The 70,169-nt window shown below is 38.3% G+C and overlaps 1 protein-coding gene across 1 annotated transcript; it reads right to left on the bottom strand.

The window, feature by feature from the left end:
• Positions 1–15,733: 15,733 nt before the first annotated feature.
• On the bottom strand, positions 15,734–55,228 carry LOC139710044 (scavenger receptor cysteine-rich domain superfamily protein-like). The gene is made up of 21 exons (XM_071621991.1): positions 55,201–55,228; positions 53,311–53,440; positions 50,787–50,971; positions 47,179–47,487; positions 42,833–42,956; positions 42,210–42,439; positions 40,812–41,117; positions 39,617–39,729; positions 38,640–38,835; positions 37,996–38,125; positions 37,334–37,500; positions 36,552–36,664; positions 35,730–35,925; positions 34,773–34,936; positions 32,660–32,807; positions 30,514–30,531; positions 23,767–24,075; positions 22,372–22,548; positions 18,432–18,491; positions 17,034–17,145; positions 15,734–15,851 (listed from the first exon to the last, which is right to left on the bottom strand). The coding sequence occupies exons 1-21, from the start codon at positions 55,226–55,228 to the stop codon at positions 15,734–15,736; spliced, it is 3,333 nt and encodes a 1,110-aa protein (XP_071478092.1).
• Positions 55,229–70,169: the final 14,941 nt, after the last annotated feature.

The following is a 70,169-nucleotide window of genomic DNA, read 5'->3' as shown; positions in this document are numbered from 1 at the left end:
GTGCAATATAGGAAGCCATCTCTGTCAACCTACCCTGAGACAAACACTCTCCCAGGCCCATCCCACCTCCATTGAACAAAACTATATAGCCAGCCGGGCACGCACAAACAAGCTCCGCCCACTTGGCCTGTCACTGAAATATTAAAGCAGCGATTGGTTGACCAAGGAGTTCTGGCTTGACATGGATAAAATATGGATGTGCTGTGTGTATGGATAAAGTATGGATCGATGTGCTGTGTGTATACATGTATACATGTATACATGTGTATGCATTTGACATGCGTGCGGAGCGGTACGGTGAGTGTGCATGCTTACCTGCAGCAGGTCAGGGACGGGTTCTGCGACATGCCGATTTTTTTGTTCTCCTCAAAATGTAATGAGAATGCCAGACAAATCTTCTTCGGCTCAAGTGACGTAAACTACGTGTATTTTGTACAAAAGGGACTGAATGTTTTACTTCGACACAGCCGAAATTCGACTCTCGTACTTCGGCTTATCCAAATATTTCTTAGAGAAAATACATAGGGAAAAATCGGGACTTTTCATTTTGCTTCGAGTTAAGTGATTTTCGACTCACTCGACGTCGACTTATCCGAGGTTTACTGTATCTTTAGTTTTATTTGCTGTCAATTCCGTCCATGCTTTTGTTCTTGTCCTTTTCATAGTCTCTTTTTTTATCATTATTTCGCCTGACATCAGGATATCAAAATCTTATACATGGAGTCCTTGACGGATCTTGAGATGCCCTCATCTTCTAGAGTAATTCACAAATTTTACAAGCTATGCTTTTCTTGCGAATTCCTCTTTTCTATGTAAAGTTATAAATCAAGATTGTATCGCTTACTTGTTTATTTATCCAAACCAGCGTTAATATCATTATGATACTTGTATTCATGTTTTGTTGAAAATTACGTGATTGAAAGTTCCTTTCGATGTTATGTATTCATGTAAGCGTTATGTATATTACTTTGTGTTAATATATGGAAATAAAATCATTTTGAATTGAATTGAATATATGTAATACTTCCATTTTATTAACAAGACCTGTTTTATGTTTCGGGTGGTCACACTACCATGATCTGCTTACAGTAACCTGTCTAGTCACATTCCATATGATTTTAATGAAGTATCCATGGGCAATTATGGTGAATTTCTTCTTTTCCCTACGATATTTTCTATAAAAAAATATTCAATTTCTCATTGTCCCTTATTCTGGAAATTGATATATACCTATGTCTATCTGTCACAGAAAATATGTATAAATACATGAAATATTTGAATATGTAAATATAAATATGTTGCATAATAAAAAAAAACAAATCGGAATCAAAACCTATCACTGCCTATACAGTATATCCAAGTTGCACGTAACGTAATGTGTGGTGCGTGTGTGTATAGTATGCGTGCGCGCGCGCGCGTGTGTGTGTGTGTGTGTCTGTCTGTTGTTAGCAGGACGTGGCGTGTTTTGCAATGACATTCGTATGAGAGTCCAAGCTTTAATCTTCAAACAAGGTTTTCGAGCTAGACATTTCGAAAGTGCAATTGCACACTACACAGAAAGATTTAGAACAACGTAAATAATAGGCCTATAGTTACGAGGCATCATTACAGTGGAACAGCAACAACTCCTTCCTCTGAAACAAAGCAGATTTTTATTGTTATTAGTGCAGAGCCAAATTGTCTCGGCACCAATTCAAACACGCCATAACCTTGACAAAGGGTCAGACATGCCATAAAAACGCTGATTTTTAATTTCATGCGGAATAAGCGCTTTTACACATAATAGCACAGTACGCATGCGGGGAAAAGAGGGGGGAATATTCCGCGTCAAGTTCACAATCATTACGTTAATCATAAAGACTGGAATAGCACGTTCTGTCATGATAATCACAGTGCACATTTTATTGAATGACATCGAATCTATTCATATTCGGGTAAGATCAATTCTGTTCAAAACGAAGATGTAAATTAATGGTGTACTTGCACCGCACAGTTTTGTGGAACCTTTTCAGTACACCCGATCATGTTCAATTTTGCTCCTATATAACTCAACAAACCTGAAAATTTCACAAGACATTTACAAAAAAGGTACAGTAGGTACTACTTTTCGGACAAACTTTTGCAAACGTGCATTTTTCTACAGGGGAACCAAACTATATAACAGCCTTCCTCATGCTGTCCGTGACTGCAAGTCACTGAAGGATTTTAAACGGTCCCTTTTTGAATTGGTTTAATTTCATCTTTGTAAACATATCTATATATACTTTTGTCTGATACACGAGAAATTTATCTACACTTTTCAATAAAGCGTACTTTGCCCTGAGATTTTGTATGATTATTGCATTATAAATTTTCATGAGACTATAAATATATTATAATGTTGTATTTATATAATTATGTAATCTTTTATTCTTTTTTTTCTTTTCCATAACCCTTTATAACTGGTCCCCATGGAAGACCAGCGGCACCAGAAAAGTGCAGCTGATTATGGGCTATCCAGCCGTTATCTCTCTATATAATCCTACTGTACACTCTATTTCTTCATTTTTTTTTGTATATCGATGATGTGTCACATTATTCATTTGCTATGTATGTATGCTTCATTTTTATGCATGATGTATCATTTTCCCTGTACCTTATATGTTGTCTTTTATATCTGTATGTATGTTTATGACGGAAATAAAACAAACAAACAAACAAACAAACAAACTACTAATGATAAGGGTAACGGGAATAAAAATGTCCCCATACTAGCTCTCTGTGTACGAGTGAGCTCCCATCTCTACAGTATAAGCGACGTAAAAATACGTGGAACTGGCAGGGAGTCAGGCTCAGCAAAAACCATCGGACAGCGTCAGCCGTGTTGCCATCTTCTATGACAATGAGTACCATCTCTTGGGCACTGACAGCACAGATCACGGGCATCACGCTAAAGCGACGATATGCGCCATACTCAATTCATCTCAGTCAGTGTCATTTAAGCATCTATCTATGTACACAAGCAATCCAGGTATTCTGCAGACAGGTTTAAAGTTAGTCTGCAAAAAAAAAAATACAATACAATTTTGTTAGCACAGCAGTAACAAATTTGAAAACAAAAAACGGGAAATTATGAAGCTTTGAAGTTACGTTTTTTTTTATTATAGCATAGTAATAATATGCAAATGAGTGAGCTAATGATGTCATCACCTCAGAATTTCCCATTGCTTGACTACAAAAAAGAAACTAACGAAATCTGGCTTTATTTTGCTTTAAACGTGAAAAACATAAAGTTATTCCTGACTGAATAACTCAGAAAAATGTATGAAAAGCAGGATAAGTTATAGGATTTGAGACTGGGGAATATAATAATTGCGTTTGAAACAAGAGACCCGGGGGTCACGCGCTCACCTGAGTATCGCAGGTTCACCTTCCATGCATTCTTGCAGACTCTAACCAAGGAGCATTGGAGACTTGGGGGGGGGGGAGGCAGTTTTGAGAGCTGGGGGCACGGTGCCATTTGCATATTCCATCACACTGGTAATAATACCTGCCAAGAACACTGTACTTTATAGAATGTTGGACTATGCAGTTTTGAAAAAAAAAAGACTTAAAGGACAAGTTCACCTTCATAGATATGTGGGTTGAGTGAATGCAGCAATATTAGTAGAACACATCAGTGAGAGTTTGAGCAAAATCGGACAATCCGTTAAAAAGTTATGAATTTTTGAAGTTTCTGCTCAGTCACGGCTGGATGAAAAGACTACTATAGCTTGTGATGTCACATGAGTACAACGATATAAAGAAAGAATAAAGAAAATCAACATATTTCCATTTTTCTCGCAAAACAAAAGAACACTCGACTTCTCTCTTACAGAAGGCAGGGGGAATAATATAACCCTTAACATACGTCATGAGCAAGCAAGTCGAAGAAATTTGCACTTTATTCAAAAAGTAAAGTTTTGTGAAATTCTCTTTTTATTTTCCTTATATAGTTGTACGCATGTGACATCATACACTGTAGTAGTCTTCTCTTCCAGCAGTGACTGCGCAGATTCTTAAAACATTCGTAACTTTTGAACGGATTGTCCAATTTTCCTCAAAACTTACACTGATGTGTTCTATCAATATTGCTGCATTCTCTCAATCCTTATGTATATGAAGGTGGACTTGTCCTTTAACGCTCTCACTTCTGATTCTAGAGAAGAATAATATTGAATATTCCTCAATTTAGGAGGTTTGGGCCCCCTTTGGCCCCCAAAGAAAGCATGGTGCCCATTCAAATACTTTGAGATTCTATACCCCTTGGAATGCTACTTGCCAAGTTTGGTGAAAATCCATTACGTCGTTTTCAGCAAGAAAATGAAAATGTATACACTTTAGGTCCGATTTGGATCCCCCCAACTCCAAGGGTGGGGGGGGGGCAGTCCTGGATCTGCAATGAACAAACTTGGAACTACAGTCATCAAGTACAAAGTCATAGTGACTTTGCGTTATCACTTCTGGTTCTAGAGAAGAAGAATTGTAAATATTCCTTAATGTTGGGGGTGGGGGATTGGGCCCCCAGTGGCCCCCAAGGGGAGCATGCTGCCCTGTTGAATAAAATACAATGGAGATTTTAACCCCCTGGCATACTACCTTTTGTTTAGTGAATATTCATCAGGGGGTTTTCAAGAAGAATATGAACATGTACAATTAAAGTTCACATTTGGATTGAAACAACAATCATCAATATTCTGACTCATTGTATTAACTTAGCTCAACCACTTCTGGTTCTAAAAGAAAATTCCTTACTGGGGGTGGGTTGGGCCCCCTGGGGGCCCCAGGTGGGGCATGGTGCCTTTTTGATGGAATAGAGATTCTAACCCCCTAGGGATGTTACCTGCCAAGTTTGGTGTGAAAATACATCATGGGGTTTTCAAGAAGATGATGAAAATGTACAATTTAGGCCCCATTAGGACCCCTCCCCATTCCCCCCCCCCCCTCCCCTGGGGCCCCAAGTGGGGCACCCCTGATTCCGCCATGAACAAACTTGAAACAACAGTCATCAGTGTACTAACTCACAGTATTAACTTAGCTCTATCACTTCTGGTTCTAGAGAAGAAGATATTGTAAGATTTCTTAATTTCGGGGGGTTGGGGCTCCCCTGGGGGGCCCTATGTTGCCCATTTGAACAAATTGAGATCCTATCCCCCAAGGGATGCTACCTGCCAAGTTTGGTGAAAATCGGTCATGGTGTTTTCAAGAAAAAGATGAAAATATGTAAAAAGTTGAAGCACGACGGACTACGGACGACGGACGACGGACGACGAACGAGGGACGCCGGACGAAGAGTGATCGCAATAGCTCACTTGAGCCTTCGGCTCAGGTGAGCTAAAAAGGATGGATTTTGGATAGAAATTATATGGCGAGTAGAGTGGCGATGACATCAACTCACTCACTTGCATATAGTTTATCATTCATATCGACTGTTCAAGACCCGTTTAGTGAAAATTAGCGAAACTTCATGATATCAGATCTTACTTTTTTCCCCTGATTTTGATTAGTTTTTTTTTTCTGTTGTGCTAACAAAATCTTATTTCATCAGACTGACTTCAACCGGTCTGAGATTGTCCATAAAGGATGATGATGGTATGATTGATATTGTTATTATTATTATTATTATTATTATTATCATTATTATTATTATTATTATTATCATCATCATCATCATTATTATCATTATTATCACTATTATCATTATTATCATTATTATCATCATCATTATTATTATTATTATTATTATTATTATTATTATTATTATTATTATTATTATTATTATTATTATGATCATTTGTGCGCAAATTTTAACTTGTAGTTGTGTGGAAGAGATCCCTCTCGCAACCTACGGCATGCACGCTGTCTGCACCTGCAGAGGAAGAGACAACTCAGCTGGCGCTATAACCCATTGTCATCCAGAGCCTTTTATTAGAAGGCTCTGTTGTCATCCTTGTGTACTAGTATAGTTCAGAGCTCGGTTACATTTTTATGCACGTTTTTCGTTATGTTGAGCTGTACCATGCAACGCTGCAACTCTGGGCGCGTCTATTCAGTAGCTGGCGCTATAATGCAGACTTCTTCTTTTTTTTCTATCAGCATCCATCCGTAATGAAACCAACACCAATTTAGAAGTCAATTAAAATTTACCTGCTCAGAAATCGACAGAGCACATGGCCTAACACTCATAGAAGGCACGACGACTCATTCATATTAGTTTGCACATATCTAAAAAATCGTCGAGAGAATAATATTGATATTAGTCGGGTTTTTTTATCAATATGATTATGATTTTATAGTACAAATGTACATGTATTTTGACATCAAAAGAGAGTTCAAATACACTCTAAAAAAAAAAAAAAAAAAAAAACAGGTTAAACTTTGTACATTTTAGACCGGTGAGCTCTTTTAAAGATTAAAACCTTGGAAATTTGCACCTTTAAAGGTGCTCATTGGTCTGAAAGGTGCAAACTTGAACGTATTATTCTAAGAGTGCACAGAAAAAGGTGGCAAATATATTTCATAAAGGCCTGCAGTGTATTAACCAGCATTTTATTGCTTCATAGCCTAAATGGGGTTCTCTTATTTTCCACAAACTTTAATAACTGCGTGATTTTTCTGCATTTGTTCAATCCACATAATCTTTTGGGCAACCTCGCCTATACGCCATTGCTTTAAATGAGAAGAAAATACAATTGTATAGTAAACTTCGTATGAGGCGACGTCCTCGGGAATGAAACTGTCTACTAATTAATTTATCGATGGACTCGCGAGAGAGGGAATGTTTTTCAACTCACACGATTTTCATTTTCCAACCTGTTGACGAGCATTTAGGCATGTTTCTGTTGTGTGTTGCCGTTAACTCTAATGTTATAAAGCAGCTGGCATATTTTGCTAATTAAAGGACAAGTTCACCTTCTTATACATGTGGAATGAGTGAATGCAGCAATATTATTTGAACACATCAGTGAAAGTTTGGGAAAAATCGGACAATCCGTTCACAAGTTATGAATTTTTAAAGTGTCTGTGCAGTCACTGCTGGATGAGAAGACTAATAGAGTGTATGATGTCACTTGCGTACAGCGATGTAAGGAGAATATAAAGAGAATTTCACAAACTTTTATTTTTGGAAAAAAAGTGCACATTCCCTCGACTTGTCGCTGACATAATGTTAAGGGTAATATTATTCCCCCTGCCTTCTGAAAGAGGCAAGTCAAGCGTTCTTTTATTATGCGAGAAAAGTGAAAATGTGTTGAATTTTCTTTGTTTTCTTTATATCGTTGTACACATGTGACATCACAAGCCGTAGGAGTCTTCTCATCCAGCAGTGACTTAGCAGAAACTTCTAAAATTCATAACTTTTGAACGGGTTGTCCAGTCTTCCTTAAACCCTTACTGATGTGTTCTACTAATACTGCTGTATTTACCCAATCCACGTGTCCATAAAGGTGGACGTGTCCTTTAATTGTACACACTTCGATTTACAGTGCTAACGGTTAGGCAGTATGTCGGGGAATGAATTTTGATAAGAATCTAAATCATATATGTTCACGAATCAACACTTTTTACCTTCCGAGCTCATTCGATGTAAAGGGAAAAAATAGCACTAACAACCTATCATGTGATTGGTTACACACGTTATTCCGAAGGTTCCTTATTCCCACTGTTCGTTGATTCGAAAATGAAATATGGTTGGTTATTCCGAAGGTTCATTATTAAATCATTCAAAAATGAATAAGGTTCGTAATTCCGAAGGTTCGTTAATCCCATTATTCTGAAGGTTAGTTAATCCAAAAAACTGCAACATGTTTCCACTTTCGGGTTAATGAACCTTCGGAATAACGCTACCTAATGTTCAGATTAACGGAATAATATTATCGAAATTCGTTAATCTGAAAATGACGTAGGGTTCGTTAATCCCGACATTATGTGGCGTTATTCCGAAGGTTCAAGAACCCGAAAGTGCAAATAAGGTGCAGTTTTTGGATTAACGAACCTTTGGAGTAACTAACCTTATTTTGTATTCGGATTAACGAACCCAATGTCATTTTTAGATTAACGAATTTCTGTATAGGTATACAGAACATGCGTTTTTTTCGGAATAGCAAACCTAATTTCATTTCGGATTAGCAAACTTTCGGAATAACGAACAACACCATTGTAATCAAACCAAGTTAAAGCGTAAGTCCACACCATTTTCAAATTAACTTACTGAACCAGACGAAATTGACAGAAATCATAGCTACATCAGATCATCTTTTTTTTCTTAAAGTCGAGAATTTGAAATATTTTTCACCGTATTGTGATTTGGTTGCAAATTTATATGCACATTGGATGAGAGGATGACGTGAACTCACAACTTTCCCATAGTTGTTTGCATATTATCAATAATAGAACAGAATTCCAGAAATGCATCATACTGTCAATACACTTTATTTAAAGAACACACAAATTTTCCGGCGCCCTGTCCTTCGTCAAAATATGATTTTTTTTTTTCTTATTTGACAAAATCACTTGACAAAGGACAGGGTGCCTGAATATTCGTGTGTTCTTTAAATAAATTGTTGGTATTGACAGCATGACACATTTCTGGAGTCCTGTTCTATTGTTGAAAATTTTATTTGACCAACACGTGGACAGTGAATTACTTAGCACATACACACACACACACACACACACACACACACACACACACACACACATACATAGACCCCTATATATACCGGGTGTCCCAAAAAAGCGGAACGGTGGATTTTCAGTACTTTGCGTTCTAAAAGTGATATATTTTTTGACATCATTAGAAAGAGCATCTTCCGCAGAAGACAATGATACCAAAATCATTAAAATTGGTTAAGTACTTTTTATTCTACGCCAATTTCTGAAAATGCAGTCATTGTCAAATTTCGACGGATTTTTACGACTTATGACATAATTTGAGTGCGACACGCGATCCATACGGTGAATATTGTGTATGCTCGGTCATCCATGTCTACAAAAGATACAGCTTTCTCATTGAGCGCGGGCAAGGGAAAAACAGTGTGTGTGTGTGTGTGTGTGTGTGTGTGCGCGCGCCCAATGTGAAAGCTTTATCTTTTGTTGACATGGATCAGCGAGCTTATACAATTCGCCGTATGGAACGCGTGTCGCATCCAAATTATTATCTCATAAGTCGCAAAAAAAATGAAAATGACTGCATTTACAGAAATTGGCGTAGAATAAAAAGTACTGAACCAAATTTAATGATTTTGGTATCATGGTCTTCTGCGGAAGATGCTCTTTCTAATGATGTCAAAAAACATATCACTTTTAGAACGCAAGGTACTGAAAATCCACCGTTCCGCTTTTTTTGGGACACCCGGTATATATATATATATATATATATATATATATATATATATATATCAATTGTTGGTATTGACAGCATGACACATTTCTAGAGTTCTGTTCTATTGTTTAACATTTTATTTGACCAACACGTGGACAGTGAATTACTTAGCACACACACACACACACACACACACACACACATACATAGACCCCTATATATATATACATACATATATTATATATATATATATATATATATATATATATATATATATATATATAACACATGTATAGATCCTTGCCATCTGATTGGATGAATGCGGGTCACATGACATAAGAAGAATCAGCCGTCCCACGCTCACTCTCAATGGCAGTGCAAAAGATCGTAGGACACGCTGAACTTGATGCATATACGCGCACCCATTTCAAGAACTAGAGCCAGATCTAGATCTAGATCTAGGCCTAACTGTTAGTCCTCCTCCTAGATAGGATTAACGTTAGATCTATTTTGGTTTACGCCAGGCATACATCGTGTGTAGTAATAACACAAATATATCATTCATGCGACGGTTTGAATATTACATTCAGTGCAAGTTTACCTATTCTATATTCAACTCCGCTTCACGTCGTTGAATAGAACGGTTAAGCTTGCACGCTCATGTAATATTCGGAACCAGCGCACTCATAAACACTGAATATTTGTAAAATATAAAACATACATCTAATCGGCATATATTACAACTGAATATATACGCCATCATAAAAAGCACGTTTTTGGTAGATGATTAAGCAATTACATTCTTCCCCCTCTACAATCCATCACTGCGAGGTTATCACAGCAAAGCAAGAAGGGGGAAAAAAAGATGATTTTTTGTTTGTTTGGTTTTTTTTGCATAGGTTTTTGTTTACATTAGATATATGAGGAAATTAAATGGTCATATTGATTGTTCGTCAGCTACAAACTTCTGAGGCCGTGAAACATCATCTCACGTAGTCGGCATAATTATGTGCTTACTACATATTGTATGTACAATCTTAACACAATGTATCACCGTTTTGTGAAAAGATGTAAAACTAAAATTCATTAACTGAAATTCAGTAACTTTTTGTTATCTCCTGTCACATTTTAAACAAATTCTGCTAGATCTGTCAATATCATACCAGTAAATATCTTATAAAGTTATTTTGGGGATGGCGACGGATTGGACTTTGAGAAATGAAAGAAACCCAAACAATTCAGAGTGGTTAAAATGTGCCAATAGAAATATCAAAAAGTTTTATTTGAAGAACAAAAACGCTGAACATACATATACATCTGTGATTCAAACGTACTACAAATAGATAATATATACAAAATATAATTTGACATCGTCATAGAGACATTGTTATTAATGGTGTATATCAATCCATTATTAAGTACAATTAATGTTGCTTACTCAGTATACTTTAATGTATCAATCATTTCCTAAATTGTTAATTTCTCCATCCTTCAGTTTAATGCAAAAAACAATACATTCACAATGAAAAGTGGTAAAAAAGAACACACAAGTGGCGCTCCAATGTGGTAATCCGCCGTTAACCCTGTCGATATCACCTCCAAGCCTCCACACATTCTCACAGACTATTGTCCAAAGAGAAACTAGCAAATTTGGGGAACATACACAATCAGTGTCATCTGTTCTAATTGGCTTTTATGCATAGATAGCCAATCAACATGATTGTGATATTTATAATGTGTCTCTCGCAATCTAAATCCACGTACAATAAAGCTACAGTTCTCTCCGATCTACCCACTACGTCACTTCAACTTTCTCTCTAGTCGTCTATCCGGTTATCTAATGGACTCTCCTTTCTTGCTATGTCTACAGCAGAGTAGTCCTAAGATGGTCTAATCATGGTTTATATACACCGTATGTTGTTTTCTTCTTACGCTTGCAAGCGAAGTAACACTGTAGTCATGGAATTCAGAGCACAAATATCATTTTGAAAGCATTCCTGGCTCGTTGACATTGACGTCATAATAGCAATAAGATAATCTGCACAAAATGAAAGACCGCACTGTTTTGAAAGGCCATTATAACAGAAAACAAAACAAAAAACAAACAAACATGAGATGTAGATGGCTCATATTTCCTTAAAAAAAAACCAAAACAAAACAAAATTAACCCGTTTCATACTAAATTCTGAAATTCCCATAGACTTAATACACAGGCCACCAGGTTTCCATATTGAACGGGGTAACTGCATCAATACATCAACAAGTAGTTTCACTACAGGCAGTTGTCATGATAATCAGCCCCCATGTCTTTCTTGCCCCATTTCCATATTTGCCCTAGGCCCAGGGCTGATACTGTAACACTCCTACCTAACGATGAATCTAATCTAGCTTAATCTATTCTGATCTTATCAAATCTAGTCATTCTAATGTAAATCCTTTTTCAGAGTGGAGCTTTTAATATTACTGCAGCACTCACAATATATTCCTTCAGTATACAAAGCGTGGCCATGATACCCGACAAGGTCTTAAATACTGTTTAAATTCGATCCTTTCCTTCTTTTTTTTCACCTCCGTCCTTCTGCCTTATCTTATTTAGCATTGTTGTTGTTGTTGTTGTTGGCAGTATAGTTTCCTACATTCACGTTTTAAAACCTGCATCACACAGGCAACTCCCCTTATAACAAAGTCCTCCAGACAGGCAGTTTTCTTTCGTCATACCGAAATTTTGTTACAGCCGCACAATAAACTTATTGTTTATTGATCATAATATGGAGACCTAAATTTGCACTTTGTTGTAACAAGATTTTTGTTATGACCGTGTTCGTTATAACGGGAGTGCACTGAATAAATTGTTTGGCACCAATGTTTACAATATGTAACAAATACATCTACCTTCAAGACACTATTTCCAATTTGAAAATAACATTTAGGTCTGATCTGCATGCTTCTACACGGTCACAGTGTCTCTGATTCAAAAGTCTTTACCCGACAAAGAATAACAGAGTAAATCTTGATACCAGAGTGAACTCTGGATCAAGAGCATGATGATTATCAGGTCCATAAACTTTTTGAACAGCATACCTGCACATGCACAAATCTAAATGTATTAACATCAGCCATTCTAACCTTAAAAACAAAACAAAACAAAACAAAACAAACAAATAATGATACCTACAGTGTACACTCCATCATTTCAAATGAAAGATGAATGACTTTCAAATCACAATACAAGGGAACCTCAATAAAACGAGGCCCTAAAATCTGTGAAATTTTACATCAGAGGGCTTAGTTATATCAAAACTCTTCATAACGAGGTTAATGCTCAGTGAGTGTATGATTAGCTTACCCTGGAGTACAAACTGTGTCCAATACACATGCAACTCAAATTAAAAAAAAAACAAATGAAAAAAAAAAATACATTGTAGAAATATTCTAATGGCATACTTACAAATATTTGCCTTACTGAAATAGGTCTCAAACATATGTCTCTCAAATAAGAAAAAAACTATCTCCAGTTAAGTACAGATATAATCTGGCCATAAATATAGTAATTTGTCTCAATAATCTGGAATTGCTTTGGTGCTCTATTTATATAGAGCATTCAGCTAATACTTTTTAATGGCGTGTTGCTCTATAAACTGACTGAATGTGAAGATCTCATTCATTACAGAAATCACAACAAAGGCACATACATCTCCTATTTGATTGCCCATAAAATGTACTGACAATCTTCAGAAATATATATATATATATATATATGATGTATAAATATATGATTTAATTGGTTATGCTAGCAAAATAAGCAGCATATTTTAACATTGTATTACACAAAATCATGTCACCTAGCCACATAAGGAAAGCTGCATGTCACGATTGAGATATGCTATGGTCCATTCAAACACGTGCACTCACACTTGTATATGGCTAAGGCAAATAGTATTATACTGCAAGGTTGAAGTGACTACAACCCAGCTAAAGTTTCATTGTGTCTGCAATTCTTTCTGCCATGTTCACCATGTACTAGCCCCATCCCCCTCCCACAAAAAGGTGAAAATGTACTAGACATTCTCAAATATCATAGTGTATTGTAAATGGCACTCACACATGCATGCACAAACACACGCACACACACACACACAACAACAACAAATCTTTGAATGCCTGTGACATATGCAAACTCAACACTTGCATGGCTACACAATACCAACAGTCAGAATATTAGGATTTTCTCTGCCACATACTGATAACAGAGTAACAGAAAAAACTACAAAGTGAGGTATATGAAATGAAGTACCAGGTATATGAAATAGGATGAACCACAAACCTCAATCTATCCAATGCTTCACCTAATAAGATAAACCACACTGAACAGATGAGAAAAGAAAATTTGTCGAGTTGAAATTGTGTATACATATTCACGATATTAACAACGTTAATCAATCTATAGCATCTTCATACTTGATTTAATATTTGTTCTTAAATAATGAAATCATCGTGACAGTCAAAACAGCTGGCTGCAGATTCAAAATGTATCGGCTTAGTCGCCCGAACTACCACGGCTTTGAGACTACAAAATCTGTGAAACATATATAAACATAGAAATGCACACATAGACTCACACTTATAGGCACACTATGACAAAGAAAAACTGACACACAGACACACAAACACACAAACACACAAACAACAATTAATCTATTTTTAGAGTTATCTCATACAGAGGTAATAACAGGGGTGCACTAATTATATGTCTGGAGTAACAATGGCAGCTTTCAGTAGCTAAACGGACGGGCACAAGCGCTGTGAACGGTTTATGTTGTGCTTCTCAGCAGCAAGTTTGCAGCATACCCAATTTACAACATGGCACATCATAAGACAAAACATGTGTATCTTTTGTTCTAAAGATTACACCATACAGTCAGATGATGCTGTTTGTTGGGAGGATTCACAGCAAATCTTGAACGCAAGTCTGGTACACAGTATTGTAGGATGCCTGCCAAGACCCCTGAACAGGATTCCTCCACCAAGCACTGGTGCCAGACTCAGCGGCCTTCAACCAAGCTCTGTCTCCTGTCCAAACTATGACAACTGAAGTGATGAAGCATGCACATGTTGGAGAAGTGGCATTCAAGCATCTCAACACTGCAATGTCTCTGTGCTTCTTTCATGCAGCAACGTGTTGCACAGGGATGCCAGCCTGATGGCTATGCTGTTCATAAAGTCGTTTTTTTTTTTCCCGTGCAATTTTTATGTTGTCACAACTGCTAGCTGGCAGTGAGATGATTCCATTTGCTGCTATGAAGGAAAAAGCGTCACTAAAGGGCACTGAGCTCAAAAACTTGGCCTCATGGGTACCAGTGACACACCTACGACAATGAAGTAGAACATCTTTTTTCATCTTTTTTACACAACATACTTGAAGTCACTCTAAAGTTGATACTCAAATTGTCAAAAAACACCAGGCTCATCTCTTTTCTCTTCAGACCTCCTTCTTCCCTTTCTCTCTCCCTCTCCACCCCCCCCCCCCCCCCACCCCTCTGTTATTTTGTTTGTTTGCTGGATTTGTTTGTAGTCTTTTTGTGCACCATTTGCATCCATGGCATTCTAAACAACTACAATAACAAGCAAATTGAATATATCCAAGAGGTCTTCATATTTTTTTCTTCAGAGTTCAGAGATAAAAGTGGCACATTACACAAACTGCAGCTGACAGAGAAATCATTACATCACATACATTATGCAGAAAATGAAAGGAGAATAAAAAAAAATGAAATACGTTATTACAAATCTACAAATACAACAAAAACGTAATTTACAATAATTGAAGACTGCATACAATGCAGGCCAGCCATGATCATCAACCTCTCCTCCATGGATCCATATAGTTTTCACTATGACAGACAGCAACCTCACATCCAGGGTCATATGTCTGCTTCACTCCAAACCCTGTGCACCATCGAGAAGGCAGTGAAATCAATCGTAAGTTGACAATCAGGAGAACACATCTGTCGGGTCACCCTCTCGGGTCTGAATGTGGTTCCTTAAATCCAGATGATTCGCTTTTTGGTTCTACCCTCATCTTATTAGCACATCAATCTTCTCAGCAGCAGAAGCCCTTTGTCCAATCTAAGCATCAGACACAGACACACATAAACACACACACAACCAAAACAGTGCACCCCTGATGCAGCGAAAAAAGAACTTTATTCTGCACTTATTCAGTTCATCACTGAGCAAATCCCAACCAGCACAACATTGCAGGTGTTTTTCACCGTGTCCACATCTAGGATCAGCATACATCAAGTCCATCACGGGCAGGTGCAAGAGAGAGGAGCTCTTCCATTTCCAATTCGGGTGGGGTCCGGTTTTCTCCTGCACCGCATCACCTCTGCATCACATGGGCTCGCCCATCTCCTCATGGTCATTGTTCATGGAGGAGAAGAGAACTGGCTGCTCCATCTCGTCATTTTTGCCGCGAGGCCTGAAGATGTTGCCCGCTCTCAACTGTGTCCTGCACAGAACGCAAAAACACACAAGCACACACAAAAGAAAATACACATAAAGATAAGGACAAGCTCAAATTTGTATGTTTGATATTCAAAATTGAGTTACTAGGAAGTCTTTAATACAGTTGAATATGGCAATTGAGACACCAAGCCTTGTCATCCCAGGGATGACATATGTTACCCGCTACAACAAAAGGATCCGAAAGTCGGGGGAGGACAATTTTCTGAAACTGGCATGACATTATTATGTAACTCTTCTACTTTAATTTCATATATAGCACAACTCATAAAAGTACACGGTTGCGGAGATATCTATGATTTTATCAGCTCATGTCAGGTGGTTGTGGAAATCAGAGTTTCGAGAAAAACGCTTTCAAAGTTTTCCTTCCGACACTATCATGATCGAGGGCAGGCGAGACAGTTTTCACTGCTTGACAATAGAAGGTATGCTACTAGCGACCTCAGCAATGTTCACTCAAGCTTAGCGCCAGCGGACTAGCACGACCAATCAGTAATCAGGATGCCACGCACTGACCAATAAGATCACTCCCTCATTGCTAGGGGCAGAGTCTAGCTGCAGTGCTGAATCCAAATCTTCGGACACAATTCTGTTACGTTGAAAGTCGGAAAATCATGGCCCAGAAAAACGCTGATTTCTTGCCTTTCCTTTGATTATTTAGCTTCAAAATTTTGGCAGATGATAAACAAAACATTAGACTACAAAATTATGCCAAAAACAAAAATCCGGTTGTTTTGACCAATTTTGATGATGTGATTTCAAACTCGATTTTCTCTGCTCAGCCGTCAGCGACTTTTGGATCCTTTTGTTCTAGCGGGTCACATATGTATGAATGTGCATAAGTGAATACTTTCTGTGACTTTCTAGAAAAAGATATACGGAAAAGACAATTGATAAATTGCCCATATATCATGCTTTTGTATTTGCATCATTCCACACACACACACAAAAAAAGGTGTGACAATTCTCGATTTTAGCATTCCTGCAGAAACAACAACAAACTTCATTTGGGAACACTTCACACCCATCATACAGAGTTTTTCACGGCGCAAGAAGCCGTGTTTTCTAACCACCAAATCTGTCCAGCGTTTCGCCCCTGCCTCTACGCTGCACATATGACGTTAACAGTATTGGGACAGATAATACAGTGATGACCATTTGAACGTACCCATTTTTGTGACCGGCCTCCCGCTTGATGCACCAAATTAATCCCCCAGCGATTACCACGACAAGAACCCCTACCAGCAGGCCGATGAAGAAAATGCCAGCCGGATGGATGCCTGCAAATAGAGCACATATCAACGACTGATTATAAAGTCCAGTGCAATATTTTCACAGGAAAGCAAAGAGGAAGTAGTCCAAGAAACCATTTTGGGTGTAGAAATTGTTAAACTCTCTGTGTGCTAATTTCATTTCCTGTCCATAGCTATGAGTGCAAAATTTGAGTACATTGGACTCATTGGCAGAGAAAGGGCCAAGTCTCTTTGTTGCTATATAAATATTGACAAATAGAAGTAAGACAGATTGGAATAGAATAGAATAGAATAGAATAAAATAGAATAGAATAGAATAGAATAGGATAGAGTAGAATAGATTTTCAAAAATGAAATGACATGAGATGAAATAAAGTAAAATGAAATGGAAATGAAATGAAATGAAATGAAATGAAATGAAATGAAATGAAATGACATGACATGACATGACATGACATGACATGACATGACATGACATGACATGACATGACATGACATGACATGACATGACATGACATGACATGACATGACATGACATGACATGACATGACATGACATGACATGACATGACATGACATGACATGACATGAAATGAAATGAAATGAAATGAAATGAAATGAAATGAAATGAAATGAAATGAAATGAAATGGAAATGAAATGAAATGAAATAAAATAAAATAAGAAAAATAAAATAAAATAAAATAAAATAAAATAAAATAAAATAAAATAAAATAAAATAAAATGAAATTTCTTTATTCCTACAAAATTGGACATTTAGAATTTGAGTAGAACATAGTTATTATAATATACTGTATGTCTACAATAACATTTCAATACAAGTGAACATATGAGTGGAATGCACATTCACACATATTCTTTCTCAATGTTTTGACATTATTTTTTTTTTCATGTGTCACAAAGATGAAGTAGTAGTGGTTGTGGTAGTAGTAGCATAAGTAGATTAAGAGATAAGATTTCGTTGTAGAAGCACTAATGCTTCTATTACAATTTCGTCTGTTGAGAATGAGAAAGGCTTTAAGTCTTCTCGAACACTATGGGTTTTGTGGTCACTTAACGCCCTTATCATTCTCAACCGACGATTTATGCATGGAATATGAATCCACTTGTTAAATGAAGTCAGTCAGTGACATTTTTTTTCTTCAAATGGATGTTCATTTCCCTAAGAAAAAAACAACTGCATAAACTCCATTCTTATGTTAACACAGACTAGCGAAAAATACAGCTGATGTCGAAAGGAGCCAGAAATGACAGCCTGAAGAGTAAAAACCACACAAAAGAGAGAAATATCTTACCACTGCCAGGACTGCCTCCTGTGCGTTCATCACTCGTACCACCTCCTGTGTTTGAAGACTCTGAGGTTAGTAAAGAAAAGGAAACATGTGATGCTTTAAGATAGAAGATTTCCCTCTATAAAACATCCCCCAGAATTATTTATTGTAGCTAAAAACAATACTTACCTCCACCAAGGAGGTTATGTTTTTACTGGCAGTGGTTTTTTTCTATCTGTTTTTGTTGATGTTCTTGGCGTTGCTGTTGTCACTGTTTTGCAAAATAACTCGGAAAGTTGTGAATGGCTTCCAATGAAATTGACAGGACAAATTGATAATGGTACAAGAAATCAGATGATTAAATTTTGGTAGTGATCTGGATCACTATCTGGATCCAGGATTTGTTTAAATTTGTTTAAACTCAGACGTGCTGTGCAGAAAATACAACAAAATAAATTCAATTTCCCAGTGAAAGTAGTACATGTCCAAAACATTTGGTCCCAAAAAACTGCTAATATCTCAACTGCAGTTCTGTTTTAAGCCAGTAAATTTGGACAGTAGGGTAGAACTAGAAATGTCGCTATGGCGACTGGTATGCCTCCGCCATAATGCATGATTCTCCTAATAGCTCTAAATAGTACATGTGGACAATGTGTGATTACATTTGCACATAACTGGCAAAATATTAAAATGACAAGTTTGTCACAAATGTGTTGAATGTTCACCTGCCTTGACCTGGTTTAATTGGATGAATAGGAGAGCATGTATTTGGGATTTAAGGACTTTAACTTGACTTTGACCCATTCATACATTTATGCATTGAGTAATTTTGAAGGTATGGAGAAAAAGTGCAATTTCTGTATTGAATAGGAAATTGTTACCATTGTCATCTGGCCTTTGACCCTGAAATTCATAAGATAATCAATGTCAGGCAGAACATGATGCATACATATGTAGTAAGTTTCAAGATAACTTGAGCCACTTCCGAAATATGGAGGAAAAACTTAGTTCAGCACTTTCACTTGATCTTAACCTTTTGACCTTTGAGGCAAAAACAAAAGAAAAAAAATTTCCAGAGAATTTCTATTAGGTTATCCATGCATACACCAAGTGTAAAAAAAAATCCTGCTGGCATTGCACAAATATGAGGGAAATAGTAAAATTTTGAAGTGTTGCCCTTGACCTCTGACCCCTGACCTTTGACTCCATGAACCCGTAATTCTCTAGATAATTACTGCCAGTCAGTACATGTATATATACTCTGTTCCATGAAGATACCTTGAACAATATCCAAGGTACGGAGATAAAAGGGGAAGTTTTAATATATTTACTTGACTTTGACCTTGGACCTTTGATCTCATGACTCAAACTTTCCCAAGAGAATTTTAATTGGGTAATACATGTATACACTAAGTTTCAAGAAAATATCTTCAGGCATTGCATAGATATGGTGGAAATAGTGAAATTCTATGTATTTGACCTTGACCTTTTGACCTTTGACCTTGAGCATGTGCACCCAAAAGTTAATAGGCACAACTTCACCCCCTAATACACATACATGCCAAGTTTCATTAGGATACCTCAAAAAGTTTTGATAGTTACCCTGTCCACAAAATTCATTACGGACGGACGGAAGGACGGACGGAAGGACGGACGGACGGAAGGACGGACGGACGGACGGACGGAAGGACGGACGGACGGACGGACAACCCGAAAACATAATGCCTCCGGCACCACTTCGTGGCGGAGGCATAAAAAAGAATATTACTCTCCCATGTAAGTCAAACTTTAACTAGAAATGTCGCTATGGCGACTGATGCCTGATGCATGATTCTCCCAATAGGTGTATAGTACAATGTCTTCACAATGTGTGATGACAGTTTCACATCTAACTGGCAAAATATTGAAATGACAGGTTTGTCAGAAATATCTTGAATGTTCACTTTCCTTGAACTGGGTTTGCTATAATTGTCTAAGAGTGCAGGTACACTGTCCATATATTTAGGGAATTGAGAATTTTTACTTGACTTCTGATGGACCCTTTTATAAGTTTATGCATTGAGTAATTTCCAAGGTATGAAGAAAGAGTGTAATTACAGTACAAAATGGATTTTTTGGGGGGCATTGAAACCTGGCCTTTGACCCTTAACCCTAAAAAGACTGGGGGGGGCCTAAAAGGCCCCCCCCCTCGACATTTCGCGCGATTACTCTGCAACACGCAATGCTCTCGCCGCGATGCTCTGACTTTTTTCTTTCGAGTTTCCCGCACATTTAGACACCAAATTTGTGACGCCCGGGGGTACGGTTCTGAAGTTACATAACTTTTTGTACATGCACGTGAGGCCAAAAATGGCTCAAAAATGTGATTTTGTGTACAAAGTCAATGCAAATTGAGTTTTTTCACATGGTTCATATAAATATGCTTATTTTTACTCTCAATGGCTAAAATTAATTTGTTTTAGGAGCATTATGCTTCAAAAAGTGTCTGCCACAGATTTTGTTAAAAAAAACAACAAAAACAAATGGTCGAAAAAACAAAGAAATACATAAGAAATTCATAAAACAATAAAATAAATAAGAAATTGATTTTGATACCAAATTTTTTTTCAAGTACATTTACTAAGAATGCCACAAAGAATAATTAGACCAAAAATGAGCACTTTTGGAGCTTTATTTACTGATTTAGGTCAAAGAGTCTGATTTCTCGCATAAATTAGCGTAACTAATCAAAATAAAATAAAAAAAGACCATTTTGGAAAATTTAAATATACGATCTTGTAGATTACATCGCACACTACCATTGTGCAAATTTCAGCGGCGATCGCGCGATCCACGGCCGAGATCTTAAGGGGGGGCCCTTTAGGCCCCCCCCCCCCCAGTCTTTCGAGCTACCAAAATAGCCCAGTCTATTTAGGGTTAACCCTTGACCTTTGACCTTCTGGCTGGAAATTTCCCACAGAATCTCCATTAGGTAATGCATGTATATATTAAGTTTTTAAACTAATAATGCAAGCATTGCATATACTACACTGTAGTATATGAAGGAAATAGTAAAATTTTGACGAGTTGACCTTGACCTTTGACCCCTGACTATTGACCCATGACCCCTAAATTCCCTAGATAATCCCTGCCAGTCAGTACATGCGTATTTACCACGTTCCATGAAGATACATTGAACCATTTGCGAGAAAAGTGATATTGCAACATTTTCACCTAAACTTTGACCTTTTGACCTTTGACCTTATGACATGAAACTCTCTCTGGAGAATCTTTACACAGTAGTACATGTCTATACTAAGTTTCAAGAAAATACCTTTGGGCATTGCATAGATATGGGGGAAATAGCAATTTTTTTAGCATTTGACCGTGACCTTTTGACCTTTGACCTCTTGCCCATGTCACTAAAATCTACTCAAATAATCATGCCATCATACATCATCCTTGGACCAAGTTTGGTGAAAGCTGCTTTAACCAGTTTTGAGTTATCACATAAACAGATAAATTTTAGGATTTGACCTTGATCTTTGACGTTTGACCTGAGTCCAATTTCACTAAAAAAACCATTCAAGTAATTGTCCCATCATACATCATCCTCCGACAAAGTTTGGTGAAATTTGCTCGATCCAGTCTTGAGTTATCGCGTAAACGGATACAATTTCATGATTTGACCTTGACCTTTGACCTTTGGCCGATTTCACCTAAAATCTAATGAAATAATTGCCCCATCATACTTTATACTTGGACCAAGTTTGGTAAAATTCCAGCGTAAACGAAAGCGGGCGGACGTACGTACAGACGGACAACCCAAAAACATAATGCCTCCGGCACCACTTCGTGGCGGAGGCATAAAAATCTTAGGTTGACCAACCCAAATGACATAATTGAGTCCACTACAGAGAATCTGAATCTGCAACTTTTTGTGTGTTTTGGGCCGGGCGGTCACATATATAATGTCTTCACGTACTTTCGCACTTTGGCTCGGCAGAACCCCACTCGCAGACACTGAGGCAGCTCAGCGTGCGGGAACCGTTGAGCTCGTAGCCCTCGTCACAGCGGAATGTGATCTTGCTGCCGAGTTTGTACTGTGTCCTCCGGGGGGACCACGTTCCATGCGAGATGAAGTCAGGGGGATCACACCAATCTTTGAACAAGAGATGTTACGACATTGACACAAATCAATTCACACAAATACAGATATCATAAGATACATATTATACACTGTATAAATGGAATATGTGTATATACATCATCACTAAGTATGAATATTGTTTGTAGACACGGATTTAATAATCTAATGATGAAAGGTCCTTTTTAATTAAGGTAGCTTCTTCAGTGTTGTCACTGTTCTACCAGAGGGCCCTGCCATTTTTATTACCCTAGCATTACTAGGTACATGTATTCATACACCTGGGTCAAGAGCTACATGGTGGGTAAAAACATCTCGTTCAAGGACGTACATGTAAGCACTGGGTGGGAGTCAAACTTAGGAGTTGGGAGTCTTATCCACTATGCCACAGTATTCCACTGCCCATCCTCTTTTACCACTTGGGTTTGTGCATAAACTATAAGAATAAACCATGACATTATGTTTTGGGTTTAAAAATCTAGCTAGTGGCTACAACCCATTTCTACACTCACTAATGCTGTGTTATTGCACCATCACCAAAAAAGTGCAAAGCTCACAATTATTTTTTTTCTTTTCTACTGCATGTCATTAAAGGAAGATGCATGAAGATAAGATTAAGCATAGATCTCTGGGGGACTTACGTACAAGTAAGCCACGACATCATCAATTCATCTGATTTGCATAGACGCATTGCAACTAAGACTTGCACTTTAAGAGGTGTCTTGAAACCTTTTCTTTTTTTGCTAGTTACTACATCTACATAAGAGCAGAGTGAAAAGGAACTGTTAGTAGACCCAATTTACTGAACACAGGGACATCTTGAACAAAACTGTGTCTGTGGTTGCACAACAGAAACCAACATAGTCATCAAAATGTCCACAAATCCAATTCTCCACCTCTTAGAGGTAATAATGTAAATGAACGATGCCCATAGAATTCATCGACACTGACATATTATAGGAAAAAGAGCTATCCATGTTCACATGAAAATTATGGATATGAAAGCTGAAATATGGGATATGACTCGCATGACATTAACATGATGTACAACTTGTACCATTTCCACCACTAGAGATTAATTTTGCATAGATACTAGGAGACTTGTTCGACCTACAGGATTTTATAGAGAGACAACTCTCAATTCTCTTCCCTTTTCTTTTTTTTTATCATGGTAGAGGAAGAATTTTGCTCGTCATTAGATCATTCTAAACCCCGCCTGAGGTGCAAGCTCACTTTTACATCTAACAGCACCCTCAAAGTTGTAACCACTGCAGGGGAACGACCCCCACTCCTTGTGGCAGTCGCGGAGGCGCTCTTCTCTGCCCGAGCAGTTGAGCGAGTGCCAGTGCATCAGGTTGCGCTCGTCGATGGGGTCGTTCCAGCCCCGCATCGTCTCGATGACGCTGCAGAAGCCCAGCTGGCGGCAGGCCACCGCCCCGTCGGCCATGTCCCACCCCAGGCCGCAGATCAGCCCCCAGTCGCCGTCCACCAGAGTCTCCACCACGCCCTCGCTTGGCCTCGAACCGCCAACCAGCCTGATGTCTGCTCAGGATCAGGGGCAGATTGGGAGGGAGTAGAGTGAGAGAGAAGGGCACATGTACATGTGGATTGGGAGGGAATTATGTCTATACACATGAAAGGCAAAGCTAGTCTAGCTTCAAGGCTGACACCTAAAGTTCTTGTAGCACCTAATTCTACCTTTAAAAATGTGCACAAGTCTTGAGCAAAGGCTATTCTGATTTGTCTGAATAATACATGATGGAGAACTTAAGCATACACAAAAAGAAAGTATATGTTCCTGTAGGGGACAGTGTGAGGTGTCGAAGTGGACATTTCTGTATATTGCACAAGATTTTGCACCAGCTCCACACTCATTAGTCATGTAATATCTACTGCCTAGAATGTACAACTTACTTCCTTTCCTGTTTTGCCTAGTCTGCATTTCCAAAATGTCTTTCTATTTCAGTGCTAACAATTATCACCTGTATATCAAAGAACGAAATGCAGAATAGCAGGAATAGCATTGAATCACTTACAATAACTGTACATTTGACAAATATTGACTGCTCCCAGGTGCAATATAACATTTATTGACGAAACTAGGATTATATTGCTGTACGGTCAAAATACAAGGACTTTTTGATACTGGCTGACGATATAAATGGCGTATCACCAGGAGAAAAGCAGTCAAATACCTTCATCAACAACATATCAAGCCTAAAGTTGATTTTTTATTAACGATGATGAAAAGGAAACAAAGAAATATCCCATTGTGCAGCAAACCATGCAAGCAAACAATTGCTAACTACTGATGTGAACCTCAAAGAACTTCTACTCGGCTGCTAAAGCATGGTGCCACAATTTTCATTGTCTTTGTTCCAATTAGACCTAGGATGTGAGCACGTACAGAGAGTATAATTTGCCTTTATCACTGTATGCAAATATCGATAGGCTCACAGGGATCAGTAATGACATACAAATATATTGTACTGTACGTGTACATTGCACATGGCGATTAAGCCTCCCTGATGATTGTTTTGGGGGTTTTTTTAACAGAATAATCGATAGATAGCTAGATAGATATATGAATGAATGAATGAATGAATGAATGAAAGAATAGATAAATAAACAAATACACTGTAAATAAATAAATAAATAAATGAATGAATAAATAAATAAATATTAAAATAAATATATTTTTTTTAAAGTCAGCAGGGCAACACCATTTACAACAGTATCACATTTCACAACATTCTACTAGCTTTCAATCTTATTGACACATACACTGAGCTTTTGTCCAGCAAATAACTGACATTTTGGTCTTTGCTCTGTAACAGTTAAACATTTTCGTCTTTACTGAATAAAACGCACAAATCTACATATCATTGTAGCAGCAGATTTAATCATCTTAAATCCCACATGAAGCAGAATTATTACTTGCTGATGTGTGCCAATCATACTCATGCAGTTTGAAAATGGGTTTGCATTTATTACAGGTTTAAAGATTAAGAAACTTGAAATACTGGATGCTTTAGATTAATTGCATTACTAAATGATCTACTGAGTCACACTATTGAACAAACATGTACACTGTCTTTCGGACTTCAAAGTTTGATGAATTATCCACAGTGTTGTGAGGAGATTGAATTGAACCATCAGGAACCATCGGACGTTAAGTACGTAAACCCACAATTTTAGCTTGCAAACAGCAGAAACCAAGGTGGATACCAAGTAAAAAGAGGGGAGAAGAGGGAAGACAGCAAAACAGACATGGACATCATTACATAAACTTTATGAATATGTAAGAGGCCTTGAATTTCTCACTTTACATACTGTATAACTGAATGAACACAATACTAAAATATTCACAGTGACATACACTATGACATAGAGGTTAAGAAAATTGATATCACAAAAACAATTCATCACGAAATAACTTAAATTGGTAATGGCAAACTACATCAGAAAAAAACAATTCACATTATCAAATGGGGAAACACACAAAAATAATACTATTCAGTGCAAGAAATAAACAGAGTAATAATTTACCGTAATAGGCACTAGAGTACTTTTGATTACCATTTGTACGTATCGTCTTGATGCCTTGCTTTGAAGGCATCACTTGTGTTTGATTTGAGCACACTGAAGTAATATGATACTTGTAGCTTGACCTAAATATAAAGCACTGTCATTCATTGGATACTGACAAAATGAATGTCAAGGCTTGAACAAAGACTAGCTTTGCTTTATCTCATTTCTCAACATCTCCCAGAAGCACAGAAGAAATGAACACATAGGCACCATCTTTCCTGGTATATAAACATCCTTTACAATGTGCACAACATGTGCCAAGGTACTTGAGCAGAATCGAACACAACACTTTTCAAAGAGATCAAAGAGATCAAAGTCCTGACTGGCAGAGTTCAAACTAAAAGGTTATTGCTGTGTTTTTGCTTTTCTTCTGGATCTTATACAATCACATTTTTCATGCTGCAATTCCTTTCTAGGCTACTACCCCTTTTTACTTCTGAAAACATGCATTGTGGCAAGTATATTCAAAAGCTGCAGGTAAGTTATATTGTTTTATTTTGTTTTGTTTTTTTGCAGGGGGGGGGGGGGGGGTGGTATAAGCAAGCAGGAGGGAAGAGAGACTTCACATGAGGATGGAACGCTGGCTATTAGAAGACAATACATGAGCCCAAATTGATAGCAAGCGGAAAGTTCATCCAAGTTGATAAATCTAATCCCAGATATATTCCATAAGATGACCTATATATGACAATTAGTTACATTTCCCCCAATGATGCAATTCTCTCCGAGTATAATAATGGAACTGTAAAACACAGAGCTATAGTCATATACACACACATTTCACTTGTTTATCTGGGTAATTTGAAAGAGATACATGTATTTGAAAGCAAGGTATTTGAGAATATTTTGGGGCTGGTCTAAACACCCGATGGATCCCAAGTGGGTTCAGGTAAAAGTTTATGCCATCTACATCGACAAGTACAATGGAGCAACACTCTAAAATGACCAAGTTTTAGAATTACTTGATGATAGGGAGATAGACATTCATGTAGACATACATTGTGTAGATAGATAGATAGATAGATAGATAGATAGATAGATAGATAGACAGGGAGACAGACGGACATATAGACAGGTAGACAGACAGATACAGATAGAAAGTAGGAGGAAAAAAAATATAGAGTAAAAGACAAAAAGACAGACAGAAAAACAAACAGACAGAGTCTGACATAAAAACATAGAAGAAGTGGCTTTGCTATGGCTATTTGAAGCAAAACTTAGGAAGAAAAAGCGGTTCACCATTCCAACAGTCAAATTTGAAAGCTTTTCAAAGTTTTCCTGATTGCACATTCGCCTGAGCAACATGCAAGAAATAACATACGACATGACTGCCATGCAGAGCTTGTTATGAAACAGTCTGGCAAATTGTTTTCTAAAATGCTTTCCAATGCCCGCTAATCTTTCCCAAACAAATCACATGCAACTCTTCCGACAGAAGGAAGCACATATCACAAAGGAAATCAAGCTTGGAAGAAGATGTGACCAGATCGGTTCACAAGTCAGGGTGTGATACATTTCAGAATGGCAGAGACTCCGAAAACTCAGCAAGAATTTTTTTTTTTTTTTTCAATATGACACAGGTTACACAGGTGCTAAAGGTGAAGTATCATGCTCTTTGCCATCTACTCCTACACGAACAAACAAAGGATACAGAACCGTAGAGTGACAAAAGAGTGTTTTCAGACAAGATGGATTACTACATCCATTTAAGGCAAATGTGGTAACACAGAAACATATTATCAAAACTAATATCTGAGTAAAGTGGGTATTTCCAAAGGGAAAACATGTACCATTCACAGCGACTTGATAACAGTAATAGAAAGCACAAAGCAAATTATGTAGGGGGAAAAATACAACTATCAATCAAAAAGAGAAATAGAAGTCATCATTTTAGATGAAAATAAGCATCCTCAGTTAAAGTGATCATCTTCTGTCATCATAAAACAGTTGAGAGTGTAAAAATGTATGCAATATGTCTCTTTTGGGGGGAGATTGCTCACATCAAGAAATGCTGTACAATCAAAACTTTGGTATGTATTAATATGCTGGATTTCATATGCTGTACTTCGAGTGAAAGAAAAATACTAGATAGAGGCCTAACACAAATTAAATTTTGATCACGTATTTAATTCATCTGCCCCTCTCCCCTTCCCCTGCAAAAAAGGGGGGGGGGTGGATTTGACTTAATATTTATCATAGTCAATACTTTACACACAATAATGGTTTGTTATCTAAAAACCTTAAATACTAGAATGATATTGCAGACAAATGCATTTTTACTTTGCTAATCTAAAGCCATTTATTAGAGAAGTACTTTCAACCTCTACCACCCATTAAAGTTAGACAATCATATCAAGAGGGGAGATTAGACTATTACAAGGCAGTGAGGGTTTGGTTGTTTGGGGGTATTTTTTCTTTTTGTCACAGGAAAATGTTATGGCCCAAGAATAGTTCTGGGACTGAAAACTAATTTTGAGGGGTAAATGCTTTTAGCTAATAGTACTTGTCACAGAAAGTTGGCAATGAAACTGGACACCATACATTTCATCATGTGGCCTTACAACAAATATGAAATGAATTTAAAAAAACACACACAAAAAAACTTTTCTCCATGTCAGAGAACTGCAAAGTACCAACACGAATATGGGTGCATGGAGCTGGTGGCATAATTTTGCATTTTAGTATACCACCTGAGAAAAATGATTGAAATACTTGAATTGAAAATATTTTTGGTGATGATAAAACTTTCAGGCATGATGTTTTACTGGCACACACCATGTGAGAAAACCAACAACAAAATGCCACTCCATGTTCAAGTTGAGATTAAAAAATAAAAATTAAAAACTTCAAGTAAACAGAATGGTAGGGCCTATAAATGATTTCATTCAATCTGCTAGCAACATTGCACTTGAGTTTAATAAAAATCCAGAGTCTCAAAGAAAAATCACAAAACAATGAAACAGATTACAATCATACGTATGCAAATTTGATGAGGTGACGACATCATGCCCTCACAGCTCTGTCATTGACCTGAACAGAAAATACTTCATTTCCTTTTGAAATAAGATAAAAAAGAATTCACATCATTCAGTAGAGAAAGAAAAAATTGAAAAGCTGGAGTGATTTCACCTTTATATAAGGAGGAGTAATTGCAGTTACTACATCATCAATCAAAATCATGATTTTAATCAGTTTTCTTTCTATAAAGAGGCTGAGACAGAGCTGTGAGATGTTGTCACTCATATTTCATCTGATTGGGATTTATGTTTGCGACCTAATTCAAGATATGGTGGAACTTGAAATCTCTCCCATTCTTGTTCGTCTGGTTTTACTCTGTCTGCTATAACAGTCAACTTTGAACATGGAGTGACGCATCCTTTAGAAGTTCTGGAGTGTCTTTTCTGGTGTTTTTATTTTGGGGTTTGTTTTTTGTGGTTTGTTTTTTCAGAACTACACTTGGGCTGCAGAGGGGGTGCAAGAACAGATTCAGTCTTAGCAGTACACAAGTTAGAAAAGGCTCATGACAACACATTTAAGAAAAACAAACAAACAAAACACAAGACAGGTAGAACCAACAAGAGTGCTGCTTCTGGACGGATCTTTCACAGAATAACTATGGAGAACATTTTCTATCAGATTTGAAGGTTTTCAGGTCTTTTCTTTGGTGGTTTCTATTTTTCTGTTTCACTATTCATGCTCTGTAAGTCATTGCCAAGTGCATTTTGTAAATTTAGGAGAAAATTCTAGATTGTTCTTTCACAATCTCTTGACTTTACCAACAGAGCTTAGACCGTGATCTCATCAGCCCAGCCAGATGTCACCCAGGAATTTTAACCCGTTGAAGACGAGTCCTGAGTATCTATGAGAAACGTGTGTTGTGCCAAAATCACTCCGTCCTAAATGGGTTAATCAACGCCATGCAACACCAATGCATGGAATTTCCACAAACATCAGTTGCAGAGATCACAGCTTGGAGAATTCAAATTCATAGACTTTTAAAGGACCGTCAAGAACTATTTTGGTCTTTTTCTCCTACAATAATTTTTGTTCAAACTTTTAATGAATATATACAGCATAAAGCCACACAAATGTGGTTTTGGGGTCTGCATGGGTTATTTTAAAAGACTATCTGAATCAGCTAGGTTTCGTAATCATGGGCATATAAATTGTATCTGGATTCTCAAGGACTGCATATCTGATGTGGACCTTCAATCAATGAGGTACATCAGTACGAACACAACTTGTCACCATTTATTCCAGAATCTGGCAAAATGGGAATACCACTCTAACAGGTTGATACAATCATGTGGTTCATTAAAAAAAAAAAAAATTGACGCAATAAGAAACAGCACTCTGATTGGTCTTCTGACGGCGGACACATTCCATTACCTGATTCCTGTTTGGAATCTGTTGATAGGTTAAAAAAAAAAAATGATACAAAAGATAGATAACAGGTTGAGGATGAGATATTAAAGAGTAAACCACATTTGTCAACAGATATACATGAAACACCTATCAATACTTTCTACTAGACTTTCGACTGATATTTGTTTTGACTGGATTAACCTTGATACAGAATAACATCTCTTGTTCTTGAACTGCAAGCTTGAGAACAAAAACGCAAAAGTGCAAAAACAAATTCTGCAGTGAATTTGTTGTTGCTCAGGCCTTTTCACTCCTTGAACAAGGGGATGAAATCAAATACAAGTAAGTGATTCAATGAAAGTATTCATGATGAATACTAACCACTTTCATTCTATCAGGGGACTAGTCAAAACCATGATAAAAAGCATTCATGTATATCAAAACAGATAAATCCCACTTCTTCAAATCTAAGTAGTGTATTATAAAGAATTAATTATATCCTTTAAATACATTGTACATGTACATACAAACCAACATTTTCATTAAGGTTTTTCTCTCTTTTTTTTTTGTAACATGCTTTTATACATGCATAGATGCATTTGTGCTTGTGATATGTCTACATAGATCATGACATGGAAAATCTCTTTTCATTTTTTTTTTTCACATTCCTTGCATGCTACATTTGTAATTTGGGACATGCATATATCAGGTACGATGTATTGCTGACAAATTCACTACTAAACCACAATGTAATTACGCTGCAGTTGGCCGTTGAACTTATTATTATTATTATTATTATTATTATTATCATTATTATTATTATTATTATTATTATTATTATTATTATTATTATTATTATTACTGTTACCATTATTATTATCATTATCATTATTATTATCATTATCATTATTATTATCATTATCATTATTATTATTATTATCATCATCATCATCATTATTATTAGACAAATTTGCATAGCACAGCTACTATTTAAATATGCTCTACTGCCCTGTGATGTAACAGAGCTCTAACATTGTTACTGATTAGACACACAAAAAGATAAGTACAAAATTAATCAAAGGCTTCTGAAAAAAGGAAATCTTCAACAAAGATTTGAAGACAGCAAGTGATGGGGCCTTCCTTATTTTTTCTAGTAATTTATTCCAAAGTTTGGAAGCAGCACAACTGAAGGCACAATCCCCCAAAGCTACTTTAGTATGTTACTTAATTTTAATACTTAATTACGTTACTTAATAATGAGTAGGCTTATAATACCTTATCACATCATATTAGATAATAGCTCTGCGATATATTCAAATTACACTAAAATATTTTCTGAACGCAGGACTTCTGGTATAGCCAAAAACCCTGTCAAACAAATCAGATGCTAATGTACTGTTCTTCATTAACTTTTAACCTTCACATTCACGGCGTACAAATACTGAATAAAACAAGCTCTCATCTACTATATGACTGTTCTTCTCTCTATTTCAGATTAAACTAAGAAATGAATGCAAGGTAATCTGAAAGAGATCATACGAGGAATATTTTCCTCTTATGCCGATAATAAATGAAAGAGGAGAAAGCCCCAGTTCATTTAATAGTCTCTCTGTGCAACCTAATAAAATCTTCAATATTATGAGAAAAGTTTCCTGATAATATGAGAATATTCAAAACTGTTGTGAGACTTTTTTAGGTGTTTTGCTCCCTATTTCTCTTTTACAATACACTAGTAAATTAGACAATTTGACAATTGTTAATTACAGCTCACTAATGTGTGCATTTCAAAACAAAAACAAAACAAGAAAAGATAAGAGAACTGATACTCAGGTGCTCTAAATGTAAAATTGTTTGCTGCTGGTATGAATTACATTGAATTTCATAGTATGCAAACAACACATACACAAATACAACATATGTGCACAAATGAAAAATGAGAGTGTAGATCATGGACACCCAAACCTGTTAACAGCAGTGCACAGAGCCACCTACACACAGAGTTTGGCCAACACAGTTTCAGCATGTCACAGCATGGTGTACATTCCTTTGCAACATGCTTGCCTAACAGAGCACCATACTGTCATAGTGCTACAATGTACCAAGTAGAACAGAGTTGGCCAGACTTTATGTGTAGATGGCACTGGAAGAACACAAGGAATGCTGCCCTCACCTTTGCACTGCACGCCCGCTCTCCACTTTGACGTGCAGACGACGCCAGACGTCTTGCTCGGACAGGCAGACAGCATGGACTCGTTGCCACGGCAACGGACGTCCGTCATGCCCGTGTGCTTGCCTTCCAGGGCGGGGTAGAATGTCACCTGGGGGGTAGGGAAAGCATGAAGGGGCAAATCTTTAGCCACTGGAAGATCTGAAGTCACTGAAAGATCTTTAATCACAGGAAGATCTGTAGTCACTGTAAGATCTTTAGTCACTTTTTAGTCACTCTTTAGTCACTAGAAGATCTTTAGTCACTGGGAGATGATGTTCCTCCTCCTACCCCAAACAACTCTAGTTCTTCCATTTCCACAGATTGTACATTTGTATGACGATTGTGCACAGGTTGTTTGGTGTATGTTTGTTTCATATTCAAAGTCATACAAGAAAGTTGCAGATGTGTTGGTTGCAGATGTGTCTGGCTGCACTTGTACATGTCTTTTTCTAAAACCCACACAAGAAAACACACATGTACACACACTCACAAGGAAGTTTTCCTCGAACAGATGCCACTACAAGGCTTCAAAGGCTGGTATAGCAACAACACAAAAAAAATCACACTCTCAACAACAGGAGATTTGAATTGACAGAAGTTCAAATTAAAGAAAACTTTTGGATGGCCCTCTTAAATGAAGTCTTGCACATTGGCAATTCGATTCAGTGCAAATTCCATTGATTCTGTTACAAAACATATGAAGAGAATTTGTGTCATCGAATAAACCAAAAACATATTATGACATATGGGGAATCAATCATTCACTGATAGAATTGCCGGAGAACCACCACAATTTGGTCAAATTAGGTAGGGGAGAGGACTAATTATTAAATATCTATTAAAATGGACTAAAATCCTGTAAATTTTTTACCTACTGTTTTCCCTTTTATCACTCAGGCCATTACAACCGGGCACACTTCCAATCTTACGATAAATTTGGTAGTCTCAGAGTCATTGCCACTTCCAGTTTCCGTTTTGACTCGGAAAAAACTCCCAGAGTTCAACCCTGAAGAAATGACACTATGCCAAGCAAAGCATGAGTTTCCTTCCCTCTGAAAACAAACAAATTGCCATTTTCCACCCATAATGGATTTCATAATGGAGAGACCTTTGGCCACGTGAATACTTATACACATACAATGTGCATACAGTGTCTGATTATGCACAAAATGTCAGAGAACCTGTCTATAGTAGCCACCTGTGTATAGAGGCCACAATTTTTGTTTCCCTTGGGTGGCCACCCACCTGTAAAAGTGGATACGTTTGCATGAGTAATTTTTTGCGCTCAGCCGAGTACAAGGAGTTTCGCCTGTTTTTCATTCCGCAGAATCAAGACATGATCAACTACTGAAAAATATGGCAAGTGAAGATATCCAAATGCTTTTATTTTCACGGTAGTTTCTGGTTGTGCAAAATGCGCGAAAATTTCAACACCGCAAAAAATTTCCACTTTTACAGTATTTACAGGCTTGACACATTATTAAACCAGAAATTTTTGCATGCATGAAACCTTCATGAATTTTAAAAGGAGCCCAGATTCAAGAACCTGAAATGCACACAAAAGTTCTTGTCTAGACAATGGATTGAATGCCAGTGGCAATTCGCAAAACTCTCACGCCACAGACAAAGGCCATCAGCTCTAATTCTCCAAACTTCCATACCATGAATGTTTCTGGCTTTACAGTATTTGCATATGATGCATCACGCGTTACCCTGGGGTACCACGTTGTGTAGTGCCACCTCAAGTCCACTCAAGGACAGCCGCAGAGAAATGCATGCACTGTGTGTGCGTCTACAGTCATTCCCATGCCACTGCAGGTGATACTATGCATGCATGGTATGCTGTGCCGGCAATATAGCGTGTGCTTCAGTGCAGTGCAGTGCAGTGGCTAGCGCGCGCTACAGTATGTAGCTCCATTACCAAAATAATTTCCCACTTTTTGGCACCCAGGGTACAACCTATTAAAAAAATAATAATAATTCAACAAAATGGCTGATTTTTATTTGGTACCCTGGGTTACCATTTATGTCATCATATGTGAGTAACCCGACCAATCCGGATTGTTGTACGCACGTTTTTGACGTCGGTGTCGAAGAGCTGCCTACACACAACCTGCGCCTCGGCTTCGTCCCAATCCTTGTTGCATATGGACTGCCATTCGTTGTCGATGAGGATCTCCACTCGCCCTCCCAGCAGGCTGGTCGACGTCGTGCCGTTGGGGTACGACAGTTTGATATCTAGGATTGCGCAGATCACATTTATATCAATTGAGTTGAGATTATGGAGAAGCCAATCACAACTGAAACATAACAAGTGAATACAGTTTCATATCTACAGTCGCACTGATCATACATTACAGGAGTTGAGCTGATGATAAAGAGATTCCAATGACAAGTGAAATATAGCAGGTGGATACATACTGTGAATGCATTAGCATACAGTTTTTGACTGACTCGATGACATGAACATACCACTCAGATATCTGTTAATACAGGATTGCAACTATACTTCGCCACTACATTTTTCACGAACAGGCGAGACAATGCAGATGACAGCATTTTCTTTATTCTTTTTTTTTTTGGGGGGGGGGTGGGTGGTGGTAAGGATGGGTATGGGAGGGCTTGTCAATATTTCAACAAAGGGTCAATACTTGACTATGAGGATTCGGATGGCTATGGGTGAAATAACATTTCTGTAAAACTTCAGTCATTTTGTGAACCGATTTTGTGTTCTTTTGTTGTTATTGTTGTTGTTGTTGTTGTTTTGGGGATAGAAAACTATGTTGTTCTGTGTTGTACATTGCAGCATTTATAATCTGTATTGCATGCAACAATAATGACCATAATTCAAAACAAAACAAATATTCAATAGCTCAGTGACTGCTACTGGTTTGAAAAAACAAACAAACAAATGATACATAAGGCATGCCCTCTCACTCTGTTCAGGCCCTAGCTGTTAGCTCTACTCCACACAGAATTGGATGAAAAATTCTCAGATACACCGAGAGAATTTTCTTCCCTGTCCACCAACCTGTGCACACCACGGAGGCATCTTCGTAATGCTGGCAGTTGTGGGAGAGCCAGCCCTCGTGCGGACAGTTCTCCAGGATGCTCTCCGTGCCGTCGCAGTCCACCCCGTCCATGAGGATGGGCCCCGCCCCGGGCCCGTAGGCCTGGCAGCACTTGGCCGTCAGGGCGGCATAGTTACCCAGCTGCCTGCATACAACCTGTCACACGTGGCACATGTTTTGTTTGTTGTTTTCTCTTTTTTTTTATATATAATCCATCAAATCCAAGAAATTACATATTTCACAGAACTGCAGTTTTCCTTCACCAGGTTGGGTTTGTCAAACATAAATCATGGCTCAGTTAAGGCAGGAATAACTGAATGCTTGTGAAATACTTCAGCAAGTTATAGTAAAGTGTATATAAGAGCTATCAAATATCGGGGATATACCACTTCAGTGTGGCCATGCTGCTATTAAAGTATCATGCATTACATCTTGCTAAAAGAAGATGGGGGTAATTGGGAGAAGGGAAGGGAAAACTTTTCAACAATATGTTATCATCAGTCCCACAAGAGCATGCCATTGCATTGGAGTACTGTTAAAAAAGCAGGGAACAAATGAATTACAATAATGGACACTTAAGCACACTTAGATCTACACTACAAGACAATGAGTAGTTTGGAGTTTTCCATGCATACTACAGATACAGAAGCATGATCGATTCTGATTGTCACAAGATCAATATTCAATCGGGCTTGTCAACAAGATCACGGGAGGACAAAATGAATGATGCCTCTGGAGGCACTCTGTGGAGGAGGCACAGAAATGCATCAAGTGCGTCTTACCATGGCGTCGTTTAAGTCCCAGCTGTCGTCACAGACGGTTCCCCACTGGCCATCGTGGAAAATCTCCACTCTGCCCTCGAGGGGCGTCCTTCCGCCGACAAGCCTCAGACCCCCTGCAGATGAACACATTGCAAGGAATGCAATGACAAATATTACAACTACAGCAGTGGAGAGCTAAACTCATTTTTTCGTTTTCCACCAAACAACAGTACACTGCTCCAATCAACTGGGACTGGTAACAATTTGAAGAATGAACATTGCAGATTTAAATATTGTTGTAATAATTATAATACTATCATCATTAGTGGTAGCTGCAGTATTTCGATCATGTATAACAATAGTTATAAATTATTATTATTATTATTATTATTATTATCATTATTATTGTCATTATTATTATCATTATTATTATTATCATTATTATCATTGGCATTATTATTATTACTATTATTATTATCATTATTATCATTATCATTATTGTTATTATCATTATTATTATCATTATTATTATTATTATCATTATTACTTTATTATTACTATTATTATTATTATTATTATTATTATTATTATTGTTACTACTATTATTATCATTACTATTATTATTATTATCATTACTATTATCATTATCATCATTATTTCTTCTACTACTACTACTACTACTACTACTACCATCGCTACTACGAACACTACTACCACTACAATGAAGTGTAGTCCGAGTCTGAAAACAAAGAATAACAGGCATTGATGGCAAGCGTGGTGGCACCAGAGACTTGTCTTCTCACCTCGGCAGATGACGGTGGCGTCGGTCTCGCAGTCTCTCTCGATGGGCGTGTAGGAGCAATTCTGCAGCATCGTCTCTGTGCCGGTGCAGCCCAAGTTGGTCATGAAGCCGACCCCCGTCCCCGCCTGAAACGAGCCAAGCGCCTCGGCCGTGCTGTTGTACAGCTGCCTGTCTCATCAATGGCACAACAAGGGTATAGACAGGGTTATAGGTGAGATACACATGTAGGAAAGTAGTCCTGTGAACATGACGCGACTCAGTTTATACAGTACATGATTTCTGTAATTGAAAAAATGAGTAATGGTTTATTGCAAATAATTCAAAAAAATAATAACAAAAAATAACTGACTGGCAGCCGCAGGTTGAAATATGGAAGTCTTGAGACCCACCATAAAATGTTGTGACAATAATACAAAGGATCTATACATGAGTACTTTAATTGATTAATAACCAGCTTTCCATAAAATATTCTTTTACACATATGGGCTGAGAAGGAATGGTGTGAATTTGTCTTGCCTGCAGACACAGGTGCCATGGACGGCCTTTGAACCCTGGACCTTCCTCTTAGTAACACAGTGACCAATCCACCAAACCATGACAACTCTAAAGAAACCCCCACACACATACACACGCACACAAAGACACAACAAACGACCTTCTCACCTGCAGAGTACATTGGCATCTTTGATGTCCCAGTTATCACCGCACACCCGCCCCCAGCGACCATTGTGGACAACTTCCACTCGACCTTTGGGACTGGAGGCACTGATGTCTTCGGAGACGAGACGGAGATCTGTCATTAAAATCAGAAATATATTCATGAAATCCAAATCTTCTCACAATAAAATTCAATGACACAACATAATCTCAGCAAAGCAAACTCTCACAGTGTCATACTGTATGTTTCACAAATCACATAGTTTAAATGTACACGCCTTATATTTAGTGAGTCTAACTGAGTCTAATCATGAATCCGGACTTCCTGAAAATTTCACACGTGCTAAAATGAGCACAAATTAGCCTGTTTTAAGAAAACAAATGAAAATGTAAAAATTTACGCACGACCACGGACGGATGACGGACAACTGACGACGGACGAAGAGTGATCGCAATAGCTCACTTTTGGTGAGCTAATAATATATATATGAGCAAACTACACACATATTTAACAGCTCTAGATGTGCTCAACAAATATTTCATCCTAAGCTCTCATGAATCAGATTTGTGACATTCAAAATCTCAGAATCTCAAAAATACCAAGGTCAACAAACTTAAAAAAAAAAGAGTAGACAATCTTCAAGACTCACTCCGACATGAAACGCCAGCAGCTTCGCTGGTGCCACAGTTATGTGTGCCCCAGTCGCTATGGTAACAGTCCTCCAGCCTGCTCTCGGTGCCGCTGCAGCCGACGTCGTCGAGGTGATACGAGCGGGTGGGAGGGGCATGCTTGCTGCAGCAGGAGTGGGAAACGACCTCGTAGTTGCCCAGCTGACGACAGACAACCTGCAGAAATAGGATACCATACGAGATGTCTGTACAATTTTCTGAGCATTTGAGGTCTCCACAGTACAAATGGTTCAAAGAGGATAAAAACTAGATATTTCTGGGAGAATTTACAACAAAAAAAAGATTACCAAAATGAAAGCTTGTCTGTCCTACAAGAAATTCATTCAAAGCTAAAACATACAATTGTAGTTTCTCAGAAAGAATAAAAATCTATCTTCCACCATTTGGAATTTGCTTGCAATACATGTACAGTGAAAGGGTCTAACAAGTACCAACCCAGGATAATGGGTTGTTTTGGAGTATTTTGAGATCAAATGCATAAAATACTGTAGTTCTGACAACAGTACACAACTTTTACTCCTGAAGTCCCTCCCCTGTTCAGCAGTAGATTGGTAAAATGTCACTAGACCTAGTTTATACGTGATGATCAATTCGTGCCCTAGAAGTACTATCAAACCGCATGCAGCTAACAAGCTCTAAATGTTATTTTACTCTTGTGCGATGGATACTGCCACAGCTTGATCTACTGTAATCATTGCAATTGAATACAGAACATCAAGTAGCAATCACAATGTGTATGATCTGAGATCGCAATATGTCTGGTGTACCTTTTGGGTAACATTTCGCTTCTCCGTTGTTACCCAACTAAAATTGTGTTATCACAGCATTACTTCACACATTTTTATGCATTATATGCATGTCTCCATTTCAGGGTAAATTCAACAGCTTCTGCAAGCGGATGAGAACTATGTTTCGTCTTTAACCAATGACCTCTCACCTTTGCGTCCTCCAGTCCCCAGTTATCATCGCATATGTTGCCCCATTCGCCATTGTGGATGATCTCAACGTTTCCCTCGAGACTGTGCCGCCCACCGATCAGACGCACCGTTACTATCAGGAAGGAGGAGGAGGAAGAGGAGAGGGTGAGTGGATTGTGAGGGTCATGTGACAGTCACAGGATGCAGAGGGTATCATGTGACAATCTTGAATATCATGTGACAGTTTTGGATATCATGTCATAGTCTTAGATATCATGTGACAGACTTTAGAGTGGTGTGACATTCTGGCATAGGGTGTAGTACTGACAGTCCAAAGTGTCATGTGAGAGTTGGGGCAATATTTTCATCTTTCTCCTGAGAAAATTTTTATCACAACCACTCTTGGTATAAACTTAGAGTCTGCCTATCATCCTCAGCAGATAATATTTGTCTACACCAAAATATATAAGAACAATGAAAATTAGTGAAATTTTGTAAACAAAAAGAATCGAGAGCTGCTCAGCAGCAGTATCATATACAATGTAGCGCTGCCAACTTGCCTTATCCTCTAAACTTTCACAATTTACAATATATAACTTTGTATAACTTGGTACATATGTGCCGGATTCTCCTAAATCATTCACTGATATACTTTTCCAAATTGCTACTTTCATACCAAGCATTACCATACCAGGTTGGACTTGCCCTTCAAAAGATGAAGAAAGGCATTAACCCTGTCAGTACCAGGGACTTCGGACAGTGTGTACAATGCTATGGGGCTTTCTGTGCCAATCAGCACTCCAAGCACACAAAGTATACTCAACCAAAAAAGAAAGTAAACACTTTTCCAGTTAATATTTCTCATAGAACATTAGGTAAAGATTAAAGCATTATAATATACCATATTAAAGGTAATCTAATTGGCTATCAACCTGGTAGGTCAAATGAACAAGAGAACTTTATGCGAGAGTGAACACATTAGTTTTTTTCTCTTCCAAGGCATGAAAGTGAAATTGCAAAAATGAACAAGTTGCTATTCATGTGTAAGTGATCTTCCATGTAACAATGGGAACAAGAGACAAATTTATCGCAATAAAAAACATGAACTAATTTCTGAAAATAAACCTATGATTTCTATGATGCCTTCATAGCCCCAAAGACAAAGAAAAGCTAAAAATGATAGAGGAAAATGAAGAATGCCAGCTACGTACGTACCTTGACACTTGGCAGTGGCTGCCAGACACCCCATGGGCAGTGTCTGGGAGGACGGCGGGCAGTCCTGGAGGCGAGACTCTGTGCCCAGGCAGCCCAGGCCGGCCATGACGGGGTTATTCACCGTCTTGCTGGACGCCTTGCAGCAGCTGTTGGCCAGCGGGTATTCGCCGAGCTGGCGGCACACCACCGAGGCGTCCTGCTTGTCCCACTGGTCGGCGCACACGTAGCCCCACGCGCCGTCCACGTACACCTGCACCGCTCCCTCCAAGAACGATGAGTTGCTGTTCCCAACCAGACGCACCGCGGCTGTCCAGAGAGGAGATGACAAATATAAGATTGGTTAACACTTACATTGTATCTCCATTCAATGCCTCATTGATATCGAATGTATGCATATAGCCCCATTCGATACACTGTAGTAGGCATACGACAAAAAAAAAAAAAAAAAAGGCTGTTGTGACATCCCCATTTGGTTCACATTTTTACACATACATTAGTAATTTTCACATTTTCCTCCGACAGAGATACTGTAAGTGTGGAAATTTTCGTGGAGTTGAATTTTCACGCATTTGTTGTTTCATGCAACCAGACACCAGCACGAAAATAGAATTATGCAAATATTTTTGCTTGCTAGATGTTCCAGTAGTTAATGTCTCGATTCCACAAAATTAAAAACACAACAAACCTCATCTTACCCGGCTGAGCGTGAAAAATTATTCATGTAAAAATATCCACTTTTCAGTACAGAAGGAACACTGTTCATCAAAGCACACACGGACACACAAACATACATACTCTGCAAGTTTCACAGATGTCAGCCTCTGCCTTGCCTTCCCTTTGCCATATATTGCATTGCAAAGACCACAAACAGCTCGGTCACATATATTCATTTAAGTTCATCTGAGCTGCCGACCTTGTAAACAGCATTGGAGATAATTATATTCATCAACTGAAATTACATACAGATATGATGCATTCTTGGTCCTCATTTCATAGAAGATGTATTCACAAAAAAATCTTGTGCTTGTTTCTTAATTAGCGCGCTAATACGCCCCGCGGTAACCATGTGAACGCCTGACCATATAATCTTGAGACTTCATATCCCATCATTCCAAGTACACATCACAACAGCATGCGCACCACAACAACAGCAAGCGCATCACACCACTGTGATGCAAAGGGCAAAGAGAGGCGCATGCAGTGAAGCACACTGTGTACATCAGTTTGGCCGATTTCATGTATGCGCAGATTCACTGGCAAATTATTGTGATCGGCCATTAGCGGTATATTTCTGACAGTGTGAATGTTTGCAAAAGAATCTCGAGATTTGGATTGCAGTCATTGGCATGCTACTTTAGAGGTGTGAACGTGGCTACTGACTACAGTATATATACTTACGAGAACACCTGACACCAGCCAGGTTGCTCACGTTGTTGAGCAGCGTCGAGTCGCCTCCGACGGCCGGTGCGAATCTCTGGCAGTCCGCGTCCCCGGTGTCCGTGAACGGGCACTCGTCGAGGGCCGCCTCCTGGCCCGTGCAGCCGACGTTGGACATCAGGTAGCTCTGGGACGACTGGCCGAAGCGCATCCCGTCCGTTGCCTCAATAGCAGCCAGATCCCCTATTTGACTGGATGAAACAAGATAGAGGAGGAATTTTCACCCCAGGGGAAATAACAAGCCTAGGGCTAAGTTTACAACCTCATCCAGTTTTGAGTATGCAGCGCTCCCCTCTACATCTCCATTGAATGTGTAAGAAAATTTGCATCATTTCCATTCTTGCCATGTGACATAAAGCATCACTTACAGTGTATGCATTTCTTTGATGTGTTAAATACATATTGTATCTCACATTTTTTTTCTTTCTTACACCTTTTTTCAGGAGTTCATTACCAAATCTTTCAGTCTGGACTTGGTCCAAACAGAAAGTAATCACTTGCAGATCCTTATCGACAAAAACAGAGAGGTCCTTGAATCTAGATCGCTTGAACTGGAGGAGAACAAGAAGCAGCTAGAGACTGACCTGCAGACTACACGGGCATCAACGATGCCCCAGTTTTGGGCACAGATGGGCCTCCAGCGAAAACCGTCGTACACCTCCACATACCCCTCCATGGGACTCCTCCCATTAGTAAGACGCAGGGATTCTGTACACCAGGGGGGAAGATGACGGAAATGAAAAGAGACACACATATTAGAGAGGGGGGGGGGGGGGGGGAGATGAATAATTGCCATGGAAACGGGATGAAAGAAATATCCTTGGCACACTTATGGTGTTAATCCATCAAGTGTTGAATGAATGTTTTTGAGCTGAACACATTTTCACCCAGTCATCATTAAATTGACACTTCCAGATATCAGTGCATGTTGTGTATTGGAGAAAGATTACATAAGGATGGTATAAATATATGAAATCTGCACTAAATAAGAAAAAAAAAGTTTTACAAAAATGTGCCAACTTGAGAGAAAATAACTTCAATCTTCTGTAACACATTGTAAATCTAAGAATCAGTTCAACTTAACAAACAATTAATAATGTAGGAGGCTTGCAAAATGCTGCACGGCCTCAAAAGATTACATCCAAAAAATGGGCTCTTTTGGAACAAAGTTTGTTTATTCTACCAAACAAAACATTAATAATGAGCAGTAAAACACAATCATAAAAAGAACATCACACCACACAACAAAAGTGTGGCTTCCAGTACTTGATGAGTTACCTCTCACCAGAGGCAACACATTTTATGCCAACTTGGTATACTGTAAAACGAGGAATGTTCGCGTGCATTTTAATTTCGCGAGCGCCAAGATTCGCGAAATTAAAATGCACGCGAAAGTTCTTGTCTACACTATATGCACTGAATGCCAGTGGCTGTTCGTGAAAATTTTATGACGCAAAAAAGGCCGTCGGCTCCGATTCGCGAAAAATTCATGCCGCGAATATATCATGTTCTACAGTAGTAGTACGAGGAATACAGTTCGGCCGTGATCTGGCAAGACTACGTATCTCGTTTGAAGTGATTTCGCGATATCCATGTTTAAAGTTTAAACGTTTAACATAAAGTGACTTTAGGCGTTGCATCAAAATTATACCTTACAGGATCCTGCAGGATCCTGTAAGGTATAATTTTGATGCAACGCCTACATAACTTAGAATTGTGTTCTATTTAAACAAAAAGGGCATTTTTATGTTTTATCTAACTCAAAGTATGCTCATTGCCACATATCAGTTAAGATACATAGTTCTGCCTAATCATGAAAATCCCATAGATTGTGTATAAATACGACACGCCCGTACGCATTGGAACTTGAGATACGTAGTTCTGCCAGCCGCTCAAGCTGCCTAAATGAAGGAGTACGATCAGGCAAAACTACGTAGTACTACGTATCTATAGCACTTACGAAGTTTGGCCAGCTCAATGACGTCATTTTTTCCAAAAAAAAAACCCTTGATAATTGATAATTATTTTCAAAATGACAAAGAGTTATAATATCATATCTTAGCATACTAATCATGATGTTATGAAAATCTCAATAAGTCAAAAAAAAAAAATGTCAAAAAATCAAGATAGGTAGTTCTGCCAAATCATGGCCGAGTTGCCACTGTTGATACTCTTACTGTGCTTTGTTTGCCTATTAAACTGGCATGGATACTGGAACACTCTCTTAGCTGATTGGCATCTAGACTTGTGGCAATTAACTGTCATTGAAGGAGATTACCTAATCCCCTAATCCCTCCTGTGTTAGCATGGCCTTCCTGTTTAATAGACTGAGGAACATTGCTACATCTGAGTGAAATTTCATTGAAATGTTTTGTCTGTGATTTTCACTGGGAAATTTGCTCTCAGCCTATCAGATACAAGGATTTCAGTAGCTTAAAACAGTTGTCAGTGAGTGACAGGTTCCATGAAATGCTGCCACGAGTGGGTCTGCTCATCAGCAACTGTATCAAGTTTGAATGGATTACTGAATAATACTTCGAAAGATTGGCAAGTTTATTGCCTATAATGTCCAAGGGCACATACAGTACATGGTTAAGAGTAATGACATCTCATTTGCCATTATTCACATTTGTGCAAGTCAGTCTCTGTTACAGGTTTATTTTCAAAACAAAATTTGCTGTTACAACTGGAACGTTAACCCTCCACGCATACAAAATGAGTGAGTTTTATGCAGAGATTGAAAGTTTTGACGATGGGGGCCATTTCTGGTTTGAGAATGTAGGTCACTTCACAAATAAAGAGTTACACATACAATGGTAATGGCTTTATCAGCATAATATCCAATAACTAATATTGCTGAGGTGCATGGTCCATGGGGGGGGGGGGGGGGGTGAAAAGAATGCTTTAGCCTTGCCAGATCAACCTAGATTTCAAAACATTTGGAGGTCAAGAGACAATCTGTCTACACAAGCATTGTACTTTGCATATTATATAAACACCTTGTTACATATCTACTCTGTGATGTATAATGATGTAAATGTCACACCATATTATAATCCAAAGCCCTGGGATTCACCTGGATAAAGTCTAGTTCTTTCCTTCTTTTAATCAAGTGACACAACACAGCATGTACATTGTAATACATAGACACCAACTGCTTCTCTGTGTCAAAAAACAATGCATTGACGCACACCAACATGGCGTCTTGACATGAAAGATGGCCAAATAATCTAATGTGACTCCAACTTTTCCATAAACCTCCTAAGTGAGCTCCCAACATACAGACAACCACTTACACACACACACACACACACACACACACACACATGCAGACACTTTACTAATAGAGGCTTTGGTACGATAATTTAGCTTTGGCATCAGAACACTAATGTACAACACTTGTTCAAATTGTGTGACACAACTGCTCAAATGTGGCTGATGAACAAACACAAGTGTTTCTCTGTTAATCCCTTCTAACCATAAAAGTGTTTCCTTCAGCTCAAAACTGTCAATCTCATGCACAAGGGTCCCATAATGATGACCATGGGTTATGAAAAGCTGTGATTAGGATGCCTTGGCCTTGCCAAAGCTCGTAATCCCTTAAAATGACTTTGAGTATTATGTTTGTGATCCTTGCCAATGACTTTAGACTCTTATCAGGTTGTTTTGACGAGAATGGCCCTCCGTTCACATTATAGATGAATACACTTTGCACATTATCAAATGACAGCTAAGACTTGGCATGATGTTTAAACTGTTATATTACTGTACACTTTGATGTTCAAAATTTTCGTGAAATTCTGAATTTTCTCATTTTGGTTAGTTCAAGGCAAAAATTCTATTTTGTACTTGTAACTTGACGAAGGGTTATGTTTAGTGTTCATTTTGACAATATTTACCAACGTGTACAATTATATAACTGAAAAATGCAAAAAGCATTTAAATAGGAGACAAATAAATATCCATAAGAAACAAGAAACCTGAATGTTTCTTGTTTCTTTTTGTTTCCCAATTCTCATGTATTTCTTTGTTCTAAAATTTTTTGATTTTCATTGTTTTGTTATCTAGACGACCAAACGTGATGTAATCACAGGAAAAACAGAAAAAAAAAACATACATCTATCTGACAACACTTCTTGTGTATATTAACCGTAACTAGGCCGGGGGGGGGGGGGGGGGGGGGGGGGGGGCCTCCGAGGCCCCCCTCGACTTTCCGCGCGATGTATCGCAAGCACAAAAAGCTATCGCTGCGACGTTTCATGACTTTTTTCTTTCGAGTCTCCCGCATCTTTTGACACCAAATTTGCGACGCCCAGGCGCGCAGTTCCAAAGTTACGCATAAATATGTACATGCATGTCAGACCAAAAATTGCTCAAAAACGTTAATTCGTGTACAATTTCAATGCAAACTGTGCTTACTGGCAAATTTCATAAAAGCATGATTATTTTGGTGTTTTATTGATTAAAATCAATAAATAACATATTTTCTTGTTCAGAGCGATGTCGCGGACAAATTTCATCGAAAAAACAATGAAAAACATAAAGTCGAAAAAAACAAAGAAATAAATAAGAAATTCAAAAAAAACAATAAAATACCTAGTTAGGGTTAAGTACAACCAAAAGTCATAGGAAACTGCAATTTCTTCTGACACTGTTTGTGACTAAGTGCAGTATCTCTGCAGCTGCAACCCTTGATTTTTGCAAATAAAGGTTTTGAAAGGTGACAGAAAAGAGTAACCAAAATTCAGCAAGAGATCTTTTTGTATTAAAAAATTATCGCTTACCCTCATTATCAGACTTCTACTCAGTCTTCTTACAGTGGGCAAAACATATCAAGGTGAACTAGGGTTGCCTTTAACACTCTGGTGTGGTTTGATTTATTAAAAAGCTTAACGCAGTAATTCTCAAAAGAACATTCGGACAAACTCACTTCGGCATTTTACAGATGCATCTTGCGAGTGATTGCAGGTGGGCGGCGGCGGGGTCGTCATCGTGCAGTTGAAGAATTCGGTCTCGTCGGGGCCGCACTGCACGTTGCTAAGTAGCACGGGCCCCGTCCCCGGCCCGTAGCGGGCCCCTGCATACGTTTCATTGGCCCCTGGGAAGCCCAACTGCCGACAGACCACGTCCCCGTCCACCTTGTCCCAGCCCTCATCACAGATGGTAACCCAGTTGGAGTCCTTGTAAACCTCCACTCTCCCCTCTAGCGTGCTGTTGCTGCCGGCCAGTCGGATGTTGCCTGGAGGGCGAAAGTAGGGTAATGGAGAAGTAGTTTCAAGAGTTATGATGGCAGACAGAATGACAATGCGATGAGTGATTTCAAGTTCGGTGCTCGGTGCAGGTGTTACGTAATGTTATCTCAACACTGGCACTGGCGATAACCCCAAACTTGAAAATAGTCTGTGTTAGCAGGTTGACCTTGAAAGTATGACATATGTCCGGGAGCTAGTGTTTGGCCCGGTGTCAAATGCTGTCTGCAAAACTGAGCTCAAACTATTCTTGTAGGTGATTTATGAGCTCTGTCTCCATCGGCTAACACTAACACCCCTACAGATTATCAATATGTAATTTGGTGTTGTCACGTTTGGTGTTGGTGTTGATGCTGCTATATGAGAGACCCACATTTACATAACACTTAATTCTAAGATTCTTATATCATACCACCTTCAAACTTCATTTGGCAGGGGTATGACTGCAATTTGTACTTTACTTCTATGAGCGCCTTAACCCTTTGCCAACTGGCACAATCATAGTGTTGCACACTGTCCAAAGTTCCTTACACAGAAATCAGTATATTAATAGTTTCCCAACACACACAAACACACACACACACAACCACTACCAGTTTTTTTCCCCCTCTCTTCTACACTTCCTGGGAGGAGTTGGTTCTAGTAATACTGACCTGAGATTCAGCCGATAAGGCGTCTCATGGCTTTGAGAATTGCAGGAAGTCTGACATTTCTTTGTCCACGAGCTCTAATGCTGTTTCATAGAATTATGTGTCGCATTGTGTCTCGGATGTCTTAATAAGATTTCCTGGATTGCTGGGTTTCAGCCCCTGAACTCAAAATGCCCCTAATTGTCAAGAATCAAAGTGAGGTATATGTGTGTGTGTGAGCATGTAAATGTGATTGTGTGTGTTTTACTTTAATTGCATTAGCAGAAACATTGCCAAATGTTATGTGCTGTATTGCCTGACTTTTTTATGCAACAGAGTATACAAAACTAATTTAGGATGGGCTGTCGAATGACTAAAACAGCTGAGGTTTTTAGGTCTTAAATGAGAACTATCTCAGATGATTTATTGGCAAATACTCATTACCATTTTTATATGAAAGCTGGGAAAAATGGTCGGAAATGTTGTTCCTCACTACAAAAACACTTTCTCTTTTGCAAATACCATTTACTTCAGGAGAAGAAAAAACTACAAGTATTCATTACTAGTCAAATGCTACACCATCAAACAGACCTAACAATTATGATCCTACAAAAACAGCATGATTGTTTCGCCAAAATTATTGTTGGAGGCTATTGGTGGAAAACATATAAAAGGATAAATAAAACATGCATTCTAACTATTAGAACTCCTGTACATTGTGGGAGTACTGTACACTGTAGGTTTGGTGGATAAGGCTTGAGACTCTTGGACACGAGTTTCTGGATTGAAACCTCTGCCTTCCAAAAATACATTTGTATATCCTTTAACAAGATGTCTAATCTATCATGTCCCTCCTTCAGCAAGGGACAGAAAATGAAAAGCTGGCATGATGGGGGTGAAAAAAAAATATACTGAAAGAGCCATTTGGAAGAAAAGTAACTTATATTGGAGAGGATACCCAGTGCTATCAGGCACATTATTGTGTCATCATAACCGACACATGTGCTGAATTTACTACATAGTTTCTTTTTCCACCAGGGTTAGGCACCTCTTATTTGGGCCAAATGTAGGTTCAAAGTGGGTGCTTAAGCATCAAATGTGGGTGGGGTGAACAGACCCTCACTCTAAGTGCAGATGTTACAGAAATTACTGAGCGTAAGCAGGAAGGATGAGGTTTTCCGACAGTCAAGTGTAAATAACCGCCAAAACGGAAATAAAAGTAGCAAGGTCTTACAAGTGGCAGAACTCTGTACAGCTCAGCGTGCAATTACAAGAACAGAAAAGAAAAAAAACAGCAAGGAAACTGTGATTTTGAATCCTTTTATTTATACTTTCGGATTCTTCTTTGCTTCCAGGGGAGGGTAAGGTTATAAGCTTCATCCAGGCAAGGTTAAATGGTGTTTGGATTTGAAACCAATGATTTTATTTCAACCTTAACCTCCTTCTGTTGTCACAAATATACGTTTGCACATATATCTCCTGCCAGGAAACATGGTATAGAATCTAGTGGGTTATTTAACATTTCCATAATGAAAAACAGCAAAGACAGTGTACAAAACACTGAGTGGGGGAGGGGATATGGTTTAGAAGACACTTCAGCAATATTTCAGGACAAGAATGATTGTTTTTATCTACGCATTTGTTTTGGTTTCTATGTGGTAATGACAAGTCGTCATCTGGATTTTATTTCTTTCATTCATTCTTTCTTATCTATTTATACCACTGACAAAGAATTTTCTTTTAAAAAAATTCCAAAGAAATATTTTCTTTTAACTTGGTCTTGGTATTCAACATGTCTTGCGTGTCCTCTTAGGCAGATAAGTTCTTTCTGTGGCAAAATATTTGAGAAAAACTAGACATTAGTGAGTTTTGAGTGAAAATAGAATGGAGAGCTCCTCAACACCTAGCTGCCACTTTGCCTTACTCTTTAAACATTAAAAAAAAAAACTTTTTCATGTTTTCATTTTTCCCCCAATTCACACTGATCTACATCTATAATTGTTCTGTTTCAATACGAAGCAACATACATCTAATTGGAAGTTTACTTAAATTGCATCTGGAGTCTCACTTTACAGCCATTGAATCACAGAAGACACATTTACAATTCATATTATGTACTTTTTTTTCCATTCATCAATTATTCATGGCCAGAGTTCTATAAGGAAGCGAAAAATATTCTTAGAATTATTAAGCCCTTTATTGTTTTCATTGCATATAATATTGTTTCAGGTGGCAGAATTTTTAAAACCTGTTTCTCAATGAAATGAGTACATTTTTTTTAATTCTTTCTGATTTTGTGGAGATTTAATGAAATCCTCCATGTTTTATCTGATTTTTTTCCAATACTGTTAGACAAGAAATTTTTGTAGGGCATGAAACTTTTGTAAATTTTGCAAGGAGCCAAGATTCACGAATGCAAAATGCACACAAAAGTGTTTGTCTACATAATGCAAAGAATGCCACTAAATATTTTGCAAAAGTTTTGCACTTCAAAAAAAGGCTGTCTGCTCCACTACACAAAAGTTTAATGCCGCATATGTTCCTGTTTTTTCAGAATATAAATTGAAATTCAGATGTGTCAATTTAGTGATGACAAAACAATTATTTCTTCCCTGGACCTGAATGGGTAAAAAGATAGTAATACTAATCATATCACTCACCATTACATGTTACACTTGCGTCCTCAGTGTGCGCGCAGTTGTGCTCGCCCCAACCCCTGTGCGGACAATCGATCAGTCTCCCCTCCGTGCCGACACAGGCCAGGTCGTCCAAAGCGATGACCCCCGACCCATGGGAGAAGTGTGCGCAGCAGTGCGACGCATTTGCCGATGGGAAGCCAAGTTGTCTGTGCATTTTGGGAGAGAAATGAGAGAGGTTGTAGAATCTGGCCCCATGATGCCATCTAGGGCACATCATAGAGTTACTTTTATGTATCCACTTCCTAATTATGTGGTAGATGCACTCTTAAAACAACTCTTCATTCGTACTCTTACCATGACCCCTCATGAAATATTCTACTTGCTTGCCATCTCGAGAATAGTTAATCTTGTCACGTATGACATCACACCACATGACGACCATCAAAAGGTATTTTTGAATTTCAGTCAAAATTTTGAGGTTTAGAATGAATTTCTAGGCTTGATGATACTTAATCAAAAGTCAATGTTCCAAACTAATGTTTCAAACTTATCTAACTTGTAGCAATATCCCTTGTGAGAAAAAGGAGCATTCACATTTTTGATCTACTAGAACTCACTATTTTAACTTACTCTCAATTGTGCACACACACACACATACATACACAGCTTTAAAACTCCATCATAGCAACCACATACCAGAATTATCAAAAAATCCTAAAACTCAGGTCTCATTAGGCACATTTTATTCAAAATTTTGAAATGTAATTTCTACTGCTGACCATCTTAAAATGTATTTACCTTTTCTTTCATGCAAGAAAAGCAAGAGAAAAAAAGAATGTAAATTGCCAATTAAAGCAACTTGGATTTTAATTAAAAAAGCAGCTGCAAGAAGCACAAATCTGTCAACATTTCAGGCTTCACACTTTAATATAACCTGAAGGACAACTCAGGCAAACAAACAAAAAATAAATTCACACTGTTGACCTAGATGCTAAAATACCAACTCTATGATGCAAGGTCACATTTCATACAATATTTGGTGTACCTCCCTTTTCATCCCAACACCCTAATCATGACGAAAAGGGGGAGGACATTGAGACATGCATCGCATTAAATTACGAGGGTCATCACCTGGGATTAGGATCTACGGGTTTAATACAGATTTGGATTTGGGGTTAAGTTACAGGTATGGGATATATTTATGGCATGACATGTGGGAAAAATACCATATATAATTGTACACACACACACTTACACATAAACACACACAAAAGATAAAATCACAAATTTTGAGATGCATTAATCATGTCTCTTGAATGAAGGCCTTAATCTTTTTGATAAATTCTGGTGTAACTGGAGATATGAACCAGAGACCCCAAACTTTGGTAGGGGAAAATTTGTTTTTCCTCTAGATATTATTGAATATCACTAAGGAAACAAAAACAAGGCCTCCATTTGGACCCTTCCAACCACCCCCCCCCCCCACCCCCAAGAGGGGCACCCCTGGATCTCCTATGAACAAACTTGAAACTACAGTCATTACTGTACTCACTCATAGTATTATCTCAGCTCTATAACTTCTGATTCTAGAGAAGATTTTTAAAGATTCCTTCATTTGGGGGGTTTGGGCCCCCTGGGGGCCCCCTGGGCGGGGCATGGTGCCCATTTTAACAAATTGAGATCCTAACCCCCTAGGGATGCTACCTGCCAAGTTTGGTGAAAATGGGTCATGGGGTTCTCAAGAAGAAGATAAAAATGTACAATTTAGGCCCCATTAGGACCCCTCCTCACCCCCACCCCCCCCCCCCCTCCCCCTGGGTCCAAAGGGGGGCACCCCTGATTCTGCCATGAACAAACTTGAAACTACAGTCATCAATGTGCTAACTCATAGTATTAACCTAGCTCTATCACTTCTGGTTCTAGAGAAGAAGATTTTTGCGGATTCCTTAATTTTGGGGGGTTTGGGCCCCCTGGGGGCCCCCTGGGTGGGTCATGGTGCCCATTTTAACAAATGGAGTTCCTAACCCCCTAGGGATGCTACCTGCCAAGTTTGGTGAAAATGGGTCATGGAGTTCTCAAGAAGAAGATGAAAATGTACAATTTAGGCCCCATTAGAACCCTTCCCCACCCCCCTCCCCTGGGTCCCAAGGGGGGCACCCCTGATTCTGCCATGAACAAACTTGAAACTACAGTCATCAATGTACTAACTCATATTATTAACTTAGCTCTATCACTTCTGGTTCTAGAGAAGAAGATTTTTACAGATTCCTTAATTTTGGGGGGTTTGGGCCCCCCTGGGGGCCCCCTGGGTGGGGCATGGTGCCCATTTTAACAAATTGAGTTCCTAACCCCCTAGGGATGCTATCTGCCAAGTTTGATGAAAATCGGTCATGGGGTTTTCAAGAAGAAGATGAAAATGTAAAAAGTTTACGCACGACGCACGACGAAAGTACAGAGTGGATGTCAATGTCAGTAGGGATGACTGGTTATACCCTCTGTATTGCATTTGCAAGTTGTCTACTTCTATCATGTCACCTGCAAATACCTGCAAATAACGTTGGCATCTGCAAGATCGAATCCGTCATCGCAGACCGTGCCCCATGCCCCGGAATGGTACACTTCCACGCGGCCCTCGGCCCTGTTGGCACCACCCTGTAGCCTCACATCACCATCCTCTGTTTGGAAGACACATTAACAAGTGGCGATATGAATGCTTCATCGACAGTTTCATCACAGCTGGACTTGGTTGGAATACACTGGTAGAGCATGTTATACAGTCATGTACTGTAACTCAAAACCAGCAAGACAACTGGCTAATCTCAATGTAGACACTGTCTAAAATTAGTGGCAAAAAAAGAATTATACATCACGGTATACGCACTAAATCTTTCAGTGAGGATAGTGATGTGGTTTTTCCCAAAATCCAACAGCAATGACTGCTAAATCCCAATGCCATATCAGCTTAAATAAGCTTCCAATGGTCATAATGGCCTTAAAAAACAAAATTAAAAGAAATATATATAACATTTCCAGAGGCAAATGTAATTTATTATTATTATTATTATTATTACTACTATCATTATTATTATTGTTGTTGTTGTTATTATTATCATCATCATCATTATTATTGATATTATTACATGCAGCTTTTTCACTGCCTAACATAGAGCTGATGGGACATACCAGTAATGCCGTATGGTCCTTTATGACACCTGTGAAATGAATTGCATGAGCTTGATCTTTAACCTTTAGTATCGACCTTTTCTCCCTCTTTGCACAGGGAATGATTTCCCATTCATATTTATCCTTCCTTCCAAATAAAAATAAATTACAGAAAACATTGCAAGCTGAAAGCTCAGGCTACACAAAGATACACACACGATGTACTTTCAGCCCAATTCAATGACAATTGACCTCAAAGTTTGACCCTTCATTCCGCCATTTTGTTTAGATAAGTGTCTCTTTGTTTTTCTCCTACTTACTAGACTGTATCACCACTGGACATTCCAAGCTAAAGCTACCAATTAAGGCTTGACACTGAGATTATACGTCCAGTGATTCACGCTTCAGTGACTTTTGACCTCTGACATTATGGATAATACTTAGAAGTAGAGCAAACAAGCATAAGCACAGGGGATAGAATCCCCCCTTCCAAGATAAACAATGCATATATGCCACTACACAGCGATGTCTCATCAACCCACTTGCCAGTAACGCGATTTGTGATTATGCATTTTTCAATGTATAAGTTCATTGACCTTTTGACCTTTGACCTTGTCTGACTTAACTAATATTCAAACCTGGCCAGCATCTTTAGGTGATGTTATCTGTGGTTTGAGTTTTGTGGCAATGACTTTCAAAACTGTGGAAAGTTATTGCGAACATACAACTTATGGCGCTTAAATTAGGGAAACTCCACTGACATTTTGACCTTTGACCTTTCACCAATATTCGAACTTGACTAGCATCATTAGGTGAATGAACTGTGGTATGAATTTGGTGGTCATAGTTAGAAGTTGTGAAAAGTTATTGAGAGTACATCATATACTATGTGACATACATACAGGCTTATTAGGTGAAGTTTGACCCTTTAGTTGACCTTTGACCTTTTTGGAATTCACCAATATTCATAATTGACCAGCATATTTAGGTGGTGCACCTGTTATATGAATTTGGCGGCCATTGCTCAAAGCTGGTGAAAGTTATTGAGAGTACATCAAAATACCATGTGTATAGTGCACATTTTATTTACCCTTTGACCTTTGAACTCGTCAGATTACACCCATATTTTGAACTTGAATTTCACCTGTAGGTTTTATATACCTGTGGTGTGAATTTGGTGGTCAAAGTTCAAATCTGTGAGAAGTTATTGCGAGTACATCACAACACTGTAATTACAGTGCTTATCATCAGGGCAAGTTCATGACCTTCTAACCTTTGACATTGTCGGATTTGACCGGCATATTTAGGTTATGTACCTGTGGCGTGAGTTTGGTCGTCACGGCTCAAAACTGTTGAAAGTTATCGAGAGTACATCACAACACTGTGAGTACAGTGCTTATCAGGGAAAGTTCATTGACATTTTATTTTGACCTTTGACCTGTCGGACTTAACCCATGTAATTCGAACCTGACCGGCATTTTAGGTTATGTACAAGTGGCGTACAGTTGGTGATCATAGCTCAAAGCTGTGGAAAGTGCACCAAATTGTTGCACCAAATTGTTGCACCAAATTGTTGCACCAAATTGTTGACGACGACGAAAAAGTGCCGCCTATGTCTCGGTTCCGCTACGCAACGCAGGCAAAGGCAAAAAAATTACGATAAACAAATAAATGAAAAATATGAATCATTATGAAAAGAACAATATTGATGATTAAATAAAAAAGGTACTAAGTATATCTAACTCGAGTATCATCTAATTGTTCTAAATTTCAGTTAAGTTGTCAGAAGCTTGAAAGAAATACTACAGTGACCTCACGTTCAGATCTTTGACCTTATGATCCGAGAACAAAGTGGAATCATCAGCCAACTATGAGAATATATAATGGTATTTACAAATTCACGATTTTTTTTTCGGATATGCTTAGTTCTATTTAGGCTGCAAGTGGAAATTACAGGGTTAAATGAATATCCAGACAAGGTGTATTGATCGTTTTAGCTCGATCTGTTCCTCTTTTGTGGGAGGGGGGGGGGGGGCTATTTGTAAATGTATCCGTAACGCTATAATTACGATGAAAATCCGCCCAGGAATTCGTTTAGAAGGAATACAGGCATGAAAAAAAAAACAAGCAACAAAAAATAGAATAAAACAACACAAAACAAAACAAAACAAACAAAACCAAAAACATAAACGAGAGATAAATCTCGGACTTGTATCGGCAGAGAGAGGGAGAATCGGCGCTGGAGAGCCCGATGAATAGAATATCGCGTTTCACATAAAACGCCCCCCCCCCCCCCCCCCCCCCAAAAAAAAAAAAGGTTTCGAAAGTCCTTGAGTGCAGTCCTTTAAGATCAGCATCGTCTGATACTGATCTCACATTGGATAGAGAGGTCCTCTGTTTGATTTTTAAGACATCGCAGAGTAAGGTAAAGCCAAGATCATAATACGATCTTGGCATTACCTATAGTGCGATGTTTTGAGAATGACGGAAGGGGCGCACAGAAACGTTAGTTACAATCGGACGTAATTTCAAATTAACTTTCCGCAGGTTTTCGACAATTTCGATATCAATATCAGAGGGTGTACCACAAAGACATAATCCTGAAAGTTTTTCTCCTTGGATTTAAGAAATGCCGTAGAGCTAAATGCATGTTCACCCTCCTGTCAATTTATGGAAAATATGTATGACCACAGCCATTTATTCAACTTTCACACTGGCGTAGAATTACTTAAAATGCCGAGCTACAGATAAACTTTAGGGAATAAAAAGTGCTCATCAATATCATTACGGACGGACAAACATCATGTGCGGGCTTTTTCTGTAGTTTGTAAGCAATTGTTCGGGCAAAGATTTAACATAAAATGATTATCTAAAAAGAAAGAAATCTAACAACAACAACAAACAGAAAGGAGGAAGATTGAACTTATAGAGACAGTTCGCCCTATATATAATCTACCATGTTTGAGGAAGAAATTTGGACGATATCGGTGTATGTTTCAATTATTATTTACTGCTTATACACTCCACGATTAATCGCTTCCGACGGCAACTCGGGTTTCATTTCAACTCAAAGATGGAGTGACGCTTGGGAGAACTCGCGTTCTATGGCTCTGAAAACGACACCGAGATCCAACTTTTGAGCGATGGCTTTAATGGTTTCGTGCGATACTGTGCGATTTTCTATCATTTTCTCTCTATAATAATACCTATATGATTATCTCAATCTCTCCGGATCCGTGTCTCATTCTCTCTCTTCATCTTTTTACATGGTTCTTCTTATGGTTATATAGCGCGGAATCAGTCATGATCGCGTCAAACTGGATCGCGTATCGTACAACTGTATTATGGTACTGCCGCAGTCCCATTGTGTCAAACAAGGCGGGGTCCCGAGCGCTGCGATTATGGAAACAAAGAGGGGACGTTTTACAACCGAGCTCACTTCCCGCGGTGTCTTCTAAATTATCGCTTGCGGAAATCCGACTTGCTATCTACAGCTGGTGCCAAGTCACGTAGGGGACGATGACCGTTTCGTCACGCTGTATCCACATATTACATGTTTTACACGTGTATGCACGCTATTGTAGACACTATTGAGCAACAACTTGTGGTAGCTCCATGACTACATAATATCAGCATTCTGTAGAGCCATTAGCCTGAGCTCCAGGATGATTTTTTTTTTTTCGTATATTTAACACTTCGTGCGCAAAAAAAAGAAGAAATAAATAAATGAATGAATAGAGTATAAGTAATATCGGTAAGTCAATTAGAAGATTATGTGGTATAATTGTTAAAACGGCAAACAGGGAGTCGGATGGAAAATATATTAACATGAAACGACCAAGAATCCGCGGTAGAGCTTGCTTTGGGTGCGGACATGATTACACGTCAATAGAGATGTTTAAGGCGGCTTAACTGGCCTTGTACTTCCTTGAACAATATGCTTACCAGTAGAAAAGCGAGAGATAATTTTCCATGTGTGGTATGCATACACAACTTTACAAAAACAAAAAACAAACAACATTTCCTTATGCGTTTCACGCATTAAAAAAAAACAAACATACCAATAGTGGAGGATAACACTGATTTCTGACAAGCATAGATTGTTTTCAAGTTCTGAAAAACTATACAAAAGTAATAACTCCAAAGGCATAAAAGGGAAAAGTACACTTTCCGAAAAAACAAACAAACAAACAAACGAAAACGAAGTAGGAGGATTACTGCCTATTTTTGTTCACGGGATTCCTATACGTTATTAAAAGTTATCTTTCTTTGAGAGGGAGCGGGGCTTGATATACAAATCGAAGCCTTTTCTGCAATCGGGTCAGGTTCATCTCGCAGCTTTTCCTGTTGTTGCAAGTCACTATACATGTATAATGGTACTCGAAAGGTTGAAACACTTAAACATTGTTATATGAGGCCTCAAGCGTCGAGGAATGATTAAATGATCACACATGCTGAATTAGCAATACGACGGGGAATCATAGGCATCCGACTGCAAAATATATGAATGCACGATCAAAGGACAACGAAAAAAAAATTGTCGGAACTATAAAAATTCATAAACATAAACTAGAAATGTCGCTATGGCGACTGATGCCTCCGCCATAATGCAAGATTCTCCCAATAGGCGTAAAGTACAATGTCTTCACAATGTGTGAGCCATGACAGTTTCACATAAATGGCAAAATATTGAAATGGCAGGTTTGTCAGAAATGTCTTGAACTGGGTTTGCTATAATTTTCTAACAGTGTAGGTACACATATTTGGGGAATTGAGAATTTTTACTTAAATTCTGACGGACCTTTTTATAAGTTTATGCAGTGAGTAATTTCCAAGGTATGAAGAAAGAGTGTAATGACGGTACAAAATAGATTTTTTTTTTTAGGGGGGCATTGAAACCTGGCCTTTGACCCTTAACCTTTGACCTTTGACCTTTGACCTTCTGGCTGGAAATTTCCCAGAGAATCTCCATTAGGTAATGCATGTATTAAGTTTTTAAACTAATAATGTAAACATTGCATATACTAGTATATGAGGGAAATAGTAAAATTTTGAGTTGACCTTGACCTTTGACCCGTCACCCCTGACTATTGACCCATGACCCCTAAATTCCCTAGATAATCCCTGCCCGTCAGTACATGCGTATGTACCAAGTTCCACGAAGATACATTGAACCATTTGCGAGAAAAGTGATATTGCAACATTTTCACCTAACCTTTGACCTTTTGACCTTTGACCTTATGATATGAAACTCTCTCTGGAGAATCTTTACGCAGTAGTAAATGTCCACATAAAGTTTCAAGAAAATACCTTTGGGCATTACATAGATATGGGGGAAATTGCAACATTTGTAGCATTTGACCTTGACCTTTTGACCTTTGACCTCTTGCCAATGTCACTAAAATCTACTCAACTAATTGTCCCATCATACATCATCCTTGGACCAAGTTTGGTGAAAGCTGCTTCATCAAGTTTTGAGTTATCACGTAAACAGATAAATTTTAGGATTTGACCTTGATCTTTGACCTTTGACCTCTGTCCGATTTCACTAAAAAACTAATCAAGTAATTGTCCCATCATACATCATCCTCCAACAAAGTTTGGTGAAATTTGCTCCATCCAGTCTTGAGTTATCGCGTAAACGGATACAATTTCGTGATTTGACCTTGACCTTTGACCTTTAGCCGATTTCACTCAAAATCTAATCAAATAATTGCCCCATCATACTTCATACTTGGATAAAGTTTGGTAAAATTCCATTAAATATTACTCAAGTTATCGCGTAAACGAAAGCGGACGGACGGACAAACCCGAAAACATAATGCCTCCGGCACCACTTCGTGGCGGAGGCATAAAAAACAATATCTTGTTATGTATCGCAATAACAGTGATAAAAACAAAATTTCACAATTGTAAATACATGATCATCACTAATTATTAGTACATTAATATGTTTTATGGATTTGATATTCATTTAATATCTTTCATTTAAATTAATTTAGAAAAGTGCAGCAAAATAGCACTAAGGAGCTCTCGCAGAGCATTATAGAATATACATAGCTTCTGTGCTAAGCAAATGGTTAACTATTGTATTATTATCATAGTTATATTATTATCATTATCATCATTATTCAATGTTTTCTTTTTCTTACCGTAACTTCTTGCCAGAACCAGCACGGAGAAAAGGGTTGTGAGGACTGTTATGCAATACCGCTGCGCTTCCATCTTCTATAATATCTTTTGTAAAGATATTTCTCGTGTGTCCCTTTCCCCCTTCAGATAACCCAAACGGTCAAGTTCTCAACGAGTCTGTCCTGTCTGTCATTTGTAGCACGAGGGTTCCGAAAAGCAAACGCCTCTGAGGTGTGAGGATTGCAAAAATGAACACTCTAGTACCGTCTCCCGCACGAGTGTACCTCCCACATCCAGTTGCTATGGCAGAAGTTCGCTCTATACAGGTTGCTATATACTGTTTCTCCACGTTTCACGGAGAGGAAGAAAAAATGTGTTTAGTTTGCTTGTTATCTTTTTGTAAGTTTGTTGTTTCGATTTGTTGTTGTTCCGTTATCTGGTGTCTGCTTCTGTTTTGTTTTTTGTTTTTGTTTTGTTTTTGTTTTTTCAGCACTATTGTGATCCCCAAGAGAAAGTCCGGATTATCCCGCGATTAGCCGGATTGTGAGAAGCTCGGTTCAGGTCGATAGCCGCTTCAGATGACCTCCACGTCTGTAAAAACAAGGATACAGAAATTTTATGAAATTGATTGATATCGTTTTCACGGAGTAAACAGTTGCTACTGATGTGGTTCAGTGCACTTCAGAAATCAAAACAGTATCATGCAATCATTACGAAATAACACGAACACAAAACACTATTTTGGCCAATATTCTTTTCCTTAAACCACGAGTCCAAAGAGGTATATATCTTCTTCTTTTTACGCGAAGTGAAAATGTTACAGTCACCTGTCTTTGTCCTTTCCGTTTTTAATTTTTGTTGTCCATTAAAATATCAGCAAAAATTGAGCATCTTTCTTCTCATGGCTAATTTGTCTTCCATTATGTGTATGAAACGCATTCAACCTTAGGAATCGACTAGTACTTGCAAGCATTGTTTTTTTTTCGTTGGTTCCTATTTCACACTTTTCTTCGTAACGGACCTAAGGTTTGGTTCCACCATTTCCCAACAGATAACCTTATGGTGTTGTCAATTCGCCCTGATATCACTGCTTTTTGTTTTGTAGCAATACGTTTTTTCCTTTTGTTTCGAATTATCTCATGATTTAGATTTTTGTTTTTAGATAGTGATATGTATCATTTTCAGTTTTGTTGTGAAATATGAGAATAAATTCAGTTCAATTCAAAATACGTAACACGAACGAGGGCCGTTAGAAAATAAGCCTTTTCAACTCATCCAACAGCATGGGCAACACGGCGAGAGCCCACTTTCAACAGGCGAGTGTCCATTCATATATCACTTGGCAAACGCTGTTTGTTTTTCATTCCTCGTTTCGCCTTGAATTGCCTTGTTGCCCCATTTCGTTCTTTGACGTCTTGGCCCGCCGAGACATCGCGCGCGGCCCACTCGGACTTGACGTGACACTTTACATGCGTGTGTAGGAGCAGGAAGCTCAAGTTAGATCATGATTACAGATAATAAATAATCTGCTCGTATTTATATTATGTCGATTTATCGCCACCATCAACATATCAGCATCCAGTGCCAATGACTAAAACGCTGTAATCTGCATTAACTTGTGATCGTAAGCAGTACAAGCGGACACCAATATCTTTACAACCGACACATTCTGGTTGCCCGGAAGATCACTGTTATGATACAGATAGGCCTATCAGCGAAATTTGAAATCTTAACTCCACTTGCACACGATTGGTTCCTTCATGCATAATGTATCGTATAGAGGACATAATAATGAACTGCGTTCAAGATCGCCACCAGCACAAGGGTGGCGAAACGCAGTCCCGAAACTGATACCGCAGATGGCAATATGTACAGTACGAATATCATGGAATTTTCAATTTCGTACGAAGATGGCCCAGAACTTGGTTAGAAAAGCCAATCAAGAGCCGAAGCAAATACGATGTATACAGAAGGCTCCACGATGACACCCGAACCAAACTAGAAGGCCACACGAAGATGTGAATCTTTGTTATTAATGAACCTTCGCAAGATCTGCGGGCTATTTTTTTTTTTTTGGGGGGGGGTGGTTTTTGTTTGTTTTGTTCTGTTTTTTGGGGGTTGATGTTGTTGTTGTGGTTTCTTTTTTTTTTTTTTTTTTTTTTTTTTTTGGTTGTTGTTGTTTTTTTTAGATTTTGCCGCCGCTCACGAAGTGGCTACCGGAGCCTGAAAACTCCACTGGCGGTCACGAGGTGCCCTCATGAATATAATGATAGGTAGTTTATACGATCAGAGCCGAATGCGAAAATTTCCTTTGTTGTGCGTCCATCTCTGCTCAATTTCGCGACGGTGTACGCCTGCATTACCAATCTTCAAGTTCCAGCCAATATAGGGAATTTGTGTAATGAACAATGGTTACCATGTGAGACACGTTTCCGCAAACATGGAATACTGTATGCATCTCAATTGGGCTATCAAATCGCTCATTCTTCCTCGCACATGAAACAGAGATGCACGTGACTCAGCTTGGTATTGATTACGCAACGCAGCTGGAAAACATGCAACATGTATCAGTATAGATCAGGTCATATATTAGGGATACCAAGGAGGTTCTATAAAGTACCTCTCTGGTAATACCCATCAACACAGCAGGTGACCCCTCTGCGTGATAGTGCCAGTCAACGAATTTCATGTGATATGCGTTGACCAATCACGCAACGAGGATAATTTGTTGCGTAAAGTAAGACATTTCACGATAAGGTGTGAACCACTGATCTCCATGTATTTACAAAGAGATCAGCGATCGGAACTCATGAAGGCGGCGCACGGTTTGGAAGCTCGCCATATTCATGTCGTTTTCTAATGGCAGCGAAGTAAATATTTGAGGATCCAAATCCCCAATGCATTTCCGCTACATAGAATTCATAAACGTTTCCAAGTGGAAATCGTTTTGGAAGAAAAAAAAAAGTTTTCGCAAAATTACAGAGTATTAAAAAATCGAACGTTTTAAACAATCAAGGCCAAGGACATTTCCATGTGGAAATATTTTATATTTTTTGAAGAAGAAAAAAGTTTTAATAAATAGTCTTTTTTTAAAAATCGAACGGTTAAACACAATGAGGCCAAGGACCAGAAGAATTAAATGTTTAGTCGCACGCGATTCAGTGACCATGGGCCAATTCCCCCTTCCTTTATCATCAAATCATTAACATGTAGGGCTAGGTATTTGAACGCGAGTAAGATTAGCGCACGGACAGCATGTGATAATTCTCAACACTTCGATGTCCATGACCTTGTGCAGCAACCATGAATAAAATGCAAGCGTTTATAAGACTATACAGGTAGTTTCAGTATCACACAAATACTCATTACAGTTTCAGGAACAAAATTTTGTATACACTAGTTACTTTCAGGGCCGGCGGAGCATTTTCAAACGTGTGGGGGCCCACTTCCGGGTTTCATGAGCTAACAAGCAAAAAAACAAACAAACAAACAAAAAAACAAAGAAAAAAGGTCCTCAGCTCATCTCTCCTCTTCCATTTCCGGGTTTCTCCAGCTGACAAGTAAAAAAAAAAGTCTTCAGTGCAAAAACGTAACTTACTGCGCTCACACTTCAAGATCTCTATCTATTTCTATTTAGTGCCACTTACGTACATCTGGGTTTAAAAAAAGTGTGGGGCCCAAAGTGATGACACCTTATGTATTCCTTTGTAATGTGCACAAAAAGTGTGGGGGCCCCGAGCCCCCACGGCCCCCACGGCTCCGTCGGTCATGTCTTTCAGACTGTGCTCTTTAACCTCGAGTATAGCTAACCTCGAGGATAAGTTCTATGGGGCGCCAAGTGTCGTACGGTCGATTTCGTTACGAAATGGCTGATTTCTTAACGATAACGACCGAGCGACACTTGGCGCCCCATAGACCTTATCCTCGAGGTTAGCTATCCTCGAGGTTCAGGATTATCGTCTGAACGTAACTAATGTCTATCAAATCACTGGTCAGACCGTTAAGGTAAATGGGTCAATCCATGTCAAATCATCCAGTGCTTGTCACCCGACCCCCTCCGATTTTCTTTAAAATCGCACCAAATGTTCCCCAAAGTGTCTGACGGAAAATCCCAAAATATTTTGCCCCAAGGTCAATTGGTTGCTAAGATACAGCCTCACATAGCAACCGGTGCGCATTCAGAAAAATTAGTTAAAAGAAAATTAGGCATTTTTGATTGATTGTGGTGGCATGGATATTTATGCAAAAGTGTTCATTTTCAGGAAATTGAGAGAACTTTATAGTCTTTGCAAGAAAAACTGACTGTGACGCGAAATTGACTTTTCGTTAACGTGCACGAGGTCACCGAAAATGGTGTTAAATGTTAATTTCCAAAATTTTGATGCATATTTAGAGGCTAATATCTTCCACATTTCATCACCTTAGGTTCTAATATATTATGCTGTTGAAGGCTTTAACTTGCTCAGTAATTTTGAAAAAAATCGGCGCATTCATGCCCACCGTTTTTACGGAGAGCGCCCTCAAAGTTGACAAAAATGAAAAATGTGCCAAATTCAAGGTCACGGATCACCCTTCGTCCCACCTAGGAATGGCACCAATTTTCGTGTATTGATAGACATTTACCTATATTATCTTGGGTTACCAAAGAAATTTTGCTCCCGAAATGTTCAATGGCAAATTTACCCTACCGAAAATGGTCGTAAATGGCCAAATTCCCAGGTAATATCACATATTGGGTTTAGAGGACATTTCAAATGTCCAGACTTTCAAGATAAAAAGGCCTAGCCCTGTGATATTTGCAGTAGGGATAGTCTGTTATACATATTTTAGTAATATAGACCACAAAACACTTTCATTACATAATAATGACCTTGAAATTTAATCCAAATTTTGATAAAAACAATAAATTGCTCCATTTTCCTCATTGCACTGCATACAATATTATGTAACACGTGTTTCGTAACACTTTTCACACAGCAATATTTCAAGAATTATGAAAGCTGACAGCCTACCACATTAAGGTTCTAAAGTATTTGTGCTCTTCTTTCAGATTTTGTGTCAATTTGATCATGAATGTTATACCCTTGACCTTGAAGTGCTTCTAAAAATAGCTGTAAATTTGTTAACTACAAACCTACACACAAAATTATGACAGGTGTATTATGGCATTCTATACTTGTGTCTTGTGATTCTTTCACCAACACAAAAGCTTTTTATGGTGTAAATGTATATACTGGAATTAATCTATACATGCTTGCAAGATATGTTACAATTAATTACTTTGTTCTGACAATGACCCTCAATTTCAATCAAAAAAGGGGACAGTAATATTTTGTGATTTTGTGTGCATTTCCTATGGAAAACAGTGCTTTGTGGTGAAACTCATAAAAACTTGACCATTTTTACTATCTATCACTTTGATTGATTAATTCTATTGTAGTTATGTTAGAAAAGTGGGCTGTGACAATTTCCAATAAAAAAAAACATGGTTATGATGTAGAAAATAGAAAAACAAAGAAATACATAAGAAATTCCAAAAACAAGAAAATACATAAGAATTGAAATGATTTTGGAAGTTTTCATAAGGTACAGAACAAATCCCCCGAAAAAGAAGACTCTCAGTCCTTTTAATGTGCGTTTCACAGGCTAGAATAAGAGTCTTATTATGTTGGGCGAAATGTCAATAATTATCAACTACTATTACGTACTTAAATACAGGTCTTTATGGAGAGGAGTAGGCATTTCTCATGATTTTGAAGGTCATAAATCGAGGGTCATTATCAGAACAAAGTAATTGATTGTAACATATCTTGCAAGCATGTATAGATTAATTCCAGTATATACATTTACACCATATAAAGCTTTTGTGTTTGTGAAAGAATCACAAGTATAGCATGCCATGATACACCTGTCATGTGTGTAGGTTTGTAGTTAACAAATTTACAGCTATTTTTAGAAGCACTTCAAGGTCAAGGGTATAACATTCATGATCAAATTGACACAAAATCTGAAAGAAGAGCACAAATACATTAGAACCTTAATGTGGTAGGCTGTCAGCTTTCATAATTCTTGAAATATTGCTGTGTGAAAAGTGTTAAAAAACATGTATTACATAATATTGTATGCAGTGCAATGAGGAAAATGGAGCAATTTATTGTTTTTATCAAAATTTGGATTAAATTTCAAGGTCATTATTATGTAATGAAAGTGTTTTGTGGTCTATATTACTAAAATATGTATAACAGACTATCCCTACTGCAAATATCACAGGGCTAGGCCTTTTTATCTTGAAAGCCTGGACATTTGAAATGTCCTCTAAACCCAATATGTGATATAACATGGGAATTTGGCCATTTACGACCATTTTCGGTAGGGTAAATTTGCCATTGAACATTTCGGGAGCAAAATTTCTTTGGTAACCCAAGATAATATAGGTAAATGTCTATCAATACACAAAAATTGGTGCCATTCCTAGGTGGGACGAAGGGTGATCTGTGACCTTGAATTTGGCACATTTTTCATTTTTGTCAACTTTGAGGGCGCTCTCCGTAAAAACGGTGGGCATGAATGCACCGATTTTTTTCAAAATAGCTTAGCAAGTCAAAGCCTTCAACAGCATAATATATTAGAACCTAAGGTGATGAAATGTGGAAGATATTAGCCTCTAAATATGCATCAAAATTTTGGAAATTAACATATAACACCATTTTCGGTGACCTCGTGCACGTTAACGAAAAGTCAATTTCGCGTCACAGTCAGTTTTTCTTGCAAAAACTATAAAGTTCTCTCAATTTCCTGAAAATGAACACTTTTGCATAAATATCCATGCCACCACAATCAATCAAAAATGCCTAATTTTCTTTTAACTAATTTTTCTGAATGCGCACCGGTTGCTATGTGAGGCTGTATCTTAGCAACCAATTGACCTTGGGGCAAAATATTTTGGGATTTTCCGTCAGACACTTTGGGGAACATTTGGTGCGATTTTAAAGAAAATCGGAGGGGGTCGGGTGACAACTTTTCTGAAAATTGGATGATTTGACGTGGATTGACCCAAATAACAATGTAGCATGGGATTAAAGCGGCTGTAGGGTGACTAAACCAAGTTACCAAGCTCCAAGTTAAACTCGGTGAAGAAGTCCATGAGCCCATGCCACCTCACATAGCTCTTAGAAATGAAGTGGGTGCACTTGGTTGTGTATGTGTATGTGTGTGTGTGAGTGTGTGTGTCAGAGAGTGGGAGAAAGTGGGAGAAAGCGTGTGCGTGGGAGAAAGAGTTGGGTTATCAAGAAATCTTTGATGGAAACTTGCCATCACGTGAGTATCATTTATGCTTTTACGACTTTCATGAAATAAAGGAGAACTTGAAAACAGCTTGGCATCGATTTCATACATTCAAGTGGTTGACGGGGAAAGCCAACCGAGCTCAAGAAGTGGAACAGGGTTACGGGTTTATCGGATCACATTTGGAACAGAATGCTGTGCTGCAGCTTCTTCCTACAAGAGGATCATGCAAACGATTTGGTTAAATTTAATGACTGTTGATTTCAGTTGCATTCCTTAGGGGCTAATTAGATTATTCGCTACTTGCCTTGGACCACCATCTCAATCTAAGCGCACATAACACACTGACTGGGCACATAGCGTATCGAAGTGACAAATCCACTTCAAGTTATAGCTGAATTTATTGACTGGCGTAAATTCACGCAGACAGAAGAGTATAAGTTCCGTCAAAATTGGACGAGAAATTTAAAAATTATATGGAATAGAGGATGACTTGTGTCACACGTTTGTAGATGAACATGTGACACGGGCAAAAGTCGAAGTCACGAGTGCATCCATGTAAGTCAGGGGAGGTGATGACGTCACGGTCTCGAGTGTCTCGTATTAATTTTACACATACATTTTCACTAACATGATTAAATTTTGTTGTCTAATGATTTTAACACAAATTAGAAATTATTTACATGATGATTGCAGAATATTGATCCCTCCGACTCCCCCCCCCCCCCCCCCCCCCCCCAAACAAAAAGGTTGAATAAATATTCACCTAAAACCAGTGGGAGAATGTGCGGTTTCGAAATATCACGCAGTCTAATCGCTATACGTAACAAAATATCCGCGTTACGCCAACTTCAAGTTCAAACGTCCAGGGTCCCATTGCATAAAACTTTTTGAGCAACCTTAAAAAATTCAGGTTGGGATTTGCCCAACATGAATTTTTTAAGGTTGCTTACCTAAGAATGTAAAATCCGTTGCATAAAAACTCTGGTTAGGAGATTCCAACCGGAATTTTGTGATTTCAACCAGAAAAAAATCCGGTTGGAGTTTTATGCAACGGGCCCCTGTTCTCTATTTGGCCCGATTTTATCGAAACTTTCATCTTTGATTCTCTGATTCAAATGCGTCTTATAGCGGAAACTTCATCGTGAGTGAGCTTTCCACTTTAAACAGCCTTCCGAAAAATCTAAAAGTTCACGTTGGACAAACGCGAGAGAAACACATATAACTTGAATTCCGATGTTTACCCGATGCTGCAGCAAGGCACGTATGTATTGGTACCATGCCAGCGAGCTGGCATCATAGAACTTTTTTTTTTTTTTTTCACCATGATTATCAATCTTTACATCAAATTTGGCAGCAGCAGTGTCCCACCATTTCTATTAGTCATATCCACAGACACTGTCCCAGGTTCCAAACATCTTTTTTTTCTTTCAAGCAAGGAACTCCTAACTGTTAGATATCATTACAAAATTAGCTGTCACTGATATCAATTTTCGCTTCCTCTCAGATCGTTCTTCCAAATTTCAAATGCATGCCCATTGAAACGAATGTATATAACACCCGTACAGGGTAATTATATTACACATCACACATATACTCGTCAACAAACAACGAAACAAAGAAATCAGTGATAAAACTGATTATTCCTGCAATCAAAACTCTTCCACATTGGATGATTTAATATTCTATTTCTTTTTCGCAAATAAATAACTTAAGTTTCCGAAAAAGGATGAAAGGACCCCCTCCTAAAGGTCTCTTAAAAGCTTGAGTGAGCTCGATTTTGTGTAGCTTATAGTGAGGTTTTCTTCAAACTGGCACTCTTACACCTTGCGCTCACTGGAACCATGGTCCCTGAGAAAAACTCACGAAGAAGTTTCAAGTTTCTTTATTTCACCAAAGCAAGGAACACATTAAAAACAAATACATGCATCAATATTCGGATACGATACAAACATCAGTAAGACAGTGAAAAGGGAAAAAATGCAAAAATAGATTGACAATTACACGTACATAGGTTAACAGTTATGCTATGGTAGGTAGCAGCCAGAAAGGAGATGTCCCTTATTTTTAGCTGACTGAAAATCATTCATTCAATTTCACATTGATAATCGTTGATAATCACGTTATCAACGTGAAAAAAGTCTTCCTCGTATTTTTTGTTTTCGTCTGTTTGTTTGGTGGTGGGGATTGACGCCGTGAATTGCAATATTCCCTATTTGGGCTAAAACGAATACATCTGATGGCTATCTAGAAAATGGCAAGTGAATGTCAGAGCAACGACAACGACAAAGTCATACATTACTCGTAAACTCGAATGAAATGTATGCGTATAGGTGTGCATCTATATAATAGCGAGACGAAACGCACACGTAGACCATGTAGACTTCCCATTATACATTCGATTATCAACGACCTCAGATCACAACGGTAGTGAAATATGACATACCGTACAATAGAAATATGAACTGAACAAGTGCTACAGAGAAACATACCTGAAAATATATTCCCAATCAATTCCGTTTTGACAGTAACGCACACAAAGTAGGGAAAAGTGGTATGCTGAGGTGCTTCGAAATACAAACAAAATGAAGAATGTTTTTCACGGTAGAAGTAAATCCACAGTTGACGAACAGTGCATATTTATGCGTAACTTCCAGAATCCACTGAGGCAGTCATTCGATATAAGTTATATAGAACTCGCGACAAGGGATACGCGACGCGATTTATCAGTATCACCCATGATCATATTATGCGATCATAGATCGTTCACACCAACGCTGACACAACGGGCAGATCGATGAGAGATGCGTACGTGAACAGAGAATG

This window comes from Diadema antillarum, unplaced genomic scaffold (assembly GCF_040938485.1).
Source record: "Diadema antillarum isolate AM-2024a unplaced genomic scaffold, OU_Dant_1.0 seq00001495_RagTag, whole genome shotgun sequence".
Classification (NCBI taxonomy): Eukaryota; Metazoa; Echinodermata; class Echinoidea; order Diadematoida; family Diadematidae; genus Diadema; species Diadema antillarum.
Note: the sequence above shows the minus strand (reverse complement) of the source record. Positions and strands in the feature narration are given on the sequence as shown.

Bases quoted from the DNA above. Each gene is read 5' to 3' on its own strand.
- LOC139710044 (XM_071621991.1), bottom strand. From the start codon at position 55,228: ATGCCGGTCAAATCCGACAATGTCAAAG. The intron at 39,730-40,811 runs GTACGTACGTAG...CCTTCCTGATAG, and splicing joins AGCCACTGCCAAGTGTCAAG to TAACGGTGCGTCTGATCGGT. The intron at 37,501-37,995 runs GTGAGAAGGTCG...TTGATGAGACAG, and splicing joins GATGCCAATGTACTCTGCAG to GCAGCTGTACAACAGCACGG.